At 45.3% G+C, this 71,191-nt stretch overlaps 2 protein-coding genes, 1 non-coding gene and 1 pseudogene across 3 annotated transcripts; 2 read left to right on the top strand and 2 right to left on the bottom strand.

Moving 5' to 3' along the window:
* Positions 1-5,623: 5,623 nt before the first annotated feature.
* Positions 5,624-6,039, bottom strand: LOC112823862 (ubiquitin-like protein 5 pseudogene; annotated as a pseudogene).
* A 6,808-nt stretch (positions 6,040-12,847) lies between these two features.
* GPX7 (glutathione peroxidase 7) lies at positions 12,848-22,517 on the top strand. Its single transcript, XM_025871630.2, has 3 exons — positions 12,848-13,914; positions 18,468-18,729; positions 20,722-22,517. Exons 1-3 carry the CDS (start codon positions 13,528-13,530, stop codon positions 20,883-20,885), a joined length of 813 nt encoding a protein of 270 aa, XP_025727415.2. The 5' UTR covers positions 12,848-13,527; the 3' UTR covers positions 20,886-22,517.
* Positions 22,518-38,860: 16,343 nt separating this feature from the next.
* On the top strand, positions 38,861-57,344 carry SHISAL2A (shisa like 2A). Its single transcript, XM_025871631.2, has 4 exons — positions 38,861-39,321; positions 39,632-39,910; positions 46,745-46,884; positions 56,845-57,344. The coding sequence occupies exons 2-4, from the start codon at positions 39,729-39,731 to the stop codon at positions 57,096-57,098; spliced, it is 576 nt and encodes a 191-aa protein (XP_025727416.1). The 5' UTR covers positions 38,861-39,321; positions 39,632-39,728; the 3' UTR covers positions 57,099-57,344.
* On the bottom strand, positions 56,117-56,189 carry TRNAK-CUU (transfer RNA lysine (anticodon CUU)). The gene has a single exon. It is a non-coding gene; the product is annotated as a tRNA-Lys (tRNA).
* Positions 57,345-71,191: the final 13,847 nt, after the last annotated feature.

Raw genomic sequence — 71,191 nt, 5'->3', positions numbered from 1 at the left:
TATTTTTTTTTTAAGATTTTATTTATTGATTTGACAGGGAGAGACACAGCGAGAGAGGGAACACAAGCAGGGGGAGTGGGAGAGGGAGAAGCAGGCTTCCCGCTGAGCAGGCAGCCTGATGCGGGGCTCGATCCCAGAACCCTGGGATCATGACCTGAGCCGGAAGCAGACGCTTAATGACTGAGCCACCCAGGTGCCCCTCCTCTTATTTTATACATAAGAAACTATGGTCTGGAGTATATGACTTGATCAAGGTCACACAACAGTTACCAATAGTTTAGCCCACATTTATTGCATACCAGGCATGGTGCTAAGTGCTTTGGATACTTAAATAAGTAAGCCCTGCTGAGTCGCTCCTCCCAGCGCCTCTAAACAGAGAGCTGTGTTAATTTTCCAAGAGCAGGTGCAGACAGCCTGCGGGCACCGGTCAGAAGCAGTAGAGATATTAATAGGACATAGCCTCAGAATCTAAGGCAGCACTTCCACCACCCCAATCAGGCCCCACAACATTCCTGACCTCAAAAAAAGGAAAGAGGTTGGGTACATAGCTTCCTGTTTGTAAAAGGTTATTTACTGCCATAGGATTTACCAATGATAACTGATCTAAAACAAAAACTCTTATTTATCTGTATGCCTAATATTATACAACAGTAATTGCAGGATAAATACAATTTTATATTCTGCTTTTAAAAAGTGTTTTTGTTGGGCGCCTGGGGGGCTCAGTTGGTTAAGCAACTGCCTTCGGCTCAGGTCATGATCCTGGAGTCCCGGGATCGAGTCCCACATCGGACTTCCTGCCCAGCGGGGAGTCTGCTTCTTCCTCTGACCCTCCCCCCGTCTCATGTTCTCTCTCTCTCTCTCTCATTCTCTCTCTCAAATAAATAAATAAAATCTTTAAAAAAAAGTGTTTTTGTTGTTGAACAATAAAACAGCTACTATTGATTATTTACTCTGTGCTAGACACCAAGCACTTTACATGTATTATTTCATTTAATCTTCTTTACAATCCCATTAAGTAGGAGGTACTGTTATTATCCCCTTTTTTAAAAGATAGGGAAACAGAAACACAGAGAGTTAGATTACTTGTCCTAGGTCAGTGGATTTCAAACATTGTGAATGCAAGCCACAGTAGAAACATAGTCTATGTTGTAATCTGGATCATACCTGTTTCACAATACTACATAACCCTTACTCTATGGGACCTACTCTGATATTTCTATTCAAGTCTTTTTTTTTTCCCCTTATACTGGTCTGAGCCACTAAATTGATTCTATGACCTACTAATGGGTTGCAATTTGCAGTTTGAAAACAATGCCCTAGGTGACAGATAATACCACAATCCTAACAAAATTACACAAAATGTGAAGTCATCATACTCTGTAACGTGAAATTTCATGTCCTGAGCACCTGCCCTGTATCAAGTTCCATGCTGCGTGTTAAAGACATGATCTTACCCTCAAAACACTCAGACACTCCTCAAGGAAACACAGGTAGGTAGGCAGTGACAACACAGCAGTGGTTCTCGGTCCTGGCTGCACCTTAGAATCACCTGGAGGATTTTTAAAAAGCACTAACGTTGAGGATCTATTCCCAGACTTTCTGATTCAACTGGTCTGGAATGGGACTGGACGTCAGTATTTTTTTAAAGCTCCCTGGCGATTCTAAGGTGCAGCCAGGATTGAGGATCATGGCAATACAGCGTAAGTACTACGTTAAAGGGAAGCTTAGAATAGGCACACCTAGCTACCTAAAGTTATTGAGAGGGGTGAGCCCCACACTGGGTGTAAAGACTACCCAAAAATAAAATAAAAGATGTTGAGAAAAACCTCAGAATTTGTTTTTGGAGTTGGGTTTGTGTGCTGGATACCTTCTGTTTGGGTCTTTTTTTTTTTGGTTGTTTGGCTCCTTAGATTCACTGCCCATTCACTGTCTGCCCAGTACAATGAACCTGTGCAGACTAAGTCATTTGGCTCCTTTGCTCCCTGGCTTCCACTTAGGTATGCGCCAACACCCTTGCAGGGGATTGGTGAGACGGAGGAATGTGAGGGCTGAGTAATTAATTCCCGGGGTACTTCCTGCAGGTTTCCCTTGAGCTGGCTGTGAACCTTCTTTGAAGGTAACTGTCCCTTTCACATTGGCTTGATGAACAGGGCTCTTCCAGTTTCTGTAATCTCTCCTCCCTCCCACCACTCCTTCAGGTCAAGGGGCGTTAACAGCTCACATTAGGTTCCTGAACTCTCCCTGGTCTTCCTCTATACCCCCCCAACATGTTTGAAATTAGTCCCTTTGTAAATAAACCTTTGTCTAATTGTCCTAATCTGAGTGTCTCATCTGTTTCCTATTGAGACTGACGGATAAAGCCTGGAAGCAGGATGGGAGCTTGCTGTAAGGATAAGGAAGGGGGAAAAAATGGCAGAGGGAGCAGGATGAGTAATGGCAAAAAGGCATGAAAATATTGTATTTTTGTTTGTTTGATTCTCTTTATTGGCTAAGGACAAATTGATAAATCCACTGTTCAGTTCTCAGTCCTAGTCTCACTATCAGCAGCATTTGACTTGTTAATAACTCCTTCTTGGTAAAACAAGCAAACAAAAAAATTAAGAATTTAAAAAATTAAAAAAAAACAAAATACAAAAAATAAATAAAAAATAACTCCTTCTTGAAACAAATCTGTCGCTTGGCCTCCATGATACTGCAATCTATGGGTTCTTGTTCTTCCTCTAGCTACTCTTTTAAGTCTCTCATTTCCCTGATGTCTTCATCTCCCTGATGCTGAATGTTGTAGTCCCAAGAACTGTTCTTGGTTCTCTTGTCTATCTACACCAACGCTCCATCATCATCCAGTATCATGGCTTTAAATACTCCATATGCTGTCCACTTCCAAATTTACATATCTGACTTGGAGTTCTCCTCCAAGTCCAGACTCAGATACCCAACCTTTCTAAATAGAGAAAGGAGTAGTGTCTGGACCAGGCTCCAAGAGCCAAGTGTTACATTTTCAGGAATTTTCCAGCCTCTTGTTAAACACAGCCATTACTAAAAATTAAATTATATAAATTTAAAATTAAATAAATTCTATTAAAAACAGAGGTAATGTTCAAAACTCATCACTTTTTTTTTTAAGATTTCATTTATTTATTTGAGAGACAAAGCACAAGCAGGGGGAGGGGCAGAGGGAGAGGGAGAAACAGACTCCCTACCCAGTGGGGAGCACAATGCAGGGCCTGATCCCTGGACCCCGACATCATGACTGGAGCTGAAGTCAGATGCTCAACCAACTGAGCCACTCAGGCACCCCAAAACTCATCACTTTCCTATATTTTATTATTTCCTATGCTCTTGGTGTTATTTACATCTATTCTCTCTGTATTATGGAAATACTATTTAATGGTGTGCTATTCTCACATCTCTTCTTAACTCCACATTCAGTGACACCATGTTGGTAGCTCTGAAACCAGCCATGGTGAGAGTATTATGCTGCAGAAATTGGCAAATGCTACCAATCAGAGTTTGACTTGTTACTTTGTTGATCGCCTATACCTAAGAAAGTGATGTAAAAAATATTAATAATACAGATTTTTTTTTTTTAAAGATTTTATTTATTTATTTGACAGAGAGAGAGACAGCGAGAGCAGGAACACAAGCAGGGGGAGTGGGAGAGGGAAAAGCAGGCTTCCCGCGGAGCAAGGAGCCCGATGTGGGACTCGATCCCAGGACCCTGAGATCATGACCTGAGCCGAAGGCAGACGCTTAACGACTGAGCCACCCAGGCGCCCTTAATAATACAGATTAAATTTAGATTGCATTGTGTCTGTAGCTATTACACTGTAAGTAACATAAAAAATTTGAGGAACTATTCTTCCAGGGTTGGAAAACAACTATCTGAGTCAACAAAGCAGTAGTTTGTGTCATTGACTAGTGAAGTTCCAACATAAGTCTTTGTTGTTTCACTTCCATCCTACTATTTTAAAGATTTTATTTTTTTCTATTTATTTTTTTGAGAGAGAGAGAAAGAGAGACAGCAAGTGGGGAGAGGAGCAGAGAGAGAGAGAGAGAGAGAGAGAATCCCAAGAATACTCAGTGCCAAGTAAGGAGCCTGACACACGGCTTCATCCCATGGCCCCAAGACCATGACCTGAGCCAAAGCCAAGAGTAGGACGCCCAATCAACTAATCCACCCAGGCGCACCTACTTTCATCCTACTATTAATGTAAGCAAATATCAACCAATATTCATCTTAGAACTATACTTTTTAAATTTTAATTTAACTCTACTATAATTACCATACAATGTTATATCAGTTTCAGGTGTACAATATAGTGATTCACCAATTCTATATGTTCCTCAGTGCTCATCACTGTAAGTGTACTCTTAATCCCCTTCCCTATTTCACCCCTTTGCCCACTCACCTCCCCTCTGGTGACCATCTGTTTGTTCTCTATAGTTAAGAGTCAGCTTTTTGGGTTGTCCCTTTTTTTTTTTAATTGTACATTTGAGTGAAATCATATGGTATTAGTCTTTCTCTGACTTATTTTGCTTAGCATACTACTCAAGAGGTCATTTTCATTACATGCCATTGTAAATGGCAAGATTTCATTCTTTTTTATGGCTGAACCTTGGAACAATACTTGTTCGGCAATTGCAACCATTAGTTGGCTATAGATACAAATTTGGCAAAAATCGTGGTGCCTGGCTGGCTCAGTCTGTAGAGCACAAGATTCTTGATCTTGGGGTCGTGAATCCGAGCCCCATGTTGGGTGTAGAGATTCCTTAAATAAATAGCTTTAAAAATTCATTAAAAAAAATAAACAAGCAAACAAACAAGTTTGGCAAAAATTAATGAAGGCATTCTGTGAGAATAAATTGGCCATATGGAATTTATGATAAGGAGAATTATATAAAGTCCTCCCTTGCCTGAGGCTTTGCCTTCTGCAGTATCACTTATCCAGGTCAACTGTAGTCTGGAAAAAGTCCTTCTGATGTACCATCAGGAGGTCAATAGTCACCTAACACTACATCATAAATGCCTAGTCATTTGCCCCACTTCCTCTCATCATATAGGCATTTTATTATCTCACATCATCACAAGAAGGGTGAATATAAAAGAGGATGTCAACTACCTGCATTGCGACCTTAGTCTGTGCTTTCACACTGATGAAGTTCCTCTTTCCCACTCATCTCTTAACTCAGGCAAAAGACCCAGCGGGCAAAGCATCCCCTGATGGGAGCCCAAACTACCCCCTCAAGCAATGAGAACTGCCCTGAGCCAGCAAGATCCTGCCGGTGATTGACCTCAAGATAATGATCAACCTGACCTTTATTGTGCACCTGCATGTACCCACCCACACCGTCCCACATTTTCCTTATAGAAACCTTTAAGTATTTTCAAGACTTCGGAGACAGGCTTTGAGACAAACTAGTCCGCTGTCTTCCCGGTGTTGGCCTCTCTGAAATAAACTCCTTTCTTGTTTGACCACCATTCATCTCTCTGCCTTTGGATTTTGTCAGCAACAAGTGGCCAAATTCAGTCTGTTTGGGACCCCTGGAGCCAGGTGCTCTTGCACCCTTGCACCTGACTACAAATACAGTACAAGATGTTTTGAGAGGACCACATTCACGCACCTTTTTTTTTTTTTTGCAACTTCTAAGATTTTATTAACATGAGTTTTTAAAAACAAGCATCCATACCAGTGTGGGGGTGAGGGTGGGAGAGGAAGGGATGGGGGAAGAAGGGAAGAGGAGAGGGGAGGGTAAGGCAGGGCACTTGACAGGGGGAAGGAATTCTGCTCTATTGGTAATAAAGCTCCAGGTTCATCCCATCATGGATTTCATAGTCCCCCAGAGACACATGGTCCTTAAAAATCGTGTACCACTTCTTCAGGACGATCTTGTTCCCACAGGTGCCAGTTTGGGCTGTGATCAGCTTCTTAAGGTCCCCGATGGTGTCATCAGTGTTGTACTTAACGCGGACCTTCTTCCCTAGACGGGTGTTGCAAACAACCTCGATCATCCTGTCTGGAGCTCGAAAGCCTGGAACCAGCCGACGCCACAACCTCGAGCGAGGGCTCGAGGGCGGAGCCGGGGTCAGAGTCCACAACTTTTATACTATATTGTTATAATTGTTCTATTTTATTATTTGTACTTGTTAATCTCTTACTGCACCTATTTATAAATTAAACTCAGGTATGTATGTATAGGAAAAAACATTTTGTTTTGTTTTTTTAGGGGGGCAGAGGGAAAGGAAGAGAAGCTGACTCCCCACTGAGCATGGAGTCTAACATGGCTCAATCCCATGACCCTGAGATCATGACCTGAGCCGAAATCAAGATTCAGACGCTTAAACAGCTGAGCCACCCAGGCATACCAAAGCATAGTTTTTTGTTTTTAAAGATTTTCTTTATTTGACAGAGAGAGAGAGAGAGCACAAGCAGGCAGAGTGGCAGGCAGAGGGAGAGGGAGAAGCAGGCTCTCCGCTGAGCAGGGAGCCGGATGTGGGGCTCGATCCCAGGACCCCAGGGTCATGACCTGAGCCGAAGGCAGCCGTTTAACCAACTGAGCTACCCAGGTGCCCCCCAAAACATAGTTTTATATAGGGTTCAGTACTACCCTTGGATTCAGACATCTGCTGTGGGTCTTGGAACCTATCTCCCACAGATGGAGAACTACTAATTTTATTATTTGTGAATTGTGTGCTATATGTCCATTTATAATAAATTTATATAGGCATACACACACACACACACACACACACACACACACACACACACACACACACCCACACCTTTTTTCCTTGGAGAACCAGTTGTCAAACATTTACCAGCATACCACTACTAAGAAGCAACTCCAGAACTGAGCTCTTGATTTTCCATCCCAAACCAGTTGCCACTGTAGGCATCTTCATCTCAATTAATGGCAAAACTTAATTTTTCCAGTTGCTCTGGGCAAAACCTTAAAAAGTCATCCACGACTCTTCTCTTTCTTTCATACCCTACATCGAACTATCAGGAAATCCTTTTGCCTCCACTTTCAAAATATATTTAGAATCTGACCACTCTGCACCACCCCCACTGCCATCACTTTAGTCTAAGCCTGCGTTTTCCTTCACATGGATTATTGCAATAGCCTCCTGACTGGCCTCCTTACTTCAGTGCTGCAGTCAGAGTGATTCTGTTAAAATATGAATTAGAAATGCCATTCCCCTGCTTAAAATTCTTTTTTGTCTTTTTTCATTTTTTTTTAAAGACTTTACTTATTTATTTGAGAGTGAGAAACTGCATGCGCCCATGTGCCCGCACACGCGCTAGAGAGAAAGCACGAGCGGGGGAGGAGCAGAGGGAGCGGGACAAGCGGACTCCAAGCCGAGCACAGAGCTTCGTGCTGGGCTCAGTCCCACTGATGAGGGAGCAGAAGGCAAGCTGAGGGCAAAACACAGCTGACACTCCACAATCCCCCCACTCCCAGGGGGGCTATACGTGACATTCCTCAGGCACTCCTGGCTGCCCTAAAGCTAAGGGAAGGAAAAACAAATGGTTAACTGATAGAGATCACAGTCCAGTAAACCAGGAGTCTCCCTCATTTACAAACGTCTTAGGGATTTACAAGAAAATAAGCATTGTTACCAATAACCGAACTTCCAGAAGGAAACTCCCAACTATCTTAATGTTAATGCTTTACTAGAGGGAAAAACCACCTTAACTTGACAATGACAAGGCCTCTAGTATTTTGTAGGTCCTCTTTAGCATACAAAAGTTCTTTTTTTTTTTAATTTTATTTATTTATTTGACAGAGAGAGGGAGAGAGCACAAGCAGGGTGAACAGTAGAGGAGGGAGAGGGAGAAGCAGGCTTCCTGCTGAGCAGGGAGCCTGATGCGGGCTCGATCCCAGGACCCTGGGATTATGACCCGAGTGGAAGGTAGAGGCTTAACCATCTGAGCCACAAAAGTTCTTTTGAAAACCTCCCTTTTCCCTGTGTGTAATTAGTCAATCCTCAGAATCCCAGGGCAGCAGCTCTCTCTGCCCACTGAGTCCTGTCCCGGGTTTTTAATAAAACCACCTTTTTTGCACCAAAGATGTCTCAAGAATTCTTTCTTGGCCATTGGCTCCGGACCTCACCAACATTCAAAAACTACATCACCACGACTCTGAAATCATGACCTGAGCCAAAATCAAGAGTCGGATGCTCAATGGACTGAGCCACCCAGGCACCCCACCTGCTTAAAACTCTTTAATGACTTAACATCTCAGATTCCAAGCCAGTGTCTTTACAATGGCTTGTAAGGCCCTACAGTATTGGCCTGCTCCCATCCCATTACCTCTCTAGCGTCATCCCCTGCTACTCTTCCCCTCATCTGTTCCACTCCAGCCACACTAGCCCCTTTGCTGTTCTCCAGACACACCTGCATGCTCCTGCCACAGGGCCTGTGGACTTGCTATTTCCTCTATCTGGAATGTCGCTCTTCTACTAGTTCTCCCCATTGTTTGCTCTCTTTCTTCAGGTCTTTGCTCAAATGCCACTTTCTCAGTGAGGCCTCCTGATCATTTGAATTAAAGTTGCAAAATCCCTCCCACTCCCCCGCCCTCCCTTCACCGCCACATTCTCTATCCCTCTCCCCAGTTACCACCATCTAATGTACTATATGCTTCATATTATACATTTTCGTTATTAGTCTTTTTCCCCCTACAAGAATGTAAGTTCAAGAACTATTGTCTTGGGCGCCTGGGTGGCTCAGTTGGTTGAGCGGCTGCCTTCGGCTCAGGCCATGATCCTGGAGTCCCGAGATCGAGTCCCGCATTGGGCTCCCTGCTCAGTGGGGAGTCTGCTTCTCCCTCTGACCCTCCCCCTCTCATGTACTCTCTCTCTCTCTCATTCTCACTCTCTCAAAATAAAAAATAAATAAATCTTTTAAAAAAAAAGAACTATTGTCTCTTTTTTTTTTTGGTCTGTCCTATTAACTACTATATTCCTAATCCCTAAAATGTGTTTTGTTGCGGTGCCTGGGTGGTTCAGTCGGTTAAACGTCTGACTTCAGCTCAGGTCATGATCCCAGGGTCCTGGGATCAAGCCCTGCATCGGGCTCCCTGCTCAGTCGGGAATCTGCTTCTCCCTCTCCCTCTGCTGCTCCCCCTGCTTGTGCTCTCTCACTCTCTCTCTGTCAAATAAATAAATACAATCTTGAAAAAAAATGTGTTTTGTAGATAGTAGGTGATCAATAGTTTGAGGAATGAACAAAACATTAATGAGTATTCTAAATACCCACAAAAAGCTTCTTTGAGCTTATTATTGGGAAGAGGAGTACAGGATATCCAGGAGTGAGTCCCTTACCCTTTCAGGCACTCTGCTAACTGTGTGTGCATTTGTGTGTGCCCGTGGGTCTCCCACTTATATAGATACACCACCTGGAAATAACTGTGCTCTTTCAGAAACACAAAAAACTCATAGTGGACTGAGAATAAACTGAAAATACACTGATAGCTAAAATCAATAGCATCCATCTCATATCAGATTCTAGCATAGACAAGTAATAAAAGTCACCAGAAGGTTTAAGAAAAATAAATATATTTATTGTATTTATACAATATATTTATTGTACAATATAAATAAATATATTTATCTAGTGTATGCCAGGGGGACAATGATGATTCTGATATGGTCCAGCCTGCCTCAATGGCTGATGGGGAAGATAGCCATGGAAACAGACAGCTACACAATATTATCACCAGCCCACCAGGAGGAAAATGTACTAGCTCCAAAGGCATCAGAGAAGAGAGAATGATTAAGTGTAGTACCAGAGGAGGGTGATATCTGAGCTGGGTTCCCAAACATGAATAGGGGAGGAGGATAGGCCCCAGAAGAGAAATTTAAGTGAGAAACATCATCACTATTTTTTTTTCCTGCTTAGTAGAAATGCCTTCCTATCTGGATTTTAACAGGAAATAGCTTGGCCAAGCTTGCAAAACTCTAAGTTGTATGGAGCAGAATTTGAGAACTCATGGTTATTGGGCCATCCAGGGACAGGCTGAGTGAAAGGGACAGATGGCAGGAAGGGAGATCAACATCTTCATGGGGCAGAGCAAAGCGGGAGCCATTTAATACCATAGAAGCATCACAGGCCCGAGGCTCCCACGGTGGAGGTGGGGGAGGGAGTGGGAATGGCAGGAGCACCTCATTTCTGTCTTGGCTCTTGCCGGGAGCACCTTTTCTCCTTTTCCTCCTCTCCTTGATAATGTTGTCTGCTCTTGAAGAGAGAGGCCACCTTGGCAGTTCAGAAAGTGTCCATGTTCTGAATTTGAAGGCCTGGATTTGAGTTTCATTAACTATGTGATCTTGTGCCCACCCTCCAAAACTTCGCCTGTCACAGCACAGAGTGAAGTCCAAGCTCCTTGGCTTGGCACTTAAGACCCTTCTCCATCTGGCCCCTGATGACCACGCCAATCTCACCTACCCTCTACCCTTCTCATCCCAACAGCCAAGCAGACTCTTGTGAAGACTCTGTGCCTTCACAGACCCTGCTCTCTCAGGCTGACATTTTGCCCTCTCCTTCCCCAAACTGGAGAATTCCCACTCCTCTTTGAAGACATGATTCTAGTGTTACCACCTCCAGGAAGACTTTCCTGACTACTAAGTTAGCAACTGCCTCTAGGCCTTAAAAACCCAGAGTTTCCGTTACCCCAGTGCCTAGAACACATGTGCTCTTTCCTGTTTCTATCCACTCTCTTTGAAACATCCAGAGGGATCTTTCTACATCCTTAGACACCCCTGCTTTTTTTTTTTTTAAAGACTTATTTATTTATTTGAGAGAGCGAGAATGAGAGAGAGTACATGAGAGGGGGGAGGGTCAGAGGGAGAAGCAGGCTCCTTGCTGAGCAGGGAGCCTGATGTGGGACTCGATCCCGGGACTCCGGGATCATGACCTGAGCCGAAGGCAGTCGCCTAACCAACTGAGCCACCCAGGCGCCCGACACCCCTGCTTTAAATAACAACAGTGGGCACCCGGGTGGCTCAGTCAGCTAAGCGCTGACTCTTGATTTCAGCTCAGGTCCTGATCTCAGGGTCATGAGTTCAAGACCCATGCTGGGTGTGGAGCTTGCTTAAGATTCTTTCTCTCCCTCTGCCCCTCCTCTCTCCCCTTCTAAAAGGAAAAAAAAGATAAATAAATAACAACAATAACCAATCACCCTCATTTCTTGGCTTAAAGACCATACCCTTTATTGTGGCCTACCCGGTACTATGTGACCTCACCCTTACCTGCCACAGTACCTTCCTCTCTCACCCTTTGCTCTCTCTGCTCCAGCCAGACTAGCCTTCTTTGCTTCTCAATGCACCGTGTTTCTCTCTCCCTCAGGACCTTTGCACTTGCTTCCTTGCTTCAACTGGCTACTTTCTACTTATTCTTCAGAGTGCGGCTCAAACTTTCTTTCCTCTGGGAAGCCCTCCTTGCCTGACTCCGCTTCCCCCACCAGGCTAGTTTAGGTGGTACTTAACACAGTAGTAATTATAGACCTATTTATGAATTAGTTAATACCTGTCTCCCCCTGGGTAGGGACCATGCTGTCTTGTTCATCACTGCCTAAGAGGCACCTAGAGCAGAACCTGGCATAGACCAGGTACTCAATAAGTGTTTGTCGAGTGGCTGTAGGAGTTCTTAGCCCTTACCACATTACATCAAATCTCCAGTTTACCTGGTTTCTCATGAAAGAGGACTTCGGCTGCCTCCATTTTGACCTCGAATTTTCCAGTTGGGTTCTTTTTTCCAGTTTGTCTCCTGGCTCAGATGGAAGACCTTCCAGGCAAAGGAACCCAAGCCACCCCTTCAAGCGATCAGGACTGCCCCGAGCCAGCAAGACCCTGACCATGACTGACTCCAAGACAACGATCAATTTGACTGCCACTTCCTACCTGCATGTACCCACCCACTTTTGCCCCACATTTTCCATATATAAATCTGGAAGTACTTTTGGCACTTTGGAGACCGTCTTCGAGATTCTAGTCCTCTGTCTTCCCGGTGTTGGCCTTCCTGAAATAAACTCCTTTCTCGTTTCACCACCACTCATCTCTTTGCCTTTGGATTTTTGTCAGTAACAAGTGGCCCAACTTGGTCTGTTTGGGGCCCCTGGAGCCAGGTGCTCTTGCACCCCTGTGCCCCGGCTACACTCTCACAGCAGCCTGTGAGCTCCCAAAGAGCTAGGACAGCATCAGCACCCAGCACCGTGCTGGGCACTTTGTGGGGCTCGGTAAGGGTTTTCTGAGTATGGGAGACACTGTGAAGTGCTGCTCAGATTCCCCAGCAGTTAAGAGCTGAGACACCAACTGCTGGGAGGGCTGTCAGTGGAAAACCTTTGACTGTTAGCCCCTCCAGGGACAGAGTCACCTTGGCTCCTGTCACGCCCTTCCCAGGTGGCCCCACATCCAGCTACTGGTGACACACGGATATAAAGTCCTGGCCTGGCCATTTTAGCTTATCTGGGGCCTATTCTGATGGGCCATTCTAGCTCCAGAGTCTGCATGGGGTCAGCCAAGACTGTCCTCAGGCCTGCAAGGAGCTCCGAACTTCGGCCCACTCCTGTTCCCTCCCTCCCTTCCACAGGTGTTGATTCCAAGGGTGAGCCCTCATAAATTCCTGCACAGTAACCTCCGACTCAGAATCTGCTTCCCCAAAACCCAACCTGCAACAGGCCCTCTGTCTTCTCTTCCCTTTCTCTGTGCCATCTCCTTCAGGGAACATATATTCATTCACCTAAAGTTTGTAGGCACCATTCAGCTGACAAAGCATTTTGAAGAGAGATGGACCAGGAGCAAACAGTCAAGAAAGAATTCTTGAGACGTTTTCGGTGCAAAAAGGTGGTTTTATTAAGGCATGGGGACAGGACCTGTGGACAGAAAGAGCTGCACTGGGGTTGTGAGGAGTGACTGATGATACCCTTTTTAGTTAGTGGGGGTTAAGGATGGCGACAGTCTCTAAGGAATTTGGAAGTAAAGCTTTCAGGACCTTGAGGGGGCTAGCTGCTGCTAAGATAAGTTTATTTACTACTGCCTAGTAAAACATCAGTCATGAGACCCTTCAGATGTCTATCAGTGGGCCATATGCTCAGGAGGTAATTGCAAATATATCTTGGGGAGTGTTTACAGCTATTGGGGAAAGTGACACTAATAAGAGCAAAGCTGTAACGGTAAAGCAATAAAGGAAGTCCTTGAGAGAGCTGTAGGAGTGTTACAATCTGTAAGCCTCAGGGTTTCTGCCTGCAGACCCCCAGCAGCAGCAAAGTCTGGCCTTTGTTTCTTTTTCTCCCGTCAGTTTCACCTCCATTTTTCTATTACTCCCATTCTGTATTGTCCGGGTGCGTCAGCAAGGGAGGCTAGCTAGCTCCACTGAACAGAGGGAGAAGCTGAACCCCAGAGAAGTAGCGTGACCAGCTTAAGGCCCCCGAGCTCATTAAAAGCCGAGCTCTCAGATCCAGTTTTTCACCTTCCTTTCCCTACCAAGTCGCCGCATCCTGCAACGAGACGGAGCCTCACTGCAACTGCTCGGAATGGTCTCTGGTCAGAATCCCCAAACCATGACTCTGGGGTCGGGAAACCGGCGCGCAGTCGGACGCTCCCGCTGTGCAGCCGGGGAGACTGAGGTCCAGAGCCCGGTGCTCCAGCGCCAGCGGGGCAGAAGGCGAGGGGGCGCGTCCAGCCGCCCCAGCCGCCCGGCGCCGGAGCCGCCTCCGCCCGCCCCCCACGCTGGATCCCCCCGCCTCGATTTTGCCCTCGCAGCGCCGCCAGCTCGGGAGCCAGTCATGGTGGCTGCAGTGGTGGCGGCGTGGCTGCTCCTGTCGGCCGCGGCCTGCGCGCAGCGGGAGCAGGACTTCTACGACTTCAAGGCGGTCAACATCCGGGGCAAGTTGGTGTCACTGGAGAAGTACCGCGGCTCGGTGAGTGTCCGCCCGCGGGGCCTCAGCGCCGCCCCGACAGGGCCTGGTGCTCGAACCCCGCGGCCCGCGACCCTGCGGGTGTGGCTCCGACGGGGCTCCGCAGCCCTGCCCTGGCTCCCACCATCCCAGGCATTTCCCACGGGGTGCGGCGCCCCCAGATCCTGCGCTGGGTCTGTCCCGCGACGACGTGGCAGGGCCCCGGCGCGCCGTGAAACCCGAGACTCCCCCAGCCGACGCCGATTTCCCTCCCAGCGACTTTGCGCTTTGGAGTCCTGACCTCTCCCAGAGGCTGCTCGCCTGGGCCCAGCCTTTGTCACGCACGGGTCGGAAAGAAGCCCTAGCGTCCTGCCGCCTTTGTCTCTCCCACCCCCAGTTTCCGTGTCCGGGAGCTGGGATTGTTGCTGATGATTGAGTTCAATGTGAGCATTGTGAAAATCCATGTGCAGTGCAGGGGGAGTTATCAGTTCAGATGCACGGGGACCGTACACAGACCTTCCTTTAGATGGGACACTAGAGGAAAGGAAGGTATTTGCATAGGGTCACACAGCTCTAGAAAGCACAGAGCCTGGAGGAGAATCACCCATCCATCTGTGGGCTTCTCTAGGCAAACTCCTAAGATGGCAGCTGGGGCTGAGCTGTAAGAGTCACCCAGGCTAACTGCTGTCTCCTTATCAAGAAGGAATCTCAGCTCAGAGAGGACTCAGAGAGGACTCACAGGACCCTGTGCCTGGGTGAGTCTTTGAAACAAGAGTGAGTTTTGGCAAGACCAAGAAGAGCATTCCAGGCAAAGAACTGTTCATACCAAAGATCAGAAGCAAACAGCAAGAAGGATGGAGGAGGGATGTGGGGGCTTCAAGCATTCTGCTTGCAGGAGTAAAGCATGAGGCTTAGTGGTAGAAGATGAGGCTGAAGTCAGTAGGGACAGCCCGAGGGGCCTTGAACACTATATTCAGAGGCCTAGATACCGCCCTGTGTGTAATGAAGAGCGCTCAAAGTCCATTTCTCAAGATGGACCTGAGACAAAAAGAAAAAAAGATGAACCTAGGTAGGGCCTTGGTGTGGGAAAGGTGGGGAGTTGGTAAAGGACACATAGGTACGGCATCCAGATTTGGAAGGACCACACAAAAATGGCTATCAGCATTCTTCTCCTGGGAGGAAGTCTTTCGTGAAGAAAGCACTTTCTCAGCCTTACAGTGCCCAGTTACACTGGGGGTCCTGGGGGCAATATTCCTTGTCTGGATTGTCCCTCAAGGTGTTGTGAATTTCAAATGAGATGACAGTGTGGGAGCGATGTGGGAAACAAAGGCAAAAGAAAAAATTAAATTTCCTTACTGCCTACAGCCCATCGACAAGTCTTGAAACAGGTAGAGTGACCTTTTTCTAGGAGTTCAGCTTGCCTCGATGCTGACACTTTGCTAAGGACAAAAGGCAATCTTAGCCTGACCCCGCAGGAGCCTGTGAATCTACTTGAACATATAAAAATTTTTTGGAAACTTCCTGTATCTCTACCCTCCAAGATAGATGTTAGCAATCATCCTCCAAGCCAATGACCCACTGATACACATCTGAAGGGTCTCATGACTGAATTTTTACTGAACAGTAATAAATGACCTTTTCCCAACAATGGCTAGCCCCTCGGGATCCTGGAAACCTTGTTTCCAAATTACCCTGGAGGCTTGGGCTATCCCTAACCCCCTCTCAACTGAAAGTATATAATCAGCCACTTCTCATGACCCCAGAGCAGCTTTCTGCCCATGGGTCCTGTCCTCCTGCTTGAATAAAAGTACCTTTTTGCACCAAAGACATCTCAAGAATTCTTTCTTGGCTGTCAGCACCGAACCTCAATATTTTCCTACATCAGAAGCACTTGGTAGCATGCTCTATACCTGTGTTTGGTGGGCCCCAGCAAGAAATTCATCCAGGACTGAGGACAAAGAGCCTGTAAGAGTAGGGCCCATTCCCAGTCAGGTCTTTCCTTCCTTCTAGTGCAGCTTGACAGAGAGCCCCAGGTTAGCACTTGACCAGCTCTGCTATTCATTCATTCATTATTATTGAGCACCTACTGTATGCTAAGTACTAGGCCGGTCCTTGGGATACAGTGGTGAACAAAACAGACTAAGTTTCCACTTTACCAGAGCTTATATGAAATGGAAAAGAGAGACAATAAACAGGAACAGAGAAATGAACAAGGTAATTCCTAGTACAGTGGTACTAAGTGCTAAGACATAAATAAAACAAAGTCTATTTATTTTCAGAAGTAATGAGGCACTCAGAATGTGAGGAAGAGAAATCTTGGAGAAAAATGACCCAGAGAAGTGATCTCAGAATTCTGAGTGTTTTAATACTCTAGGTCATTGGTAAATCCTTAAAAGCATGGGAGTGAGAAGCCAAGAAATCAATCTGAAAGAAATTGAAACAAACAAAAAGAACAGAGTCACATACCTACTAAGAGAGAGAGTCAGAATTTGAACCCAGGCAGTCCAGCTCCAAAGCCCAAGCTCTTAACTGCCAGGTTTAAACGGAAACCAGGAATAGTCAGTCCAGGGAAGCTGTAAAGGATTCTGTGAGTTAACCCAAGATGGATCTACCATTTAGACAGTAGAGTCATTCATTCACTTGTAAATAATTACTGGCTCATTATGTGTATTTTACCACAGTCTTTTTTAAAAAATTGAAAAAGGTTTACTGGCTTCCAGTACCTGTGTGGCACTGGGTCCAACCCTGGAGACAAAGCCATGAGCAAGATTGTATGGTTTGTGCCCTCAGGCTATATGGGAAGGCTGTCATTTAGACCAGTGTTGAGTATGGGTGAATAGGTGACCACCTGCGAATGTGCTTGTCTAGGGTGTGAGCTTACGTACATGTGGGCCTGAGTGTATCATGTGTGCAAATGGTTTGTTTACTTCTATGCACACACTGAGTCTATATCTATGTTTGATTATACATATATGTAAATTAACTGTATTTGGGTGTGTCTGTCTATCCTTGTTTTGGTCACTTTAAGGATAAACTTTTTGGTTTCAGGTATGGAACTAGAAGCAGAATTTCCCTCCTTCCAAAAGAGTGGGCAGACGCACAAGATGTAGGGTAAAAATAAGCAATCTTTAATGTTCTCATTGCCCAGGGATCCAGCAGAGAAGAGGAAGACCACTAACTAGGGAAGGGAGCTAAGGGTCCTAGTTTCTTACCACCACAGGCAGAATATGACATGCTGACACAAATGAGGGAGGCTGTCCTAATGGCCTGTGGCCCCATAGGATGGGTCCTTTCTTATCTGGTGGAGGCAGGTAGGGGAGTTATAACTCAACAGTTCTCATCATCTAGCCAAGTAGTTCTCAACTACTCTAGGAGACATACAGCAATGTATGGAGACATTTTTGACTGTCAAAACTAGACATCTAGTGGGTAGAGGCCAGGGATGATGCTAAACTTCCTACAATGAATAGGACAGCCCCTGCATAATGAAGAATTATCTGGCCCAGAATGTCCATAGTGCTGAGGTTGAGAAACCCTGTGTAGCCTGAGCAGTTTGTGCCTGTGCATGTCCAGTGCCAGGCTGCCTCTGGGAGGTAGCCCTCTTTACGGAGCCAGCTAGTATAATCCCTGCTCTTCCAAAAAAGTGGCCAAGGGGGTGGGGCTGGGCTGCCCAGACACAGGGTAAGATTTAAGAATTCTTTAACAATGTATAACTAGAAGCTAAAAACAGCCTTGGTGCCAAAGTTCTAACTGCAGTATTATAATTGAGTTCCATCAGCCAGCTTTGTATTTATCACCTAAAGGCTATAAATAAATGCATTTATTATAAGGTGATAATAAATTTAAGGATTAGTCTAGTGACTCAAGAAAGTGATATTTGTGTGCTGGAGGGAGAGGGGCAAAATGGGATGGATTGCCGTGGGGTCCTTTTATGAAGAAAACCCATGTCTGTCTATATACCCGTGCAGATGACTGTGTAACGTGTGCACATTAACTTACTCATTGAGCACACACTTTCTGCTTTTTTTTCCATTTGTCAAGCCCAGGCGTGAAGCAGACATAGCTCCTGCCTTCAGTGGGTTCACAGTGGGTTTATTACAAGGGAGACCATGTAAAGTGATGAGTGCCAGTTGACTGAGCCAGAAATTGAACCCAGATCTGCCTTTCTACTCCCCTACATTACCTCGTGATGTGAGCTCACCAGCGTGTGCACCTCTCTCTCTATGTGTTGTGTGTGTTTGTGGGCATGTGTGATGTGTGCTGATGTATTTTTGTATCTTGGGGCATATGCATCCCCATTTATGGATATTGTATTCCTATTCTCATTAATGTTCATGGATGTGTATGCACACATAATCTGTAGCCCCTGCATGTTTGATTTCATTAGTGCCTGCATGCATGTGTTCATGTATCTGTGAGAGGGTTGCACGCTTATGTATGTATACATTGTGCCCTTGTATACATGAGAAAGCATTAATTGTTGGGGGTGGTCACCGTGTGGGCATGTCAGGTCATGTACAAGTGCATGACTCATCACTGGGTTGTGTATGTGTCTGGGTTTTGTTTTTGCCAACCAGGTGTCCCTGGTGGTGAATGTGGCTAGCGAGTGCGGCTTCACGGACCAGCACTACCGAGCCTTGCAGCAGCTGCAACGGGACCTGGGGCCCCACCACTTCAATGTGCTTGCCTTCCCCTGCAACCAGTTCGGCCAGCAGGAGCCTGATACCAACAAGGAGATCGAGAGCTTTGCCCGCCGCACCTACAGTGTTTCTTTTCCCATGTTTAGCAAGGTCGCAGTCACAGGCACTGGTGCCCACCCTGCCTTCAAGTACCTGATCCGTGAGTCCTGATCCTTTCCCTCATCTTCCCAGAGCTGACTGAGGTCATGGCTCCCTGGGGCAGGCAGAAGCCACTGGCTGGCTGGGTGACCTGGGGCCCCTTCCAGATCCCTGCATGTAGGCTCCTGGTCTGTTCCAGCACTAATCTTTGAGGATGAGCTGAGATGTATTCCTGCCCGAGAATATTACTAACCCCCACCCTGCTGCGCTGCCTTGAGGTTCTCCCTCAGAGTTACTCTTGCAGACTTCTCTGGGATCCTGTTTTCATACGCAGGGGTTCTTAAAAGGAGACTGGGCGGGCGCCTGGGTGGCTCAGTTGGTTAAGCGACTGCCTTCGGCTCAGGTCATGATCCTGTAGTCCCTGGATCGAGTCCTGCATCAGGCTCCCTGCTCAGCAGGGAGACTGCTTCTCCCTCTGACCCTCCCCCCTCTCATGTGCTCTCTCTCTCTCTCTCAAATAAATAAATAAAATCTTTAAAAAAAAAAAAGAGACTGGGCCCTCAGATTTAGTCAATGTGAATTATGGACTTAGGATAGGGAAACCAAGGCACAGACGGGATGCCACATGCCTGGAGAAGGCTGACCGAGATGGCTGACAGGTATCTCCTGTCCTAAGTTAGGGGCCAAGTTTGTAGACCATGAGAGGGAAACCTTCAGAGCCAAAAATACCAGATATTAATATTTCAGAAATAGATCCCTTCTGCACCCCCAGGAGCCTTAGAACCACAAGATGGGGTCATGGGCCAAGCTTGTTATTATGGCCCTGTTTCCTCGCTTGGGCCTTTCTCTTCCATTGGGGGCTCCATTTTTGCCTTCTATTCTATGCTTCTGACTGCCTTCATATCCCTCACCACCACCCCCGCATTCACCTGGAGGAGTAAATGAAAAACAACAGTGTAGCAAACAGAAGATCCCTTACTGAGGCTGACTTGAATTTTGCTCTATGGGTCAATCCTAATACTTGCTTTTTTTCTCCATGTGTTTTTATTAGTACCTTTCCAGTTCCCATAGTTATAGATCAAACCTAACACTGTTTTAGAAGCAACTGGGGGGCTCTTAAAAGTGGTTTAGACTGAGACCTACTGAATCAGGGCCCAAGAATCTGTTTATTTTAACCACCCCCACCATACCACCACCACGATTCAGATGCAACCAGTCCACAGACTAACATTTGGAAACCATTAAGATTGCCTTTGAGAATAGGGTGTAGATTATTCAGAAGTTTGAGATCATTAAGAAAGGAGGACCTGATACTGCTTTATCAAGCATTTCACAGAATCCTACAGCAGTAGTTCTCAACCTTGCGGCCATAGTGGCATCTCCTGGAGAGCTTTTAAATAATACTGACGCCTGAATCTTAACACCAGAGATTCTGATTTAAGTAGACTGGCGGGTGGACTGGACATCAGGATTTTATTTTATTTTGTTTTGTTTTGTTTTAAAGATTTTATTTATTTATTTGAAAGAGACAGGGCGCCTGGGTGGCTCAGTTGGTTAAGCAACTGCCTTCGGCTCAGGTTATGATCCTGGAGTCCCAGGATTGAGTCCCACATCGGGCTCCCTGCTTAGCAGGGAGTCTGCTTCTCCCTCTGACCCTCTTCCCTCTCGTGCTCTCTATCTCTCATTCTCTCTCTCTCAAATAAATAAATACAATCTTTAAAAAAAAGAGAGAGAGAGACAACGAGAAAGAGTGCATGCACAGGTGGGGGGACGGGCAGAGAGAGAGAGGGAGAAGCAGACTCCCCGCTGCGCAGGGAGCCCAATTTGGGGCTTGATCCCAGGACCCCGAGATCATGACCTGAGCTGAAGGCAGACGCTTAACTGACTGAGCCACCCAGGTGCCCCATGGGCATCAGGATTTTTTTGAAAGTTCTCTAGTTAATTCTAACTAATAGAACCACTGCTTCAAGGGAAGGATGGACACTGGTAGTGGAATTCCAGGAGAGGGGACACAGGGAAGCACACTTTGCTCTCTTTCTTCCTTTTTCTCTAGAGACTTCTGGGAAGGAGCCCACCTGGAACTTCTGGAAGTACCTAGTGGCCCCAGATGGAAAGGTAGTAGGGGCTTGGGACCCAACTGTGTCGGTGGAAGAGATCAGGCCCCAGATCACAGCACTCGTGAGGAAACTCATCCTGAAGAAGCGAGAAGACTTATAACCACTTTCTCTCCTCTCCCACTGTCCCATCCCAACCCCCCATCCTCCACCTTGAATGGGTGACCAAAGCAAACTCAGTGGTGCTCAATGGTGCTTGGAGGGAGGGCCTATGTACTCTCTTTCCTCCATTTTTATCCCACCTACCCTATCACTCCTATGGGGGAAAATTTCTAGTATTTTGATTATTTGAGTCTTAGAACAACCTATAGGAACTCCTGGCCAGTGATAGCTCTTGACTAATGAATCACCAGCCAGTAAGAACCTCTAGTCCATGAAAGCATGTGGCAAATAGAAGTATATCAAACAATAATCTCCTGCCTACTAAGAACTCTGTAAAATGGGACCAATTCCTACCTCACAGGGCTGTTGTGAGGATGAGGATGAAAGCTCTATGAAAGTGCCTAGTGCAGTGCCAGCTCACTAGGAGGCATTCAGTAAATGGTTTTGTTTTTTGGGGGGTTGTTTTTTTTTTGCATATAAACCAAAAAATAACTTGTAATCAATAAAAACTTGTGCCCAACATGAATTTCCAGCCATTGAGAATCCAGGCCAAAGATTTATTTGTTGTTGTAATTGTTGTCCTCTGTATTATTTTTTTAAATTACAAAAGTAATGCAAATAGATTGTAAAATAATACAGGATGATATAAAATAAAAATGAAGATATCCCCCTTATTTTCTATATCTCACTCCCTGGAGGTAAATAAATACTGTTAGCAATTTGGTACAAAGACTTCCTAATTTTTTTTATCAAGCCAATCATTATTGCCCAATAGCAATTTACTGACCAAAAGTACACTGTAATAACAAATAGGCAAACGAGGGGCACCTGGGTGGCTCAGTCGTGAAGCGTCTGCCTTCGGCTCAGGTCATGATCCCAGGGTCCTGGGATCGAGCCCCGCATCGGGCTCCCTGCTCGGCGGGAAGCCTGCTTCTCTCTCTCCCACTACCCCCGCTTGTGTTCCCTGTCTCTCTGTGTCTCTCTCTCTCAAATAAATAAATAAAAATCTTTAAAAAAATAAAGAAATAAATTTTAAAAAAGGAGCCAAACAGAACTTATTAAAAAAAAACAAAAAACAAATAGGCAAAGGATATGAATAGATAATTCATAGGATAATGTAGATGGATAATAAGGATATGAGAAGATACTCAGCCTCATTAAAGTTGGAAAGATTTTTTTTTAAGATTTTATTTATTTATTTGAGAGAGAGAGAGTGCACAAGCAGGGGGAGCGGCAGGCAGAGGGAGAAGCAGGCTCCCCACTGAGCAAGGAGCCTGATGTGGGACCTGAGCTGAAGGCAGACGCTTAACCCAATGAGCCCCCCAGGTGTCCCTGGAAAGATTTTTTTAAATGATAATACCCATAGTTGGTAAGGATGTGAGGAAACGGGCATTCATAGTAACTGTTGGTGGGACAATGAACTGGCACAAGTTTTTAGAGGGTGATTTGGCAGTATCTTTTAAAACTAAATGTTCGGGCCCCTGAGTGGCTCAGTTGGTTAAGCGACTGCCTTCGGCTCAGGTCATGATCCTGGAGTCCCGGGATCCAGTCCCGCATCGGGCTCCCTGCTCAGCGGGGAGTCTGCTTCTCCCTCTGCCCCTCCTCCCTCTAGTGCTTTCTGTCTCTCATTCTCTCTCTCTCTCAAATAAATAAAATCTTCAAAAAAAATAAATAAAAAAACAAAACTAAATGTTCATGTCCTTTGATCCATCATTTCTCATCCTAGAAGTCTCCCAAACTGTGCAAATATATATGTACAATAATATGTATGTACATTGTTCATAATAGTGAAAATTGGATGCAACCCTGTATCCATCAATATGGTCTGATAATGAATTGTGGTACAAATCCAAATGGTATACTAATACAGTTATTAAAAAAAATGAATTAGGGGCACCTGACTGGCTCAGTCAGTAGACCATGAGACTCTTGGTCTCAGGGTTGAGTTTGAGCCCCACGTTGGGTGTAGAGATTACTTAACATTTTTTTAAATCAAAAAAAAAATTAAAATAAAATGAATGAATTAGATTTTTTAAAATATTTTATTTTTAAGTAATCTCTACACCCAACGTGGGGCTTGAACTCACAACCCTGAGACTAAGAGTCACACGGTCTACTGAGCCAGCCAGGGGCCCCAAAACGAATGAACTAGAATTTCTATATGCTACCATAGAAAAAGTTGTCCAAAAGTGAAAAAAGGGCAACTTGTAAAACAGAATGAATACATGCACACACACAAAAATCTGGTCTAGGGGTGCCTGGCTGCTCAGTCTGTACAGCATGTGACTTTTGATCTTGGGGTTGTAAGTTCGAACCCCATGTTGGGTGTAGAGATTACTTAAAAATAAAAATTTTTTTAAAAAAAATCCAGTATAAAGAAGTATAATATTTTTATCAAAATTTTCCAATATTAAGTGAGAGGGAGAGAGAGGAATGTAGACTAAACTTTTTTTAAGATTTTATTTATTTATCTGAGAGAGGAAGTATGAGTGGGGAGGGGCAGAGGGACAGGTAGACCCCCTGCTCCCTGAGTGCGGAGCCTGATGTGGGGCTAATGTAGGGCTCAATCCCAAGACCCTGAGGTCATTAATGCTTAACCAGTTGAGCCACCCAGGTACCCCTAGACCAAAGTATTAATGGTGGTTGTCAATGAGGGAGTCAGGGGAAAGAGAGGATAACAGGAGACCTTCACGGTCTTTGTTAAGTATTTCTGTAATGTTTGAATTTTGTATGTAAAATATGCATTTCACTTTTATAGAAATATAAAAAGAGGCTGCTAAAAACTGAGATGATGGGCAAAATCACTGATAATTCATTAGCTAATAAGAATTTCATGTCCACTCCTCCCAAGGTCACTCTTCTAGAAGGGAGACTCAGATTTAAGTCCTGGCTGTGCCCCTGACTCAGACTGAGCAAACTGTTGCCTCTCTGCTGTCTTCCATTTTCCCACTGGACAATGAAAGGACTGTGCTTAGTTCTTGGCAGTGTCCCTTAATGGTCCCTCTCAAAAGCTACCCAGAGTAAATGAAGGCTCTCTGTGAGCAGACCACAAGCCCCACTATGGTGGCCTCCAGCCCGCCCTTACACACCCTGCTCCAGGTTCCAGCTCTGCATATGCTGTGCACACACATACACACAATGAAATGCAGCAATCATAGGAATGTTCGTGATGGACACCTCAGAACCACATTCTCAATGGACATCTCTCTGACCTATCCTGCTTGACCTCTCAGCCACATCTGACATTGCTGACTGCACTCTTCTCCCTGACACATTCTCTTCCCTTTCATTCTACTATCTTTCTTGGTTTTACCCCTTTCTCTTTGAGTGCTGCTTCCTTCTCATATCTGTTGATGTCTCTTCCTCCTGCCCTCTTGGTCTTCCTTCTTCTCACTCCATGTGCTGCTCTACGGCAGCCATCTGAATGTACCTCATAGTTTGGACCAACATCAGTGCCCTATTTTTTAAAAAGATTTTATTTATTGGGGTACTTGGGTGGCTCAGTTGTTAAGCGTCTGCCTTCAGCTCGGGTCATGATCCCAGGGTCCTGGGATCGAGCCCCACATCGGGCTCTCTACTAGGCGGGAAGCCTGCTTCTCCCTCTCCCACAAAAAGATTTTATTTATTTATTTATTTGGAGCTAGCCAGGAGAGGGGCAAAGGGAGAGAGAATCTCAAGCAGATTCCAAGCTGAGCGCAGAGCCTGTCATGGGGCTCAGTCCCTTAACCCTGAGATCATGACCTGAACCAAAATCAAGAGTCAGGCACTTAACCAACTGAGCCATCCAGGCATCCCACCATCTACATCCTACTGACACTCAAATCTCTACCTTGTATCTATAGTGGACTCATATTCACCTGCCTAGTGGGCATGTCTACAGACATTTCAGTTCAACATGTCCAGAACTAAACTCATCATGTCTCCCTGACATACCTCTCTCGCTTCCACTCAGCCTTTGCCAAACCCCCCCCAAAGCCTTTCCTTTCACACACCATTCATTCACTGTGCTATTATTTAAGCAACTGTTCTCCTTTTTCTCCTTAGCACAGCACCTGGCCTTCAGCATATATAATTCTAAAGTAAGCATTTTGAGCACCAGCTCCATGCTGTCCCTGATTAGAACCTACCTAGAAACCAAAGATGAGCAAACAGTTTCCCCCAGAAATTTAGTCCAGCTGAGGATTTTGCAGTCCCAAGTAGGCCTTCATTCCTACGCTTTATCAGCATTCTGCTGCTCCCATGTCCCCTCTAATGTGCAAGAGTTCCCTAGGAAAAAAAAATCTCACTTTAAATCCTTATCAACTGTTACCTTAGTCATTGGCTAACCAGTATCTGCTAACAACTTAGGTTTAAATTAATCCCTTGGTAATCACCTAACACTTGAGTAGTTAATCTTTTATTTTCTACTAGCAGTTTAGTTATTTTCTAACACTTTATTTATAAGCAATGTACTTCATTTATCAGGTTTTATCTCAGCACTTAGTAGTTTAGCTATTTGCCAAGCCTTAATTATTAATCGATATTTTAGTTATCTGCTTAAATCTTATACTGATCCCTTACCTATATGCTATTAGTTCAGAGTAAATTAGCAAACCAGAGACCACTAGGTAGGAGTTTGGACAGGGGTCACTTCTGGCTGTGGATATGACAAAGGCCTTTGTGTTTGGCTGACCTCTCCTTCATCAACTGGTCCCAGGTCCTCCAAGAAAGGGAGGTCTATTCTAATTGCTTATTTACCTCTCTGAGCTGGGCTAGAGTGTGGTGAGTGGAGAGTATGACTATGAGGGTGCTTCCTGGAAAGTTATGGTTGAAAGGGACATTCATTCAACAAATATTTCTTGAGCACTGTTTATTTGTCAAGTTCTGTACTAGGTTCTAGGGATAAATCCGTGAACAAAACAGGCGTGTCCTCAGCTGCCATGGCACTTAGAGAAGAGTGGGAAAGACAAACATTAGTGGGAAAGACATGCATTAAACAAATAATTACAGCAATTATTACATAATTATGATAAGCACCAGGAAGAAGTACAGGGAGGCTGACACTGGAGCTATCCTGGAGTTCAGAGGTCTCCCTGAGGAATGACATTTAAGCCAAGAGCTGAAATTTTATTTTATTTATTTATTTTTAAGATTTTATTTATTTATTTATTTGATTGAGAGAGCGTGCACAAGGTGGGGTGGGGCAGAGGGAGAGAGAGAAGCAGACTCCCTGCTGAGCCAAACTCAGATGCTTAAATGACTAAGCTACCCAGGTGTCCAAGAGCTGAAATTTTAATAAGAGTTAGGGGAAAGAGGGGCACCTGGGTGGTTCAGTTGGTTAAGCATCTGCCTTTGGGTCAGGTCATGATCTTAGGGTCCTGGAATCGAGTCCCACATCAGGTTCCTTGCTCAGCGGGCAGTCTGCTTCTCCTTCTGCCTGCCACTGCCCCTGCTTGTGTTCTCTCTCTCTCAAATAAATAAATAAAATCTTTTTAAAAAGTAAATAAAAAATTTTTAAAAAAGAGTTAGGAGAAAGAAGTGGGAAGTTCCTAAGTAGATGGAGGCCCTAAGGAAGGAAGATACTCAATAGGATGGTACCAGTGCTGTCTGGAGCCATGTGATAAGGTGAAGGGCGAGAGAGGTAGTCGGGCCAGATCATTCAGGGCCTGTGTAATCCAGGTAAAAAATGACAGTGACCTGACTTAGCATGACAGAGCTTGTCTTCAGTCTCAAATCTGAAGGCCAGAAATAAACTCTGGGGCAGAGGCAGACACTGAACTACCAATAGAAGAAGCAGCCTATTCTGCTGGCTGCCTGGAGGATAGATCACTATGGAGACCCCTGCAGAAGGCAGGCGGACCTGGCAGATCCCAGTTCTAGCAGGGCCAGCCTGGCAGTTGAGGGAGGGGATTGCCAAGGCCTACGTCCCTATAAATCACCAAGTGGACTCCACCCTAAGAGATTACACTGCAGGTGGTCAAAAGGGTACATTTCAAAAAAGAAACACTGCCTTGGGTATAACAAAAACCTCTGCAGCTTCCTCTCTTCCCCGCATCTCCTTTAGTCCCTACATCTTAGCTCTCACCTGTGGCTTTTACCTTTTTATGTTAGGATGGAGATTTGGCAGCTATAATAGGAAGCCAAAGTAAACACATCCTCAAATAAAGTCAAAGTTTATTTTTATCCTATGTAAAGTTGGACCTTTAGCCAGGTTAATGGCTCTGCCATCCTTAGGATATTGCCATCATCTGCACAATCCAAGACAGCTGGCCACCTCAACCCTATACCTTTTTTAAAAAAAAAGATTTTATGTATTTATATTATGTTATGTTATGTTATGTTATGTTATGTTATGCTATTTACCGAGAGTGTGTGAGCAGAGACGGGGCAGAGAAAGGGAGAGAGAGAATCTCAAGCAGACTCTTTGCTGAGCACAGAACCTGACATGGGGCTCGATCCCACCACCCCGAGATGATGACCTGAGCTGAAACCAAGAGTCGGACACTCAACCAACTGAGCCACCCAGGCACCCCTCAACCCTATACTTTTAAGTTACGGGTCAGAAGAACTTAACCAAATAGCCACTCTGACAAGGATCACTGAGAAATAAAGTTTTTATTTGTGTGGCCATGTGCCCAGATGAAAATTGGGAGTTTCATTAACATAGAAGAAGGGGAGAACAAATAGCCCCAATAGTTGGGGGGCAGAAAAGAAAAGCCCCATATCTTAACATCTTTCAAATCTCTCCCCTCTCCTTCTTTCTGCTACCATTAACCTAACTCAAGACTTACCATCCTTCCAGCTCATCAACTTGGTTCCAACTCCCTCCTCCAATTCATCCTTCACATCACAAGCTAAATGATGTTCCAAAAAGCAAATGTGAGCATATCATCTCTCTGCCTCAATGTGTCCTCCATTCCTCTTCTTGGAGTAAATGCTCAGTTCCTTAATCTGTCATTCCAAATCCTTGTACCTCATCGTCCTCCATTTCTTGCTGTATTCTCTACTCCTTCCTCCCATTGCACAGGTAAAAAAATTTCTCACCTTCCTTGATATTGTTATATTGGTATTGCCTTATCCCTCTTGTATTCTTTGAGTATAAGAAATGCTTGGCTCAGAGTGGGTGTTCAAAAGGCATTTGTCAACTGACTGACCTCATTGTCGTCATCTGTGTTTCTGAATGTCCCAAGGAATGTCTGAGCCCCTGCATCAGATAGGCTCCTCCCACAGAAGGGGTGACCCATCTCAGTGAGATGGGAAAGCCCAGTCAGAAGACCCCTTCCTCTAATCCTTTAGAATATAAGTGCTCCACTCTGATCGCATGGCCAATCGAGCCCTGCTCATCATTCTCCGGAGGGAGTGCCAGGGCCACCATTGTCTTTGGTACTAGTGATGCTTACATGGGGCACACTTCTTTTAAAAAATTATTTGTTGTTGGAGCGCCTGGGTGGCTCAGTCGGTTAAGCTTCTGTCTTTGGCTCAGGTCATGATCTCGGGGTCCTGGGATCGAGGCCCGAGTCAGACTCCCTGCTCAGTGGGGAACCTGCTTCTCCCTCTCCCACTCCCCCTGCTTTTGCACTCTCTCAAATAAATAAATTTTTTTAAAGAGTTTATTTATTTGACAGAGAGCAGGAGAGACAGCGAGAGAGAGAGAGAGAGCACAAGCAGGGGGAAAGGCAGAGGCAGAGGGAGAAGCAGGCTTCCCACTGAACAGGGAGCCTGATGCGGGGCTCGATCCCAGGACCCTGGGATCATGACCTGAGCCGAAGGCAGACGCTTAATGACTGAGCCACCCAGGCACCCCAATAAATTAAATCTTTTAAAAAAATTATTTGCTGTGTACTGAAATTCAATTTTAACCTAGCCACCCTGTATTTTATCTGGCAACCCTTCCCTGGATTGAACACCATGTAGTAGGGAGATGAGCTAATAGCCTCTAAGATCCTTTCAACTCCGGGAAACAAAGATTCTAACTCTTCTGATTTACCTTGTTCCACCCAATGAAAGCAGAAACTCTTGACAGGATTAAAGTAGAAAAGCTGAGAACCATAGTTAACAGGTTAATCGACATGACCAATGACAATACCCACTTACCAGCTTGTGTAACCCTGGAACTGTCACTTAACCTCATGAAACCATCATCTAGCCAATAAAAGAAAATCAAGATGATACCTAATAAGTACTGGGCACCGTGCTAGACACTTCTATGTATTCTCTCAGCTGGAATATTCAGATAAACTAATGTATGAGAAGGCACTCTGTAAGTGGAAGTGGGCTGTAATAAATATGAAACAGCATTATCATCAGTGTAGTACTTGTCTGCAGGTGATTTCCTTTACTGACTCTTGTGGGGAAAGAAGCTTCCCTAGCTTGGTCACATTGCAGAGGAAAGACATTGTCTAGGACTCTAGAGTATAGACAAGTGGTTTTTAATTAAGGGTGATTTTGCTTGCCAGGGAACATTTGGCAATATCTGGGGACAATTTTTGTTGTCACAACTGGGAGATGGGTACTACTGGCATCCAGTGAGTAGAGGCCACAGAAGCTGCTAAACATCCTATAATGCACAGGACTGTCCACCACAACAAAGAATTTTCTCAAAACGTCAATAGGTTGAGAAATCCTAGTCTAGAGTATTGCAAAGCAGGATTCACATCCCAGCTCTGCTGCTTAGCAGCTGGGTGACTCATAAACAAAGTACTTTACCTCTCTGGGCCTCAGTGTCTTCCTCTGGGATGTGGGGGATATTAATAGCACTTAACTCATAAGCCTATTGGGATGATTAAATGCTAATACACCCACAAACCACTGCAGTATCTGACACATAGTAAATATCCAGTAAATGATAGTTCTTCTTGTGGGTATTTAGGTATTACTCTCTCCATTTAAAAGACAGGTAATTGAGGCTCAGAGAGGGGAACAGACTTGCCCAAGATCAAGAGAAAAGGCAGTTCCAGTCCTAGGGTTGACAAACATCACTAAGAATCTTCTGTAAACAAATGCTGCAGTTTCTTTTGTGTGTGGCCTTGCTCTCAGCAACGTGGAAGGAAGAGGAGGACTAACCTTTCCCAAGTGCTCACATACCTCTACCTCATTTCTATAAGGTAGGTATTTTGATGTCCATTTTACAGATGAGGCCAAGTAAGAAGTCCAGATTCTCCCAGGAAGTCAACTGCCAAGTAGAGACAGGCTGATCTGGTACCAAAGTCCTTGCTTTTCCCTGTTCTCTGCTTCCTGGACTCTGATAACACTCCAGCTAGGACAGGGGGTTTAGGGTTAGAGACATAATCCTGGAAGAAGGTAAGACATCCACTCCAGACTGCAGAAATCTTGGAGTAAATTCCAGAAGTGGCTGATTGTGGGCTGACAAAGAACTGTGAATATGAAAAATGCTTACTAACATGTAAAGTGATTGATTCATGTTGAGACCAGAGAAGGAGGTAGTCATAGGAGTGTTTCCTTGAGCTTTGGGGACTGATAGATCCAGGACAAAACAGACTGGGTCCTCAAGTGAGTAGTTTAACCTCTCTGAGCCTCGATATATATAATACCTACATATTTATATATATAATACTCATATTTCAGAATGATTTGTTCAGTTATTAATTGCTTCCTTGAGGGGACACCTGGGTGGCTCAGTGGGTTAAGCATCTGCCTTCGGCTCAGGTCATGACCCCGGGTTCCTAGGATTGAGCCCCGTGTTGGGCTCCCTGCTGGGTGGAGTCTGCTTCTCCCTCTGACTATCCCCCTGCTTGTGCTCTCTCTCCCTCTGTTTCTATCTCTTGCTCTCTCTCAAATAAATAAATAAAATCTTAAAAATAAAAAAAATAGGGCGCCTGGGTGGCTCAGTCAGTTAAGCGACCGCCTTCGGCTCAGGTCATGGTCCTGGAGTCCCGGGATCAAGTCCCGCGTCGGGCTCCCTGCTCAGTGGGGAGTCTGCTTCTCCCTCTGACCCTCTTCCCTCTCGTGCTCTCTATCTCTCATTCTCTCCCTCTCAAATAAATAAATAAAATCTTAAAAAAAAATAATTAAAAAAATTGCTTCCTTAAGGCAAAGTTGACCCTTGCGGCCATGCAGGTTTTTGAAGATATGCAGCAGAAAAGACAAGTGGAAATTGAAATCTGGCCTGAACTCTAATTACCCAGCCTTACCTTTGGCATAGAGCTACATCAGGCCACAGGAAGGGTCACTTTTTTTTTTTTTCCTGATATGCACAAAGGAACCAAGGCAGTACAAAGCAGCAGCCCTGCCTTCAAAAGGAAGACCCTAAGCTGAGTGCAGTGAAACTGGGGCTGAAGCAGGTACAACTTCCATAAAGAGGAGCCTGTAGTCTGAAGCTATAATTGCTAAATAAGATGATAGCATATGGAGGGTGCTCAATGAATGGTACATACAGTCAGGAAAACAGATACTGCAAAAAACAATGATGCCCCGAGAGTTGCTCACAGAAGTGCTTTCTGCAGAAGGGATTTCTTTAAGCTGGACCTTGAAGGGTGGAGAGGATTGAGATAGGCACAATGGGGGGGAACTACATGAGCAAAGACTCAGGAGAGGAGGCTCTTTTCTTAGGTCAGACTGGTTAAATCAGAACCCTCCTCTAGGAAAGAAGAGGCAGGTATAGTTGGAGAGGCAGGGAGAGTTCAGATTTTAGTGGTAAAACTGGAATCACTGGGGCCATTCCAACAGCTCAGGACAAGCCTTCAGAAAAATCTGTTGATTAGTGTGTGGTGGAAAATAATCAAGTGCAGGAAAAAAAAGAGAAAGAATTGCACAATCTGTCTCAAAACTCAAAAGAAAAAATTTTCACATTATACTAGGGATCCTAGACAATGTAATAAAACAAGAAAAAACTAAAAGGCATAAACTGGAAAGGAAAAGTAAAACATGTTGTCTGTGAATAAATTACACTTTTACGTGAACATAAAAAATCTTAACGTAGTCTACAAAAAGCTACCAGAACTAATAAGTGAATTTAATAAGTTCTCAGAATACAAGGTGAATACACAAAAATAAATTGTATTTCTACATACTAGCATCAAACAACTGGACAATCACATTAAAAATGTCATTTACAATAGCATCAACAACAGAGAAAAGGGATGTTTTACAAAATATGTATAAGACTGTACATAAGAGTACAAAGCATTGCTGAAAGAAATTACAGAAGAACTAAATAAATGAAGAGCTATACCATGTGTATGGATGGGAAAACTAAATATTAAGATGTTAATTCTCTCCAAGTTGATCTATTAATTAAATGTAATCCTTTTTTTTTTTTAAAGATTTTATTTATTCATTTGAGACACACAGAGAGAGAGAGCATGAGCAGGGGGAGAAGCAGAGGGAGAGGGAGAAGCAGGTTCCCCACCAAGCCAGGAGCCCAACGTGGGACTCGATCCCAAGACCTTGGGATCATGACCTGAGCTGAAGGCAAATGCTTAACTATCCGAGCCACCCAGGTGCCCCAATTAAATGTAATCCTAAGCAAAATCCCAGCAGGGTTTTGGAGGGCAAAAATTGACAAGCTGATTCTAAAACTTACAGGGCACCTGGCTGGCTCAGTTGGAAGAGCATTTGGCTCTTGATCTCTGGGTCATGAGTTTGAACCCCATGTTGGGTGTAGAGATTACTTAAATAAATAAAACTTAAAAAAAAAACTTATATGGATATACAAGGACCTAGAATTACTAAAACAATTCTGAAAAATAGGGACAAAGTTAGAGGATTTACACTACTTGATTTCAAGACTGACTTATAAAGCTACAGTAATTAAGACAGAATGGTATTGGCTTAAGGATAGATTCAGATCAATGAAATAGGATAGAGAATCCAGAAATAAATCCACACATTTATGATTAATTGAGTTTTGACAAAGGTGTCAAGTTAATTGAATGGGAGAAAAGACAATCCCTTTAAAGGATGATTTTGGAACAACTGGATATCCAAATGCATTTTTTTTAGGTTTTATTTATTTAAATAAACTCTGCACCCAACATGGGGCTTGAACTCACAACCCTGAGATCAAGAGTCACTCACTCTTCTGACTGAGCCAGCCAGGTGCCCTTGAATATCCATATGTAAAAGTGCACTTCAACCATTGCTTCACAGTAGACACAAAAACTAACTCAGAAAGATAAACATAAAACTTTTAGAAGAAAACAGAGGAGAAAATCTTTGCCATCTTGAGGTAGGTGAAGATTTTTTTAGATAGAAACCAGCAAGCACAATCTTAACAGAAAAAAAGTGATAAATTGGACCATTAAAATTTTTAATTTCTGCTTTTTTAAAAAAAAGATTTATTGATTTATTTGAGAGAGAGAGAGCACGCACAAGCAGGAGGGGCAGAGGGAGAGGGAGAGAGAGATTCTGAAGCAGACTCAGTGCTAAGTGGGGAGCCCTATGGGGTCGATCTTACCCTGAGATCAGACCTGAGCTGAAAATAAGAGTTGGAAGTTTAACTGACTGGGCCACCCAGGCACCCCTAATTTCTGCTTTGGGAAACCACCTTTAAGAAAATGAGAAGGCAGAGGTGTGTGGCTGGCTCCATCCATCTAGCATGTGACTCTTGGTTTCCAGTTTGTGAGTTCAAGTCCCACACTGGGTGTAGAGGTTACCTTAAAAAAATAAAATTTTTTAAAATAAAATAAGAAGGCAAATCACAGACTGGGAAAAAATATATAGCAATATATTTAACAAAAGGTTTTGTGTCTAGGATATATAAGAACTGTTATAATTCAATATGAATATAATGCAATTTAAAAATAGGCATAACATTTTGCCAAAGAGGATGTTTGAATGATTAATGAGCACATTAAAAGATGTTCATCATTAGCCATTAGGAAAAAGCAAATTAAAGCCACAGTGAGATACTACTTCATATCTTTAAGAATGGTCAAAATAAAAAATACTGACAAAACCAAGTGCTGGGGAGGATGTGGAACCCTGCCTCTTTTTTTTTTTTTTAAAGATTTTATGTATTTATTTGAGAAAGAGAGAGAGCCTGGGTGAGCAGGGACAAGAACAAAGCGGGAGGGAGAGAGATGAGCAGACTCTACACTGAGCACGGAGCCCAATGTGGGGCTGAATCCCAAGATTATGACCTGAGCTGAAACCAAGAGTCAGATGCTTAACTGACATAGCCACCCAGGTGCCCCTGGAGCCCTGCCTCTTATTCATTGTTGGTGAGGATACAAAATGGTACAGCCACTCTGAAAAACAGTTTGGTAACTTCTTATAAAGTTAAACATACGTCTACCCCATTACCCAGAAATTCCACTCCTAAGTATTCACCCAAGAGAAATGAAAATATATGGGTGCACATACACACACACACACACACACAAAAGCATACATGTAAAAATGTGTGTAGCAACTTTATTCATAATAGTCCCAAACTGGAAACAATCCAAATGCCTATTAATGGTTGAGTGGATCAACAAATTGTAGTATTTCCATATAATGAGTATATTTCCACGTATTCAGTGATAAAAAGGAAGAATTATCTGTACACGCAACAATCTCTGAGTATCTCAAAGGCAGTATGGTAAGGAAAAGAAGTCAGACACAAAAGACTTACTATCCAATTCCATTAGCAAAGTTCAAGAACAGGCAGAACTTATCTACAGGGACAGAGAGCAGAGCAGTGGTGTCTAAGGCAAAGCAAAGGGGCACAAGGGATGGCAATGGGAGATGGAAATGTGTCGTATGTCGACTGTGGTGGGGGTAAAATGAATGTATACATTTGTCAAACTCACCAAGCTATACACTTAAAATGGGTATGTTTTATAAAATATACCTCAATAAAACTGATTTTAAAAAAAGGAAAAAAACCTCAAGAGAAGCATCACTGTAAGCAATAAAAGAAACTGAAAGGAACCTAACCGTTGAAGAAAATGGGTAGATCATCATATATTCACTAAATGGAAAACTACAAGACAGCAAACATGGATGAATGAGATTGAGCATATACATCAGTACAGACAAAGCTCACTAACATAAGATTGAGTGAAAAAAATAGGTTCTGGAAGAATACATGCAGTATAATGATTTCTATTTAAAATTTTATCACATGTAGGGGTGTCTGGGTGGCTCCGTTGGTTGAGCTTCAGACTCTTGATTTTGGCTCAGGTCATGATCTCACGGTCCTGGGTTCAGCCCCTCCTCAGGCTCTGCTCTCAGCGAGGGGTCTGCTTGAGGATTCTCTCCCTCTCCCTCTGCCCCTACCCCTGCTTGTGCTCTCTCTCTCTCTCAAATAAATAAATAAATCTTTAAAAAAATTAAAAGCAGGGAGAGTAATACTGCACAGGGTTGTTTGTAGTGGGTTTTAAAAAGAGTGGATGAAAAGCACAGAACACAATCTTGAGATGATAGTGTTATCCATAAGTGTGAGTTCTCCCTGCTCACCCCTCCCTCCTATATTTTCTTTCTCTTGTGGTATTGGAGACTCTGGTCCCTGGACCTCAGTTGGTGAGGAAGGAGTTGGTGATACAGGACTCTGATCAGTTACTGGCTGTGTGGGTTTGGGTAAATCACTTAACCTCCCTTAGTCTCAGTTACTTTGCAAGATGGGAAGAATAACACCTATCTCAAAGGAAGTTTTCAAGGACTATATGACATACAAGATGGGAAACTATCAGGTATTTAGTAGGTCTACAATAAGTGCCTGCAGGAAGAACAAGCATTAGAGTAGGATTTAGGCCAAAAGAGCTAGAGGATTTTAGCATAGGCTCCACAGAGCTCAAGGGCTCCATGGTTAGAGTTCAGGGGGGTGGTCCATAAACTTGTAATGGGTAAAAATTACATCCTGTTTTCACTAACCTGTAATTGGAATTTAGCATTTCTTTCTGTCATGCAGGTAAGCAACAAATCACAGTACTACTTAGCAGTACCTGTGACTCCGTCACCAATAGAAATTATAGTTTCATATTACATTACAATAGCAATATCTTGAAAATACTGTTTATACTCATTCACCACCTCAAAATTACAATAGCTAATAGACCAATCTTTAGATCTTGCTATTTAATGTTTAAGAAAGGACATTCATAAAATAAATATACTTTTAAAGATTTTATTTATTTATTTGACAGAAAGAGAGAGAGCACACAAGCAGGGGGAGCAGCTGAGGGAGAGGGAGACGTAGGCTCTCCACTGAGCAAGGAGCCCAACGTGGGGCTCGATCCCAGGACCCTGGGATCATGACCTGAGCCAAAGGCAGACACTTAACGGACTGAGTCACCCAGGTGTCCCATAAAATAAATATTTTTAAAAAAATATTTTGAGGGGTGCCTGGGTGGCTCAGTCGGTTAAATGTCTGACTTCAGCTCAGGTCATGATCTTGGGGTCCTGGCATCAAGCCCTACATCAGGTTGCGTGCTCAGCAAGGAGTCTGCTTGTCCCTCTCTCTCCTTCTGCCCCTCCCTCTGCTTGTGCTCTCTCTCCCTATCTCTCCCTCTCAAATAAATAAATAAAATCTTTAAAAATATTTTGATAATGATTCCATATAACTGGTATTCTTGTTATCCTAAGTAATTTACTTTTTGTGGTTAAAAGTACTCTTCTGAATAGAGGTCCATAGGTCTTCATCAGACCGCCAAGGAACACTTGGCTAAACAGACCTGGGTGCTTCCTGCCTGGGCCATCAACTGCTGTGTGACACTGGGTTTGTTATTTCTCAGGGGCACAATCACCCCTGCTTGGCTCACTCCATGGGGTTGTTGGGAGGAACAAATTAATTCTTGGCTGGGAAAGGGTTCTGGAAACTGTTGGCAGCTTCACAATTTCCCCAAAAGTCGGAGCAGAGTGCTTTCTACCTCCCAGCTAAACCCTGTCTCCAGGAGACCTCTCTCCTTTCCACAGGATTTCCACTCCACCCCCTTTACTTTCCATCTGGTAAATAAAGAGGCCAAAGTGCACCTTCATTAGGGTATGCCATCCAGCCTCCAGGTGCACAGCTCAGGAGAAAGGTTTTCTGGGGGACAATAACAATTCCCTCCAATTTTCATATTTGACCTTATGGTGACCCTGAGGACACTACCCCCTCAAAATTCTTCCTCTCTCCTTCAGACAGTGATGACTCTGCAGCCATGGTCCCCACATTTCCCCTTTCACTGCCCTGTCCTATGATCATCTGTGTGACCACCATACTGTGTTTCTCAAGGGCAGACCCAGATCTGACCCCTCTCAGGGATTCTAGTGCTCAGCTCAAAAGCATGGCACATATTAGCATCTTAGAAGCTGGCCAAATGAAGAAAGGTAACCTGAAACACAGAAAAATCGGGGAAGGGGGAGAGCTAGGGTTTGAGCCCAGATTGCCTGATGCCCATGTTTATGCCACACACACCCAAAGCAAAGAATGGAGAAACTGGGAAGTCCCAAGGCATCACAATAACTATTTCCTACTCTACCTATTCCTATGAAAAATTAGAAGAGCTAAAGATCTTGTCATCTTAAGCTAGCCCCTGCCCATCTGTCCAATGAGAGATTCAGTGGCTTTCAAACCTTTTTGACCTGACTCAAAAGAAATGCACTTTACATTGTGATCTGGTCCATAATACACACATACATATGTAACTGAAATAAGCATTTTATGAAAGAATACTTAGCTTTACTATCCGCAGTGCACTTTTTCTGTTCCATTTATTTTTTTTAATTTTTTTTCTAAAGATTTTACTTATTTGACAGAGAGAGCACAAGCAGAGGGAGAGAGAGGGAGAAGCAGGCTCCCTGCTGAGCAAGTAACCCGATGTGGGACTCGATCCCAGGACCCTGGGATCATGACCTGAGCCGAAGGCAGCCACTTAACTGACTGAGCCACCCAGGCATCCCTCTGTTCCATTTAATTATTCTTTTTTATTTATTTATTTTTTAAGTAGGCTCCACGCCCATCATGGAGCCCAACACGGGGCTTGAACTCATCACCCTGAGATCAAAACCTGAGCTGAGATCAAGAGTCTGACAATGGACTGAGACACCCTGGCATTCCTAATTACTATTTTTTAAAGCTAGCTGTGACTCATTAACTGGTTACATGTCTCACAGGTCTTTTTCAGTCCCAATACCCTGTGACTAGCTGAATGGGATATAAAATGGGACAACTAGGGGCACCTGGGTGGCTCAGATGGTTAAGCATCTGCCTTCAGCTCAGGTCATGATCTCTGGTTCCTGGGATGGAGCCCCACCTTGGACTCCTGGATTAGCAGGGAGTCTGCTTCTCCCTTTGCCTCTCCCCCTGCTCACACACTCTCTCTCTCACAAATGAATAAATAAAATCTTTAAAAAAAATTTTTTTAAATGGGATAACTAAAGCTCAGGAGTCTCTAGTCCTGTATCAGTGCAATTGGGGAAAGCTGTGTACCTCTCAAAGCCTCAGTTTCCCCACTGTACCCTGAGAGGACAGACAGGCAATTTCTAAGGGCCACATATGGCCCCTTCAGACTGTGATCCCCTAACCCTAGTGAGAACACTGCTCTTGTGATCTGGAAATAATTTCTGAGAATGGAAAGGTGTGCCAGCTTTGCTTCCTGAGGGGTGGGGTTCCAACTCGGACATCATGTAGCCCCCTTGTCCTAGGCCAGGGTGGCAGAGAGTCTGAACAGAAGAGTGTGAATATGTCAGTATGAGTTAGCTGCTCAGGGAAGGAAGAGACAGACAGGCAAGGAAGCCAAAGGTTCAAAACTCCACTGGAGGGAGGCCTTGCTGGCTCAGTTGGTGGAGGGAACGACTCTTGATCTCAGGGTTGTGGGTTGGAGATAACTTAAAAATAAAATCTTAGGACGCCTGGGTGGCTCTGTTGGTTCAGCATCTGCCTCCCTCTCAGGTCATGATCCCAGTGTCCTGGGGTCCAGCCCCTCCTCCCGTCTGCTTCTCCTCCCTCCCCCCACTCCCTACACAGCCGTGAGTCTCCTCCCTCTGCCCCTTCCCACACACCCCCCCGCGCTCTCTCTCAAATAAATAAAATCTTAAAAAAAAAAAAAAGTCCACTGGAAAAGAGGCACAGTGAGAACCCCAGAAAGAACAAGGGCTTGGGGACTAGACAGACCCAGGTTAAAATCCCACGGACTTGAGGACTGGGGGAAATGACCTCTCTGGCGCTTAGCTCTCATTTATAAAATGGGTTTGAAAATCCCTGGTCCTCTGGGTTGGTGTGAAGGCTAAGTGAAGTAGTGTACTAATCATCCCATACCTGACCCTGCTGTGTGGTCGCTGGCTGGCCGCTTGTGTCCCGCACTAGCCTGGCCCTGCCCTGAGATTGCCGGCGTCGAGCACCGCGCCTAGCACCAGGAGGGTGCTCAAGGGCAGCCATGGAATCCGCGGCGGTGGCTTCGATTCCCGCCCTGCCACCTCGGACATGTCGTGTAGTCTCTCTGAGCACTCAACACCCTCGTGCATAAACTGGGAACGCAGTGAGACGGGTGGGGGAAGCGCAGGACAGACTCGCGCCCAGGAGGCTCCCCCAGGTAGCTCCCTCCTCTCGGCTCCGCGGGTCGCCCTCGCATCCGGTCCCCCCGCCTCGCGCTCGCGCTCGCGCTCCGGCGCCCGCTCCCCCCCGCCCGCCTTCCCGCCACTCTCCACTCCCACAGCTCCTCCGCTCTCCTCCTCCTCTCTTTCCTCATCCTCCTCCACATCCCCTCCCGCCGCGCCCGTTCTGCGTACCTGGTCGCCTTTCCCGGTCCTCAGGGACTCTAGGTCTCTAACTGCTGCGTCTCCGCGCCTCTCGCCGCGTCCCTCTCTGCCGCGCTGCTTCTCTCTGCTTTTTCTCTCCCTCAGTCGCTGTCTTTCTCCGGCTGAGTTCTGTCTCCGTCCGTTCCTCGCTCGCCCGGCCGTCTGGTGGCCCGAGGTGGCGGCGGGCCCCGTGCGGGGCGCGATGAGCGGCGCTTGCACGAGCTACGTGAGCGCAGAGCAGGAGGTGGTGCGTGGCTTCAGCTGCCCGCGGCCCGGCGGCGAGGCGGCCGCCGTCTTCTGCTGCGGCTTCCGCGACCACAAGTACTGCTGCGACGACCCGCACAGCTTCTTCCCCTACGAGCACAGCTACATGTGGTGGCTCAGGTACCGGCCGTGGCGCTAACCCCAGCTTAGAACCCCGCTCCAGTCTTAGCCCCTCACCGCACCCTCCGTCCAGCGCGTGCTAAACCCTCAGTCCTCACCCACGTGCCCACCCCAGCATCAGCATCGACCGCACCCGCCCTTTAGCCCTTCAGGCCCAATACTGACCTTTGCTCTCACCCCGTCACCAAGCCAACTCCCTCTGTAACCCCTTCCCCCATCCTGACCTGAACCATTATTCAGATCCAAACTTGAACCTCACCCCCAACTCCACCTTGGAGAAACTTCAGTCCATCCCTACTCCCAGTGTCATCCTCTGCCACCCTGAACCGAGCCCCACATTACACACCAACCCTCTCCCTGATACAACACTCCCATCTCCCACATTACAGGAAACCCAAACTCTACCCTAATCCAAGAGCTCACCAGGGTCCCCATCCTAATATTAGCCTGACCTCATCCCTGACTTTACTCACTCCCCAGTCAATATCGATCACCAGCCCCAACCTCCCCGAGTCCTCAAGGCAACCTACCTCAGCTCTCCTCCCCACCTTGACTCCAAATATGGTCTATCCCTACACCCAGACCTCATCCCCAAGTCTTACTCCTCACCTCATGCTACACCCCAAGTCAATCCCAGCCTAGCTGAGGCTCAACCCTTTCTTCCTCCTATTTAGTCATTCTTTCAGCTACCCTTTACTGAACACTTAGCTGTGCCAGGCAGGGGGCCGGTACTGGGAATCTACTCTACTCCCGAGCTAAAGCAGAGGACCAAGGAATCAGAGCTGCATGTAATGTCATAATGCCACAGCAGAAGCCAGCTCAGTATAGATTAATAGAAGAGTAATTTGAGTGAATCCCCACCCAAAGGACCTCAGTTTCCTTGCCTGTTCAAGAAAGGGGGTGGATAGGCCAGTGCTGACATTCCTGGAACCAAGAATGGTGCTGAGAGGGCAGTGGGTCTCAGTTCCTAGCCGTCTCCAAAGGCCTCACCCAGAAAATAGGACCTAAGCCTGAGCCTGCTCTGGGAAATAGGTACTGGCAAAATTGGAGTGGGCCATCTCAGTAGACAGTGATTTTCCTGTTCCTGGAGGTATGTGACCAGAGGCTGCATACCCTCTGGGTGGGAAAGGACATTCTGCCAAAGAAACCTCTCTGAGCCTGTCTTTATGTAACTATCAAATGAAGAGTATGATAAATGATGGCCCTGATTTCTGACTAGGACCAAAGAGATAAAGAGGTGAAATCAACTTGACATATGCCACTGACATTTATAGATAATCACTTTTTCTAGACTGCTCAACCTGTAATTCTAAAACTATTTTCAGATGGCCAGGTTTTCCAGTCCTGCACATTCGGCTACTATCTGTAACCTGAGGATTTAATTTATTCTCTATTCAACCATATATTCATTCACTCCTTATAGCCTTTGCTTTGTGCCAGGTGCTATGCTCGGCAATAGGGACACAAAAATTAATTATTCCCTGCCCCTGAGGAGCTCATCATTCATTCAGAGAGATATGACATGTACCTAGAGTATAACAATGGAGTATTTGCTGAAGACCCACTGTGTACTTAACACTGACCTGGGTGCTGAAATATGGTAGCACTGACCTCCCTTAGAGGTATAGAGACAGTGTAGAACTTTGGGGCTGATTAGAACACGGTCAGTCCAAACCGTGGCTCTGTCACTTAATAGCTATGTGAATTCAGCCAAATTATCTCCAAAGCTCTTTTCTCATCTTCAAAATGGCAATTGTACTACCTGTCTCATGGAATTGTTGTGAGGATTAAGTGAAATAATGCATGTGAAAGTGACTAATACATACTACATGTCCTCAGTAGAAGGGAGTTTCTTTCCCGGCTTCACAGGTGGGAAAGTGAATCTTGGAGTATGAAAGTGAGTTGTCCAAGATCTTCTAGCGATATCTTTATAGACTGAGATTTAAAGAACATCACCTAGGATGAACCAAGAGTTAGATGTATTCACACATTCACAACCCTGGCATGTCTTCTATCCATTTTACAGATGAGAAAACTTGAAAGTAGTTAAGTTACTCTCTGGTAAGGCCCTGCTTAGAGCAAGTGGCAGAGCTGGGATAAAAACGCAGGCCTGTCTGGCCAAAGTCCGGGCTTGTCCTGTGGCTCAACTGTCTAAATCTAGCCTGGCTCTCTCATGACCCCCTTCACTCAGATCATTTGAAAAGACACTCATTGACCCTCTAGTATCTTCTGGGCACTGTGCTGGCCCTTGGAGACACACCCCCCCTCAGCACCTAGCCAATATCCCCTCCCTCTTCTAACATCTCCTTCCCTCTAACACCCCTGTGGTCCCTCCTGTTGCCTTTGCCCCTCGTGATATGTGGAGTGCTTTAGTGGTTCAGACAATGAGGTGGAGGGTTGGATGGGGTGACCTCTGAGGTCACATCACATGTCAGTGTGCTCCTGTTCTGTGACCTCAAGGGCAGTTGAAAGGTTTAGGCCGCAGGGCTGACTCTTCCTAGGCTTGGACATAACATGGTTCATAAACATCACAGACAGTTACAAAGTGGAGGAGAGAACCGGAGGGTCCCCCAGGACATCTAGGTAATCGATGTTCTTTAAACCCTTCTGGAGTGCTCCACTGCAGGGTGGAGACCTTGTTTTGCTCTCAACTCCATTTGGCCTTTTTCATGAAAGTTGGTCCTTAACAACGTAAGATCTTCAGGTAAACAACTGTTTCCTTGGGTAGTACTCAAGGAGAATTGCTGTCTTTAAAAGTGTGTCTCAGGAAGTGAAGACTCCCTGTGGAGAAGCAGCTGGTGCTATCACATGTCTGGTCCACTTTCTGAACACCCTTTATCAGCAGCTCTGTTTTTTACCAGGATGTGAGCCAAAAGGCAGCAGCCTTGCTGCAGGGCAGAATCGGTTGTCAGGCACTGTGTGTACACCACCTCATTTAATCTTTAGGGACACCTGGTGAGATAGGAACCTTTACAAATGAAGAAAACGAAGATCAAGAGATGAAGGATTTTTCAGTTTATATATGACAGAACCCAGATTTGAACTTAGAACAGCCTAACTCAAAAGCCCTAACAGAGAATTTGTTAGACCGCCTCTCCAATTCTCTCCTAGGGGTCACAGTGTGTTATCTCTCTCTCTCTCAGAGTTATGGATCTGTGAACTGCCTAGAAGGCTAGCAGCTCTTCAGTTTCCCACCCAGGGCAGGAAACTCTAACTTCACTGAAAAGTGTACTCATCCTAGTATTCTTTTTTTTTTTTTAAGATTTTTTTATTCATTTATTTGACAGAGAGAGACACACAGCGAGAGAGGGAACACAGCCGGGCGAGTGGGAGAGGGAGAAGCAGGCTTCCCGCTGAGCAGGGATTCCGATGCGGGGCTCTATCCCAGGCCCCTGGGATTATGACCTGAGCTGAAGGCAGACGCTTAACGACTGAGCCACCCAGGCGCCCCTCATCCCAGTATTCTTTATAAACCCACGCAGTAATAGAGAACTTACCACCTCTCGAGGCAGTCCATTCACCTGGGGACAACTCTAATCATTTAAAGTTCATCTTTGGGGGCGCCTGGGTGGCTCAGTTGGTTAAGCGACTGCCTTTGGCTCAGTTCATGATCCTGGAGTTCCGGGATCGAGTCCCGCATCGGGGTCCCTGCTCAGTGGGGAGTCTGCTTCTCCCTCTGACCCTCCCCCCTCATGTGCTCTCTATCTCATTCTCTCTCTCAAATAAATAAATAAAATCTTTAAAAAAATAAATAAATAAAGTTCATCTTTGGCCAAGCACAGATGTTTCCCCTTGGAGCTGCCTCTGTTGTTCCCAGCTCTGTCCTTGGGGCCTGGTTCCTCTGTCCCCAGACAGACCATCAGAGACAGCGCCCGCTCCCTGTCTGACTGCTAATCTGGGATATCTCCTGCCAGCTCTCTCACCCATTCCTCAAAGGACCTTCCTTTTAGAGGGCCCTTTCCATCCAGGTGGTCACAGATGTCCCATGTAAAGTATGGGGGCCCAACCGGAGCCCAAGCCTTCCAGATAATAGCCTTATAAACAGCATATCTTGAAAGGGGAAATCATGTTTGATTAAAGTACTTATAAGAACTAAAAGGTACTACATGCTCAATATGGAAAATGTGGAAAGGACAAGGGAATCATGGAAGATCTAGTGTCTTAGCTTGGATTCCCCAAAAGACTTAGAAACAAGGATTTGAGGGCAAGTGGTTTTATGGAAAGCCATCCTAGAAAACATGGGTTGCGCATGGCAAAGTGAGGCAGGGAAGGGTAAGAGCAAACGATAGTGGGTCACCAGTGAGGGTTACTGGAGCTTATGCCTGCTGAGCTCTGCCAGCCCATGTAGAAATTACACCTCAGAGTCATCCCACCTAAGGGCCAGGAAACTGGGTATTCACACACAATTTGTGTCAATCATTGGTTCTGTGTCAATGGGAGAAGGGAGGCATTAATTTTCCTGCACTTCTCACCTGCTCAGTGTACAGATGGAGACTGTTCTGGGTCCAAAGAAAGCCCTCAGGCCAAGGGATATAGATGCTGGCATTTGAAACCCTGGCCAGAATATTCTATAATTACAAGACCCCATGGAACACGGCCAGGACATCCACAGCCTGCACTACAACCAGAGACAGCCTGTTAGCATTTTGGTGTATTTCTATCCAACCTTACATATGTATAATTATGTATATATTTATTTAAGTTGGAATTATGCTATATATTTAGTATCATGTCCTACTCTTTTCACTTAGCATTATCTCATCAGAACTTATCCTTGATCTTTTTTTTATTTTATTTTTTAAAGATTTTTATTTATTTATTTGAGAGAGAGAGAGCACGCACAAGCAGGGGGAGCAGCAGGAAGAGGGAGAGGCAGACTCCCCGCTGAGCAAGGAGCCCGATGTGGGACTCGACCCTGGGAACATGACCTGAGCCAAAGGCAGACGCTTAACCGACTGAGCCACCCAGGCGTCCCTATCCTTGATCTTAAATATTATTTGAAAACATGTTTTTAATGGCTCTAAACTAATCCATTGCAGGGGTGTTCAATAATTTATTTCGCCATGGGAAGACAGATTTTCCAAAGCTCTAAGGTGATTCTGTTTAGTGGAACTTAGCTATCAGCTAGCTGGGAAATAAGTCACCAGCTAGCTGGGAGCAAAATCTGGCAGAAGTGGCAAGGGCAAAAGTCTGGAGCTGGGGTCAGGGCGAGGGGTGGACAGAAAAGCTGGTGAAGAAGTCATAGACAGGAAGGGCACACAAACAAAGCCTGCTGCCTACCTATCCGCTACTGTTGGGAGAATATCTCACAGTGCCTGACACATAGTGGGTACTCAGTAATATTTACTAAATGCTTACTATGTGCCAGGGCTTCTGCAAAGGGAGGACAAAGCTGATTATTTATGGTCTGATTCTGCCTTCAAGGAACACATGAGGAATATGTTGAACACCTACTATGTGTCAAGAATATTACATATAGGGCGCCTGGGTGGCTTAGATGGTTAAGCGTCTGCCTTCGGCTCAGGTCATGATCCCAGGGTCCTGGGATCGAGTCCCGCATCAGGCTCCCTGCTAGGCGGGGAGCCTGCTTCTCCCTCTGCCTCTGCCTCTCTCTCTCTGACTCTCATGAATAAATAAATAAAACATTAAAAAAAAAGAATATTACATATATTAGTCATCCTTACTATACCACCTGTGAAGTACTGTGTTTTGGGTTTTTTTTAAGAGTTTATTTATTTACTTAACAGAGAGAGCCCACACAAGCAGGGGGAACGGCAGAGGGAGAGGGAGAAGGGGACTCCCCGCTGAGCAGGGGAGTCTCAATCCCCAGGACTCTGGGATCATGACCTGAGCCGAAGGCAGACGCTTAACTGACTGAGCCACCCATGTGTCTTTGTGAAATACTGTGTTTTGTTCATTTTCACTTTTCAGACAAAGAAGCTGAGGCTCAAAATGTATAATAACTTCAGCAAGATCTCAGAGTGAGTTGTTACATACCTGGGTCCTAACCCAGGTAGGTTTGGTTCCAGCCCTTTGCTCTTTCCTGCCACATTGGGCTGCCTGACCCAGTGGGAAGTGCTAAAGGCCCTGAGGGAAGTGTCCTGGGTGGATTAGCTGGCATGGGGTGGGCAAAGGAGAGAGAAAGATGGCCAAGGAAAGCATTATTGAGGTCAGGAGACATTTGAGATGGGCCTTCAAGGACAGGTAAAACTAATGTGGGGAGATGATTGGGAGGAATCATATGAAGCAGGAAAGACAGTGACTCCCAAATGAGCCAGGAGGTGTTGTCTGGAGACCAGGTGACCAGGGTCTGACTTGGGGGCAGAGGTGGCAAGGTTGGAGGGTGAGGGAACAGCAGTGGGGAGGTCTTCTAAACATGGAGTCCACACTGGCGTGATGACCCAGTGGAGGGTGAGTTGGAAACTACCTGGAAGGAGGTTGGAAGGACAGCTGGTTTTTAGCTAAGGCCTACTATGTGTCTTGATTTTTAAGAAATAGCATCATGGGGAGGGCTCTTTAAGACCATCTCCAGCTCCCTGGGGTGGGATGCAGGTTGAAGAAAGTAGGGAGGGAAGGAAAAAACAGGAAGGGAAACACAAACTGAGTCCCAGTTACGTGGTGGCACTGACGCAAGTCATGTTACATATGTGGTGAGTCCTGGGCACACAGCTAATGCTCTGTCTCATGCTTAGGCCCAAATGGCCTAAGGCAAGTAGAGACAGAACAAAAGTTGAAGCCAGCCTATGCCTATAACACCGACAATACTTCACGTATAACGGGTTGCCTCTGAAGTCCCCTCCCGACACTCAGCTCCCTCTGGTCTTCTCTCCCCAGCATTGGTGCTCTTGTGGGCCTGTCCATAGCAGCAGTGGTTCTCCTGGCCTTCATTGTCACCGCCTGCGTGCTTTGTTACCTGTTCATCAGCTCTAAGCCCCACACGAAGTTGGACCCAGGCTTAAGCCTCCAGCCTCCAGGTAAGAAACAGACCTCATGATTTCCTTGTAGTAAACAGACTAGCACCTTTACAGAGGGGGGGATATTTCGATGATGTTTGGAACATTTGCCTTACGAGAGTTCCTAGAATATTCCGAAGCAGCAGCACATTTTTTTAGGAGGTTCACGATCTGAACATTTTCATCCCAAACTCTTCATGTGCTCAGTGTTTATCAAAATAACTTGACATAGTTAGCATTCTATTTGTTTTTTTTTTAATTTTATTTATTTATTTGAGAGAGAGAATGAGAGACAGAGAGCATGAGAGGGAAGAGGGTCAGAGGGAGAAGCAGACCCCCCGCTGAGCAGGGAGCCCGATGTGGGACTCGATCCCGGGACTCCAGGATCATGACCTGAGCCGAAGGCAGTTGCTTAACCAACTGAGCCACCCAGGCGCCCAGTTAGCATTCTATTTGTCACACAAAGATTAATCCATCTTGTGGATTTTCTCAGACAGTGTTTTCAAATTCTAGCCTTAGGGAATGAAAATTGATTTTAATATTATCCCAAACAAAATAGAATTAATAAGCAAAATTTGCTGCTCTCCAGCAATTTGTTCAGAAATTAAGTAGTTATTTTTCCATAATCTGAATTGCTGGACTACCTCCTCCTTCGTTATTAGTGTAGGCCCTCTAGAGCCTCAAAAGGCCCCCCCCACCAAAAGGGTTGCTTTTTCATAAGTATTGCACACATTTTTATAAACTCTGCAAGGTACTGTGAAAGATACAAGTGCCTACTAGCAAGTGATCTTTCTCTGTAGTTTGGTAGACAACACTCAAAATGAGTATTATTATCTCCATTTTACAGATGAGAAAAATCAAGGCTAAAACAGATTAGATTACTTACTAAAGTGTCACAGCTAATAAATGGTAAGGCTAAAATTCAGCCCCTGTTTTTCTACCTTGAATCATGTTCTTTCTTCTGCCTACCACACTGGGTCTGGGCAGATATATAATTAAGTACAAAATTGTTTAATACCAAATGTAAGGAGAATTTCAAAAAGGAGAGTAGATTTGAATGAGTGCTGAATTAGCAAAGGAGTTGGTTGAGTAAAAGGAGAAAAGGCATTCCAGGATAGGATAAATAACGGGTAAAAGTGTGTGGGCAGTTCTGAGTAAGACCTGTGCAGTGACCGGGTCATTCACCCTGGGGCACCATAGGAAATAAGGCCAGGCAGGAATTTAAGCTAAGCAGAAGAAGCAGGGGTGGCAATTAGAGCAGTAGAAAGGTGGGTAGTAGCTAAATTTCAGAGAACGACAGAGAGGGCTTTTTTAGTTGTAAAAGATTAGTTTTCCAACTTGACATCAACTTGTGCAACAAACAACAGCACAAGAACCCTTCTCAGATCCTGGTGACAATAAATAACCCTGCTGTTGCTGAGCATTGAAAAGCAGGAAGGATGGCTTTTGAGGGTAGAAGGATTCTTCTGGCTCCCCTTGTAGTCAGGAACCTGGGAAGCAGTGGCTGGGGAACAGGAAGAAAGCCTGAGCATAGATCCAGACAGCCCAGGGAGACCAGAGACAGCCCAGGCTTCAACTTTTATAGAGAAAAATCATAGAAGTTAATGAAAGGCATAAAAGAACCTATCTCATGAGATACGGCAGGTATGTGGATAGAAGGCTCAATATCATAGACATACCAGTTCTCCCCAAATTAATTTATAAATAAAATTCCCAAGAAAACATTTCATGGAATTTGTCAAATTAGTTCTAAAATTAATCTAGAAGAGTAAAAGTGCAGAACAATTTTGGAAAAGAAAGAGGAGGGACTTGCCCTATCAGATAACAGACATTTTTAAAAGATTTAAGAATTGTCCACTTGATATTGGCACAGCAATTGACAGATAGAATTGGGCAATGCGGTGGTCCTCAGTGGGGTGTACATTTGCCCCCCCACCCGACCACCCAGGGACATTTGGCAATGTCTGGAGACATTTTTGGTTGTCGCAACTGGGGAAGGTATCTCTTGGTAGAGGCCAGGGATGCTGTTAAACATCCTACAATACAGAAGACAGCGCTCCACAGCAAAGAATTATCCAACCCAAAATGTAAATAGTGCCAATGTTGAAAAACCCTAGAACAAAAAGAGAGTCTAGGGGCGCCTGGGTGGCTCAGTCGTTAAGCGTCTGCCTTCGGCTCAGGTCATGATCCCAGGGTCCTGGGATCGAGCCCCACATCAGGCTCCCTGCTCAGCGGAAAGCCTGCTTCTCTCTCTCCCTCTGCTGCTCCCCCTTGCTTGTGTGTTCACTCTCGTGCTCTCTCTCTGTCAAGTAAATAAATAAAATCTTAAAAAAAGAGTCTAGAAACAGATTAATTAAAATATAGGAATTTGAATAAAACATTTAATTTTTTTAAATAAGGGGAAAAATTGGGAAATTTGCCTTCATCAAATGCAAATAGTCATGAAATAAAAATAAGACAGGGGTGCCTGGGTAGTTGAGTCAGTTAAGAGTCCAACTCTTGATTTCAGTTCAGGTCATGATCTCAGGGTCATGGGATGAAGCCTGAGTGGGCCTCAGTGCTCAGTGGGGAGCCTGCTTAATATTCTTTCTCTCCCTCTGCCCCTCCCTGCCCCACTCCCTCTCTCTCTCTTCCTCTCAAAAAAAAAAAAAAGACATCATACATGACGTTATAAAACAAGTGATGGACTGCAGGGATATTATAAATGTAAAGATAAATACACACATGTAAACAATCCTCATTATTCACAGAGTTGATACTTGCAAGTTTGTCTACTTGCTAAAATTTATCTGTAACCTCAAAATCAATACTTGCTGTGCTTTTGAGGTCATTTGTGGATGTGGACATGTGAAGAGCAGCAAAAAATTTGAGTTGCCCTATCACACACATTCCCAGCTGAGGTTAAACAAGTCTACACTCTGCCTTCTTATTTTCAGCTCTCATACTGTAAACAAGTGTCTATTTAGTGCCATGTTTTTTGCATTTTTGTGATTCTTGTTAACTTCACTGTTTAAAGTGGCCCCCAGGGCGCCTGGGTGGCTCAGTTGGTTAAGCGACTGCCTTCCAGTCAGGTCATGATCCTGGAGTCCCGGGATCGAGTGCCGGGATCGAGTCCTGCATCGGACTTCCTGCTCAGCGAGGAGCCTGCTTCTCCCTCTAACCCTCCCCCCTCTCATGTACTCTCTCTCTCATTCTCACTCTCTCAAAATAAATAAACCTTTTAAAAAAATAAATAAATAAAATAAATAAAGTGGCCCCCAAATGTAGTGCTGAAGTATTCTCTCCTGTTCCTAAGCATAAGAAGCCTGTGATGTACCCTGTGGAGAAAATACATGTGTTAGATAAACTTTGCTCAGGCAGGAGTTATAGTGCTGTTGGTCATGAGTTCAATGTTAATGAGTCAATAATATATAATATACTATATATATAGTATAATATATATATTATATAATAATATATATACACTAAATATATATACTATATATATACTAAACAATGTGTCTTCAAACAAAACACACAAACAACAAATTTATGTATTGGTCAGTTGACAAAACTGTTGTGACCAGAGACTCACAGGCACCTAACCTTGTATTTTCCCTAACAGCAATGATTCAGCATTCGTTAATTCAGTGTCTGTGGTAACTTTATAGACTATAACTACTGTGAATAATAAGAATCAACTATATATAAAATAGAGATGAGGCTGATATCCAGAATATATAGGCACACCTTTAAACAAATGAGGAAAACATAATTTACAAAAAAAGAAATACAAATGCTCAACACATATGAAAAAGTGCTGCTCAACCTTATTAATAATGAGAAGAATGCGGGGCACCTGGGTGGCTCAGCTGGTTAAGTGTCCAACTCTTGAGTTCTGCTCAGGTCATGATCTCAGGGTTGTGAGATTGAGCCTTGCGTTGGACTCTGAGCTGGGTGTTGGGAGCCTGCTTAAGAGTCTCTCTCTCCTTCTCCCTCTGCCCTGACTCCCAATAAAGAAAGAAAGAAGAATCCAATTTAAGGATGATGTAACTTTTTAATTTTTTTAAAGATTTATTTATTTATTTTAGAGAGAGAGGGGGGAAGATGTATTTATTTGGGAGAGATTGAGAGAGAAAGAGAGTATGCGCACAAGCGGGGAGGGGAGAAAAGGAGGGGGAGAGAGAGAATCCTCTAGAAGACTCCCCACTGAGTGCTGAGGGTCACTCAGTGGGCTCGATCTCACAACCCTGAGACCATTACCTGAACTGAAATCAACAGTTGGACGCTTAACCCACTGAGCCACCCAGGCGCCCCAATTATATAACTTTTTATTTTTTTATTTTTATTTTTTTAAAATATTTTGTTTATTTATTTGACAGAGAGAGAGACAATGAGAGAGGGAACACAAGCAGGGGGAGTGGGAGAGGGAGAAGCAGGCTTCCCTCTGAGCAGGGAGCCCGATGTGGGGCTCGATCCCAGGACCCTGGGACCACGACCTGAGCCGAAGGCAGACGTTTAATGACTGAGCCACCCAGGCGCCCTATATAACTTTTTTAAATGATTACATTGGCGGGGTACCTGGCTGGCTCAGTCAGAGGAGCATGCAACTCTTGATCTTGGGGTCGTGAGTTCAAGTCCCACACTAGGGGTAGTGATTACTAAAAAAATAAACTTAAAAAAAATCAATTAGGGTGCCTGGGTGGCTCAGATGGTTAAGCATCTGCCTTCAGCTCAGGTCATGATCCCAGGGTGCTGGGATCAAGTCCCGCATCGGGCTCCCTGCTCCTTGGGAGCCTGCTTCTCCCTCTGCTTCTCTCTCTCTCTCTCTCCCTCTGTCTCTCATGAATAAATAAATAAAATCTTTAAAAAAATCAATTACATTGGCAAAAGTCCCAAAATGGATCATATTAATAGTGAGAAATTTGGGTGTGAGGAATTGATACTGTCATATGCTACTGGTAAGAGTATAAATTGGCACAACCACTTTGTGGACCAATTTGGCAAATCTGTTTAAACTAAAAATATCTATACCCTATACTCCATAATTCCACTTCTAATTATCTGCCTTAGAGAAATAGTTGTACTAGGAGAGGACTTGTACAGAAAGCTCCATGATAGCTTGTCATATTCGAAACAAACTAAATGGCCATCAGTAGAGGAATAATGAAATACGATATCACAGTTAAAAGGAATGAACTAATTCTAAATAGACCACCTCATTTGCTCTTCACAGTAACTGGGCAGAGTATAGATCTTATTACTATGCATTTTACAGGTGAGGATTCTGCAGACGGGGACCTAAAGTCACCTAGTGAATGAGTGACAGAGCCAAGTCAGCCTACCCACTCCTTTGTCTCCTTATCCCTGTGCTGTGACAAGGAAGTCCTCACTGTGTACCAGACGCTGAGACTTGACATGCACGATCTCATCTCATTTTCCCAACTATCCCAGTGCAGTAGATATTATTGCCCTCCGTCTTACAGATGCAAAAGGCAGGTGTCAGGGAGGTTAGATGATTTGCCCAAGGGCTTAAAGCTTATAAATCGTGGAACTGGAATTCAAACACGTTTCTTTTTGTGTCCCCAAAGTCCCATTCTTTCTGTGTCACCAGGCCCGGTCTGTGGGGTGCTCCTGCTTGTGCCCTGCTCTCCTCCCCTCTCCCCATTTTATCCCCCCAAACCTTTCTGACTCAAATGAAATATAGTTCATGCCTTGGCCCTGTGAATGAAAACCACCCTCCTACTCTTTGCCGCTCAGCCACCAGCTGGATTATCCAGTCTCTAGGGTTTGAGACAGCTTGTGATCTTGCTTTTTGCTTCTTATTTTTAAGATGTAAAATGCATTTCCTGACCTTTTACTAAGTGATAGATTTCAGCTCTCTCTGCCTTTTGCCCAAACTCAGCTCTTAGTTCCTCCCCTTCATTAAGTGCCACGCTCTCCTTCCTCTGAACTCACAGCATCTACCAGGAGCCTCCTGTCCCTCCTGCATCTGAGACAGTTTACAGACCCACTGTCTTACATTCATCAGAGCTTTACCTTTACAAAAATGTTTCATTTCTGTCTCCCTCTCTAGCAGGACATGTGCAGAGATCATTAGCCCCATTGTATAGCAGAGGAAACCATGGGTTAGCCAAGGGAAGTGCATTAGCCAAGTCCACACAGCTAGTGAGCTTGTGTTGCTGAGGAGTCAACCCCGATCTCCCAGATTCTAAAGCCTACAATCATTGCACTGTATCTTGGGGCCATGATATCTGACTAGGGGGCAAGAGCAGAGCGGAAATGGACCAGAGTTTCTGAAAATAGGTTCCTCCTGCTGCCCAGGCATTCTGTACTATCCCATCACTTCCACTCCAACCCCAACCCCATCCCCCAAACTCAGGATGCAACAAAGACCGTAACTTTCTTACTCTGGTACTCTGTGAGGAACTAGCTTGATCAGAAGGGTGACTGAGTTCCTACTGTTGTGCTGGGCGCTATGCTTTAAACACCTTATCCCATTTAACCTGCTCAACTACTCTGCCAAGTGGCTATTATCAACTCTATTTTGCAGATGAGGTAATGAGGTAAATGTAGAGGTGATATTCCAACCTAGACACATTTAATAAGAGACAAAAAAAAAAAACGGGGAAAATGTTAGGCAAGAGTTCAGTTCTCCCTCTAAAAGGTGTTGGTGGGAGATCCCTAATCAGCCATTCTCACCATCCGTCAGCTTGGTGTTTTCATAAAGTTAAACATACACTTACTCTATGTATTAGCTTCCTACAGCTGCTGTAACAAATTTCCACAAACTTGGTGGCTTAACATAACAGAAAGGCATTATCTCACATTTCCGGGGCCCAGAAATCCAAAATCAGTCTCACTGGGTTGAAATTAAAGGCTCCAGGGGAGAATCTGCTCCTGGCCTTGTCCAGTTTCTGGTGACTGCCAGCATCCCTGTGCTTGTAGCTGTATCACTGCAATCTCTATGTGTCTCTTTACATCACTCTGTGTGTGTCCCTCTCCCTTTGCCTTTCTCTCATAAAGGCAGTGGTGATGGCATTTAGGACCCACCCAGATAATTTAGGATAAGCTCCTTATCTCAAAATCCTTAATCTGGGGCACCTGGTGGTTCGGTTGGTTAAGCGTATGCCTTTGGCTCAGGTCATGATCCCAGTATCCTGGGATCGAGCTCTGCGTCGGGCTCCCTGCTCAGTGGGGAGCCTGCTTCTCCCTCCCTCTCTCTCTCTCTCTCTCTCTCTCTCTCTCTCTGCAGCTCCCCCTGCTTGTGCTCCGCCCCCCATACCCTCTGTCAAATAGTAAATAAAATCTTTAGGAAAAAAAAACCTTAATTTAATCACATCTGCAAAATTTTACCATATAAGGTAACATTCACAGGTTCCAGAGATTAGGACCTAATATCTAGGGGCTACCATTCAGCCCACTGTACCATGCAAATCAGCAATTACACTCCTACGTATTTATCCTGGAGACATGAAAATGTATGTCTGCGCAAAACTATACATGAATGTTCACAGCAGCTTTATTTGTAATTGACAAAAACTGGAAACAACCCAAAAGTCCTTCAGTGAACAAATGGTACAACCACCCAATGGAATATATGCAGCCATAAAAAGGAATGCACTATTGATACACACAACAACTTAAATGGGTTTCAAGTGTGTTATACAGAGTGAAAAAAGCCAATCTTAAAAGGGTGTATACTATATAGTTCCATTTATATCACACTTCTGCTATGACAAAATTATAGTGATGGAGAACAGGTTAGTGGTTACCAGGAGTTAGGTTTAGGAGGAAGGTACAAGTATAAAGAGGAAGCATAAGAAAGTTTCTTTGTGGTGATGGAAGAGTTCTTTATCCTGACTGTGGCAGTGATTATATAAATCTACATATGTGATAAACTTTGACAGTACCATACACCAAAAAGAAAAAAAAAATACATATAAAAACTGGTAGGAATTGAATAGGATTTGTAGTTTAGTTAATCATATTGTATCAATGTCAGCCTCCTAGTTTTGAAGTTATTCTATGGTAATTTAAGATGTTATCATTGGGGAAAGCTACCCTAGGTGAAGGATAAGTGTACTATTTTTGTTACTTCTTATGAGTCTTCAATTATTTAAAAATAGAAAGTTCAAAACAAAACAAACAACAAAAAAGGAAATTTATTGGCTCAGTGGGTGAGAAGTCTAAAAATAAGGTAGGCTTTATGCATGGTTTGAATAGAAGTTCACTATGTTGTCAGGTTTGTGGCTGTATCCTATAAGATTCTTTCAACTCTACCGTCTATTTTGACTTGGCTAACTCCTCAGGCTGACTTTTCTTATGGTAGAAAGTTGGCTACCAACAGTCCCTGGGGTCACCAGCTTTTTGTTTCCCTCTAGCCAGGAGAAGAAAGAGGAAACTATCTCTTCCTTCAAAGTGGGGGGGGGGGCTGAGCTCTACTCTGATTGGACCATTCAGGTCATGTGTCCACCCCTAAACCAATCATTGTCCCCAGGGAAATGCTATGCACCCATTACCAATCCATGTGGCAAAGGAATGGGATTATCTGATTGGCTCAGATCAACCCTACTCCTAGAGCTGAGATGGGACAAATACCACCCAAATATAATTGCTATTACCAGATGGGAAGAGGTGGAATGAATGTTACATAGTCAACTCCAATGTCCAATATAACTACCTTCTTAAAATTCACTCTTCCCCTAGTTTCAGAGGCATCATTCTTCTTGGGTATCCCCAATCAATGGAGCTTTCTAGACAGAGAAGGTATAAAATGTCATTCCAGGCAGAAGAAACAGCACAAGCAAAAAATCAGAGATGTAAAGGAATGGCGCTATTTAGGGCACAATAAAAACCTTGGTGTCGCGAACATCGAGTTCTTAAGGGAAGAGTGATAGTAATGAAGCCAAAGAGAAGGAAAGGGACAGTATGTGAAGAGCCTTGAATGCCACCCCAAGGATGACAGGTAATGGGAAGACATTGAAGGCTTTTGAGAAAGAACAGTACATGGACTCACTTGACTTTAGAAAGCTCTCTCTGGCTACAAACTGGAGGGTAAACTGAAGGACACCCAACTAGAGGGTGTTCCAGTGGTCTGGGAGGAAGAAGATGAAAGCCTGACTGAGGGTGGTGGCCCTGAAGATGTAGAGAAATGGGTGAATATGGAAGATGGTAATTGGTGGAATCAGAGGGACTTGGTGACTCACATTTCCGGCTTGAACAGTTGATAATGCTATTTTTTTTTAAAGATTTTATTTTAAAGTAATCTCTATACCCAACATGGGGCTTGAACCCACAACCCTGAGATCAAGAGTCTCATGCTCCACCAACTGAGCCAGCCAGGTACCCCTGAACGCTTGATACACATTTTATCCAAAAAGGCAGGAATGCTCAATTGTGTCAAATGCTCCTAATACGTCAAGGGAGGTAAGGATTTGTAAGTGACTGTGGGATTTAGTGACAAAACGTTTTGAGGTATGTTGGGAGCAGAAACCAAGTAAATTTCGGCAGAATAAGTCATGAACGAGAAGTGGGGAATACTAATGCCAAGTGAGCCTCCTTTCAAGCTCATATACAGAGGAGGAGAGGATAAATCAGTAGTGTGTCATGGAATCTATTCTTAAAGAAGAGAATAATATATGTTTTAAATTTTTCCAGCACTTTTCTGCATGCTAACTGTGTATCCTCATCTGTATCCTCATCTATAAAATTAGTTTTTAATAGTACCTACCTCATGGGTTTATGGTCAAGGTCAAGTCTTCATTTTTTCCTAACAATTATTTATTGTCTGTCTCCCCCACTAGACTTTAAGTTCATTAGAAGCACGGACAGCTCCTAGTGAATGATGTAGTATGTTGTTAATAAATATTTGTTAAGCGAATGATGCATTTAAGACTGAGTGAGTCCTGCCCAAGGTAAGCACTCAGGAAACTTAGCCAGGGTGCATGTGACTGTCAGGGAGGAAGGTAAGAGGAATGCCTTCGGCTTGCTGTTTTCCAGACCCCAAAGAGGAGGCGCCCCCTGACTGCCAAGGTGGAAATGCAAGCAATTCGATGGAGGTGCCAGGAGTGAGCATTCTTGGACAGAATCACCCCTTCCTGAACCCATGGCTAGACTGCAATGAGCAGCAGGCTGTGGACCCCAAACGTCTGCTCCAGCACTGCTTCATGGCCACAGTGACTGCCAGTGACATCCCAGGCAGCCCTCAGGAGGCCCTTGTCCCAAATCTAGATCCATGTGGACCAAACCCATAAATATCCAATAAATGCCTCTACACCATCCTTTTCTGGAGCCTCTTTTCCATGAAAGGTGGGGGTGGGGATGAGCAAAGGGACTTTGGAGACTGGTAGGATAAATGAGGGCTTTTCCCAGCAAACCCACCCAGGCCCTGCTTTGGACCCAGTTATACTGCTCTGCCTGGCCTACTGTGGGTCAAAGAGAGTTTAGACATGAATCCTAGGGAAATGGTCAGTAACAATTCCAGGCAATCAGGGGGAAGTCTGGGGCCTGTGGAGGCTCAGAGGAGCCCCTCACCTAACTTAGGGAGTCAGAGAGCTCTGACTTGGTCTTCCTGCCACAGAACAGGTATACTTAGGATCCCCCAGGAAGATGGCTGGGACCCAGAGGCAGGTGTCTCCTACTTCTGCAGCTCTGCCATGAGGAATAGAATGAAAAGGAGTGTAGAGTTTGGTGGGGGGGATTAAATTACTTAGTCCACGCAAAGTACTTAAAACAGTGTTGGCTCGGGCCCCTGGGTGGCTCAGTTGGTTAAGCGACTGCCTTCGGCTCAGGTCATGATCCTGGAGTCCCGGGATCGAGTCCCGCATCGGACTCCCTGCTCAGCAGGGAGTCTGCTTCTCCCTCTGACCCTCTTCCCTCTCGTGCTCTCTATCTCTCATTCTCTCCCTCTCAAATAAATAAATAAAATCTTAAAAAAAAAAAAGAACAGTGTTGGTTCATGGAAAGCACTATGTGTTAGCTATCATCATCATCATTATTGTTATTGTTATTATTTTGTTGTTAAGGAATCTTAGGGTAGGATGGCTGACTGCCACCCCTTTCCTGGCTGTTCTCTTCATCTTAATTTTGGCAGTAGCTTTAGGCTTTGCTTTGGAAGTGCAAGGCAAGGACTGAGGAGACTCAGTGGCCACTGAAAGCAGATCTCAACATTTCTGACAGTGATATGAACTGCTGCTAGATTTGGCAAAGGTAAAATGGCTACTCTTAGATATTTGTGCATGGGGTCTGAGCCAGCCAAGGGCACACGGTGGGGTGACAAGGCAGGGTGAATCACCTGCAGAAGTGGCCTAGGCCAGAAGTCGAGAGACATTGGTTTTGGTCTTCATTTGTTGTCTTCTGTGTGTATAAGTGTGTGTGTGTGTGTGTGTGTGTGTGTGTGTGTGTGTGTGTGCGCGCGCGCACGCGCGCGCATATATGTATCTTTTATTTGCGTGTGTGTGTGTGTGTGTATGTGTGTTTTATTTTCAGTGCTCTAAACCAAGCACCTTTGTCCACTTATCATACATCCAGCAGTGTCTATTCTATGCTAGGACTCTCATGGATTACCAGAAACAACAGGGAATCAGCCAGAGCTGCTACCCTCAAAGGGATCCCATGGAGGGCAAGGAGAGCACACAAAAGGGAAGTGGGCCCAATGGTGGCCCCTTATGCAGTCTGAGCAAGGAATAAGTGATGTCTGAGCTGAATCATCAAAGATGAGTCAAAATTTCCAGGTGAGACAAGGTCAGAAGACATTATGTTCAGAGTACAACTTGTTCCAAATCAGAGAGAGCCTAACCCAGCTCAGGAACTGCAAGTTATCTTTTGGAGAGCGAGCTTAGGGTACTTGTGTGTGCGTGTGTGTGTGTGTGTGTGTGTGTGTGTGTGGCACGAGTGGATGACAGACGGGAGGTTTAGTCACTAATGTTCTTCATGACCTTTCACAGGACAGATCCTGTCTCTCTTCTTAGTATCCCCATCAGTAAATTTCAATTTTCCTCTGAATTTCCTGTGCTGAGCCTTCCAGGAAGAATCAAGGAAGAATCCAGTACTGCCCAGTAATCCCCAATACTTTAGGCTGCTCATGGTCTGATGGGGGGGACATACTCTATAAATTCTAAAAACTCATTTGGTCATCAGTGGCCTAAAGCAGTGGTTCTCACACTTCAGACTGCATCAGAATCAGATGGAGGACTTATTAAAACACGGATTGCTGGGCCCACCTCTTTCCCACCTTGCAGTGTCTGAATCTGTAGGTCTGGAGTAAGCCCTCACAATTTTAACTGGTTCCAGGTGAGGCTGCTGCTGCTGGTCTGGGCTAGCTTTCTGAGCATGACTGGCCAGGAAGAATGCAGCTCGAGGACGCTGCCAGAGAGAGTAAGAGGAAACCTCACACTGAGCAGGTTCCCTGAAGGTCCAGTAGCACTTCCCAGCAGGAGCCTGTGTGGATGGGGTGGGAATAGGAAGAAAACAGACTGTCTGGGGCGCCTGGGTGCCTCAGATGGTTAAGCATCTGCCATCAGCTCAGGTCATGATCCCAGGGTCCTGGGATCAAGCCCCACATCGGGCTCCTGGCTCAGCGGGGAGCCTGCTTCTCCCTCTCCCTCTGCCTCTCCCCCTGCTCATGCTCTCTCTCTCTCTCTCTGTATCTCTGTGTCTCAAATGAATAAATAAAAAAATCTTCAAAAAAAAAAAAAAAAAAGAAAACAGACTATGTGTTACCTTTGCTGACCTATACATCCCAGACCCCATAAAGCTCTTCCCATCCACCATGTTTCAGGTTCTCCCATTTGAATTCAATCAATCCTCAGAGCTGGCTCTCACTGGGGTTGGCTTGTCTGCGTCTGGGGTCAGAAGCCAACTGCCCTCCCTGTGAAGTGGGAGCCCCCTTCCTCAGGGCCATGGAGGAGGAAGGAAGCTGGGTGGGCTGACGCACAGACAGAAATAGTCTGCGCTCACCACTGCTCCCAAGCACACATTGACCAGCAATTATCTCTTGTAAATTGCTTTCCCGGTTCTGTTCAGAACATGTGTGTGTGCCTGCCTGAGAACAAACACTCGGAAGGCACAGGGTGGAGGTGACTAGCTGGGGAGTGGGCTCCAGATGGAGGGAAGCCCAAGTCTGAATCTTCAGCCAAGAATTAGGGAACTGTTGAATCTTAGACCTCAGAAATACTAGAACCTTGCACTTGCCCTTATAAGACTCCTGCTAGTTGGTTTTCCAGCCTCTCAAACACTCTCATTTGTTTATTCCTTCAACATTGACTGCCAGGGATTCTCTGCCAGAATCTGGGCTAAATGAAGTCCCAGTCCCTATCCTGAAGGAGCTCATGGCTATGGCATCTACAGGGGATCCCTAACACACCTAAGGGCTTCAGGGAAGCTTCTTGGAGGAAGTCATGTCTGAATTAAGTCTTGAAGAACCCACTGACAGGTGAAAAGGGGTTTGTGATGCAAGATGGGGAACAGCATTTAAGGCACAGGGAATAGTATACACAAAGGCCTGAGCTAGGAGAGAGCAGATGGTGATTCAAGGGACAATAAATGGTTCAGTTTGGGTGGACACTGGAGTCAAGGTGAGATGGTGAGAGATGAAGCTGGAGGGGTATGTGGGCCAAGTCCTGAAGACTTTGCCATAGTTAGGGTCTCAGGCTTTATCCTGAGGGCAAGAGAAGTGACTGGAAAGGGTTTAGCATGGGAAGGAACTCAGAACCTTATGTGATAGCTTGCTTTCATGTTGTTCATGACACTGAAGTAAAATGTGTTACCCAGGAGCTCTGCTTTGGGGGCCTATTGAACACCTGCTCCTTTGGTTCCTGAGACCTCAGAAGTCTGAAGGGCAGTGATGGCTCACATGTCCACAAGAAATGACTCAGGCCCTGGACTCTTATTAGGGGGAGGAGGCCATTCCACTGTCATTAATGGTTTATGCTCAGTTAGCTCAGGGGTCAGAGCCTGGTATAACAAAGGCCCAGGCCATAGACCAGAGCCCAGAAGAATGCTGTGCCTCATTCTGTCCCAGAGACCCAGGAGGCTCTCATGTGCATGGCACTGATGAGGGTACGAATGGCTCCTTGCACACCTTCTCCATACCTCACAGGATTTTTTTTTTAAAGATTTTATTTATTTGAGAGAGAGAGAATGAGAGATAGAGAGCACGAGAGGGAAGAGGGTCAGAGGGAGAAGCAGACTCCCTGCCGAGCAGGGAGCCCGATGTGGGACTCGATCCCGGGACTCCAGGATCATGACCTGAGCCGAAGGCAGTCGCTTAACCAACTGAGCCACCCAGGCGCCCCATACCTCACAGGATTAAGGCTACCCAGAGTGGATGGTCCACTCAGGGAGTGTTGACTGAGGACATCCTGTGGGCCCACCACTGTGACAAGCCCTTTAGGAGAGAAGATATAGCTCTCTAAGCCTTGGGGACTTACCACTAGGGATGAAAAGTAGGTTTGACCCATAACCCCTAGGGAGCAGTCAGAGAATTCAAAAGCAAATGTCAAGCTGTGGGTTAAGAGCCATTAGAGTTGCAGAGAGTCTATAACAAAAGAAAAGAAATAGCCTTGGAAGCCTTTATGGAGGAAGTGGGGGTTGAATTTGACCTTGATGGATCATGGCAATATTTGAAGGGTCTCAGTGAGGTAGAGAAAGTGTTCTATAATGTCAACTTTATATTTAAAGAGAATACTACTTGTGGCGCTAAGGGTCTTGGACATACTAGATCATTCATTCACCAGCCCTACCCCAGCCATAGTCATTCAACAAACACACACTTAATATCTTTTGTGTGCCAGACCTTGCTCTGAGCACAAGGAAAGAAGTCAGTCAAAGTTCCTGTCCTTGGGGAGTTCTCAGGCTACTGGGGAAGCCTGATAACTTAAAGAGACAGTTACAATATAGTGCAGAAAGTGCTTTGTTCATTCGCTGATTGAAAGATGGTTATGCTAACTTTATACATGGTGTTACATTAGTGCAATGTAACTTTGCCACCCTTCAGTTAAGGGATAGAATGTATTTTCCCATCCTTTCTTTCTATGCTAACTTTGTGATTTGCTTTAAAAAAATAGCAAGTGGCAGGGCGCCTGGGTGGCTCAGTTGGTTAGGCGACTGCCTTCGGCTCAGGTCATGATCCCGGAGTCCCGGGATCAAGTCCCACATCGGGCTCCCTGCTCGGCAGGGAGTCTGCTCCTCCCTCTGACCCTCTTCCCTCTCGCGCTCTCTATCTCTCATTCTCTCTCTCTCAAATAAATAAATAAAATCTTTAAAAAAAAAAATAGCAAGTGGCAGAAGTGACATTGTGCCACTTTTGAATCTAGGCTTTAAAGAGACTTTGCAGCTTCCTCTCTCAACTTCTTGGAATGCAGTGTCACTATGCAAGGAGCCTGGGCTAGCCGGCTGGAAGATAAGACCATGCAGAAGCTACATGAGCTCTCCACTGAGGCCCTCTAGACTAAACAGCTCCCAGTTGAGTGACCAGAAGAGTGAAACTACATGAGTGACCCCAGGTGAGATCAACAGAAGAACCACCAGCTAAGCCCAAAGTGCCAATCCACAGAATCATGAGCAAATAAATGGCTATTATTTTAAGCCATATGTTTGGGGTAGTTTGTTACATAGCAAGAGATTACTGATGCAGTTCTTTTCACATATTTTGTTACAACTGTGAACGTGTGTACATGTCTTCTCCATTTGTCTGTGAGCTCTTCGTTAGAGGAAAGAAACTGTGCTAAATATCTTCTGTTTGCCACTCCAGATCCACTCTCTTCCCTTCTCCACCTTGCTCTGTACCTTGAGAGGGTTATACAAAGAGGCTACCTTGCCCTCTGGAATCTGGTAGGGTCTGGCCAACTGGAGTCCAAGCAGACATATCCTCCTAGCTTCTTCCCTGAAAGTTCACCACGGATGCATCTCTAGACCAAGGGATAGGATTCCTGTCAGATAGCCCTTACAACAGCTCTCTTGGTCCAGATTCTAGTAATTGCTCCCTCCCCTGCTCCTTTAGGCCTAAGGGTAGTAACTAGTGCTCTAACATGATTACTAGCAGATTACCCAGTTTGAGAATGCCACCTATTTCCTTCTGACATCCTGAATGATAATTTCTGTTTTTTTAAAGATTTTATTTATTTATTTGAGAGAGAGAGAATGAGAGATAGAGAGCACGAGAGGGAAGAGGGTCAGAGGGAGAAGCAGACTCCCCACTGAGCAGGGAGCCCGATGTGGGACTCGATCCCGGGACTCCAGGATCATGACCTGAGCTGAAGGCAGTCGCTTAACGAACTGAGCCACCCAGGCGCCCCTGAATGATAATTTCTTATTCCTTATTCTATCCTCATCTGCCACCTAGCTTACAGTATATGTTCAATAATGCCATTTGGTGGCGGAATGAAGATTCCAAGGAATCTGCTGTTCAAGTTACACTTTGATCAGAAAGACTGGGATTTGGATCCTGACCCTGTAGTTTCCTAGCTATATAGCCTTAGGCACATTTCTTCACTTCTCCAGAAGAGTCTCAGTTTCCGTATGTGTTAAATTTGGATAACAAATACCAACACTCCAGGATTGTTGCTCAGATTATAGATAATGTTTGTAAAATGTCTGGGTCAGAGTAAATGATAAATATGACTTTGGTGAGGAGGTAGGAAGGATTTCATAGCCATTTTCCCATTTCATTCTTATGACATCGCCATGAAGATCCCTATCTATCCATCTATCTCTCTTAGCAAACTAGGACCAGGAAAGGAAAACAGCCTGTGGAAGGCCACACACTGAGCTGGAAATAGAATTTGAATCCAGGTTTCTGACTCTTGGTTCAGCGTTCATTTTTGCCACACCAGGTGAGGGGTGGGGAGAGGCATGGTCTTGACACACCTCTCCAATAAGCCAACGGGAAAAGAAAAATAAAGTGGGACCTCCTAGGAGAAGCCAGCAGGGGCCACCTGCCCCACCCTGTTCTTCAACAGAACTTTTTGAATTTTTCCAAGAAAAGGTCTTAGCCCCGCTGCCTACCTCATTGCCCAGCAGGAATCTTGAGAATGGGAAATCATCCTCCCGGAGACAGGATGAGGAAAAGTCGTATTTGTCTGGAAAGCCCCAGGACATGAAAGCAGTGCGTTTAGTTGGGCGGCTCAAGGCACTGGAGTCTTCTCCCTCATCTCTGCCCTCTTGAGCACCCCTTTTCCTTGCCCCACACTTCTTTCTCCAACAGAGCTTCCAGAACACTCCAGTCCTCGGTGACTGAGCCCTTCTCTGAGCAATCACAATGCCTGCCACGTAGTAGGTGCTCTTTAAACCTTGTGGAACCAAAGAATGAATGTGTCCCTCCGCATAAATATTCGTTCCCCAAATACCAGTGTTCACTCCGTGCCTCCCCATTTGTTGGGGTGGGGGATCCAGAGACAAATCAGACAATGCCCACCCCTCACATGATCCTCATCTTAGCATTCGCCGTCTCCAGTGTGTTTGCTAACAGTTGCATCGAACACTGTCAGAACGCAAAGGGCCCTCAGAGACCTATTCCTTTCAACTGTCTCATTATACAACTGGGGAAACCAGGGTTCAGAGAAACAGCATTCTGCTACAGAGAGGGGCACTGATCAGGGGTCAGGACAGCGGGCCTCAGATGCCGGCCCTGCCGGTGACTTGCTGCCAACGTGGGTCCTCTGGCTGGGCCGCCTTCTCCCCGTAGGCAACAGGGGGTAGGAATCACCGCCCGGCAGGCAATGCTAGCGCGGAGAGAGGGATCTCGGACGAGGTCTTTCTCCCGCGAGGAGGGAGCTTCCTTTGTGAAACCTTCATTTTCAAAACCTTTAGCCCAGGGTTCCCAAACCCCGCCTTCTCTCCCGGCCGCCGTGTGTTACCATGGAGACCGTAAGCCCCTTGCTGCTCCCTGCTGTTCGGAACCCCTCCCCCTCCTCCATCTCTCCCAGCTCTTTCTCCCGCGGCTGCAGATCCTCCCCCCCCCCCCCCCCCCCCCCCCCGCCAGGGCTGATAAGCTCCCGAACTTCCCCAGGACAGGAATTATTACCTCGGTATGAAATCGGGGAAAACGGAAACCCAGAGAAGGGGAGGGGCCTGCCCCAGGCTGCACGAGGCGCCCCTCGCCCTCACCACAACCACCCTCCTGTGTGTCGGCGCGCTCCTACCCAAGGAGGCTTATTGTTCCTTTTTTTCTTCTTTCCGCATTTTTGGTAGTTTCGCTTTTTGTTCTAAGGAATTCAGAACAGGTTCTGACTAAACGCGGAGTGACTTGAAGTTCTGTCTTTACATTAGTGACTTCAAATCTATTCTTGGATAAGTTAAGTCCTTAGTGAACTGAAATAGTGCTGGATGATAAAACCTGCCAAAAAGCTATTGCAGAATGTGCCCGCCCTGATTGTGCTGATGCAACAAAGATAATCACATCTTAGAGCACTGCAATTTTCCAGAATGCATTAAGAAAAACGGTGGTCCTATACGGACCATGCAGAATTTACATAACAAACATCTGAGAATTTGGACACATTATGTATGCCAAGTAGTTAAAAGTGTTTCTAGAACTCTAAAAGACAAGGGTATCAAAACCTTGGCATATGGAAAATAGAATTTATCCTGCAAAGCTGGATTCCAGTCCCAACCTCATTTGATCTTCTACACATTATTCAACCTGAAAGTGGAATACCACCCCCTTCTGTGTGATGGCTGTGCAGATGTGAAAGTACTTTGGAAGTTGTGATAAGCTCAACACATGTTATTTATTGTTATCAAATGAAGGCTGGAGAAAGATCTCCTAAATTTTTTCCCATTGTTAGATTCTGAAGTTTTCTATGATTAACATGTGTGATGCTGAAGGTCTAGATTCTAGAATCCTAAACCTGATTCTAATCCCAGAACCCTGTGAGTCTGACATTCTCTGATTCCATGCAAGTGTGAAGGTAAGGTCTGAAGGCCAGGCAGGGTGAAGACCCAGGTCAGCATTCTAGGCCCCCGGGGAAGAGCAGCTGTCCCTGCTGTCTGTCTGGGCTCACCCATGGAACCATAGCCTAATTCCCATCAGACCTGTCTTCAGCTCCTACCCTTCCTCCAACCAGCTTTCCTTGGGGCCTCATCACCTGTATTATCCATATTCATCACACATAGTCTCACATTAGGCCCAATTAAATCACTTTGCCAACACTGCAGGAATCAAAACCTCCCTTAATTATTAGGCCCAACAGAGGAGGCCCCCATTTAGGATGACTCCACCTGTCACCCCCCTTATCCCATACTCCAAGCACCATCCCCCAATCCCTCCACACCCATTAGCACAGTAGCTACAGGAGCATTCCTTTCTGCAGGTTCTGGTACATGGTGTTCCTCCCCAGCGGCCTCACAGGCAGCTGCTGACTCACCCCAGGTCGCTAATGCAGCAGGTATCCACATATTTAGATGGGGCTGCTTCACTAGTTGCAGCAGCATGGATACATGTGAGCTTATATGTGTGGACAACACCAGGACACTAGCCCTGGACTGTAGGCTTCAGACCTGGCTCCCAAGCCATGACTGTTAACAGGGTTACATTGAGCTAATATCTTTTTCTCTGTCTAAAGAGAATATTCTGGCCCTCTGGGCCTTACAGGGTGTTCTGAAGCTTCTGAACCAATGTGTCAACAGTAAATTGGTAAATTGTTAAAAAATGATGTGTTGTGATGTAAAGTGATATCTAAATACAATATACCACTACGACGTTCATGGTCAGCCCCATACCAGCACCACCACCTAGCTATGTGACCTCAGGCAGGTCATTTTACTTTTCTGAACCTGTTTCTGCATGCATGCATGCATGTGTGTGGTTTTTTGAGTGCTTAGTATATGCCGGGCACTGTGTCTGGCATGTTACATGGTTTACTCTATACCAGTCAGGATTCTCAGCTGCAAACAACTGAAACCATCTCTGGCAAAACTAAGCAAAAAGGAGCTTTACTGGAAGGCTGCTGGATGGCTCACTGAAATGATGAGGAGACTAGAGAGCCAGACAAAAATCAGGGGTAGCTGGGCAGAGCCAAAGTCCTCCACAGGAACTGTCTGTTTAGGACAGACTCCACTTCATGCTACGCGGCCACGTGCTACTCACCACTGCCCTGCTGGGATCTTGTCCCCACTGCAGCCTCTTGACGTAATCTCTGTCCTCCCCTCTCTGCCTAACTCCCACTGGACTCAAAGCCCTGGGGGGGTGGGGGGGGATAGACTCGGCCCAGGCCAGACCCACATGGGTCAGGGGAAGAGTTGCTGCCCCCCTCAGCTTCCATATAGCTTGGAATTCCTCCAAATAGGCAAAGTATCTGGATGCTGGACAGCCATATGTGGTCAATGTCCACCAAAGGCTTCAGCAATCTTGAGTCAGGGAATGTTGCATTTTACAGAAGAGACTGTCTCTGAAGGGTTTGCTTACTGGTCAGCCGGCAGGCAAGTGGGTACACTAACACTCACCTCACAGGAATGGAAGGAACAAATGGATGTAGGTAGTTAGCAAATATTAATTCCCTTTTCCCCCTGAGTAATAGCTCTTGCTGGGAATGTTTGCTCAGCCATGGGGAAGGCTTTCAAAGACTTGTTCACATTCCCTGTGACTCTGGAGCTGGCCCCTAACTTCCTGGCAATACCCACAATTGTAGTTTATACCAAGGGACAGACTCCTATGCGGACAGATCATCGTCACCACCATCATACTGCCTTTGGCTCACTGGAGCCTCACAAAACCTGAGTTAGGTATTACTTGAGTTTACCACATGAGAACACAGGGGCTCAGAGAGGTTAAGTGACTGTTTCAAGCTCACAAAGCAAGCCAGAGCCCAAATCATATCCAGGTCTCCTGTTCCCAGGGTCTGCTCTATCACATGGCCTCTGTTTCAAAGAAGCAGGCTGAAAGCAGGACATTCAGGATTCAATATAGACACAGAATGCCATGGCAGGGAGGCCTCAGAGTCTTTGCAACCTTTCTCCCTTTCTCCTGATGGGAAAGCTGAGGCCTAGAGAGAGGAAGCACACTGCCCAACGTCACACAGCACCGTGCGTGAAGCCTCTGTACGAGAGCCGGGGTTGGAATACAGCTCTCTTGCCTCCCAGTTAGTGAGAATTGCCCACACGGCTAAGGCAGCTTGTTTGAAACTTGATGTAACTAAGATGGACAAAAGGGGAGTACATGCCCCCCCCAGCTGTTGGGATGAGGACCTGGCTTAGGTGTGGGCCCGGAAGGAAGGACATAGCAGCAGGATGGCTGAGAAGTAGGAGGCTTTGAACCTCCAGAAAATTCTGTTCTCTCATAATCAGGAAATGTCTCCAAACATTAAGAGCCAATTATCTCATCCTGGTTGGAACAGACTGATACAGATTTAAATTTGTGGGTTATTAGAATAGTTGGGAGGAGGGATCTGAACGCAATTAGATTAAACCTGGACAGATCAAACTCGTGTGGCCCAAAGAACTGGACAGTCTGTGATCATTAGTACCTTCATCTGAGGCCAACACCCAGACACTGGGAATTTCCATCTGCCTTGGCCCTTGAGGCAGCCTTCCTACCACACAGGGGGCCCCTCCTCCCCTCCTGACTCCTTCCAGAGTCAGCTCAGATAGCATTCCTCTAGGAAAATTTTTTGATTCTTATGCTGGTCTCCCACAGCCCCTACAGCTTTCCTATGTATGTCACATCCGTGACCATACTGGGTTGTCACTGTCTATTCGCCTGTCTCCTCCATTGCAGACTGTTAACTCCTGGGTATGGAAAAGTGTGCTGCAGAGAGGCCTCAGCAAATGTTAGCTAATTGAGGGAGTGGATGGAGAAAGAGAAGAGAACGCCCAGGAACCCAGTCCTTACCCCAATTCCTCCTCTATTCCCACTCTAAACTCCAGGCTGAGAGACATCAGTCTCTGTCCCATCCTAATTCCTGGATTTAGTCTCTGGATCCAGTTTCTTTGATAATGAAGACTCAACTCTCTCCCAACTAACTCTGACCTGGCTTCCCCTGCTCCTGACCAACTACGAGGACCCCGAGTTGCCTTCAGTCTAATGTCCCCAGAAAGTGAACTCCAATCCTGAGAGCCCCATCTGTAGGTAGCTTTCTGGTCAGCAGCTTTGCCAGGCTACCCTAGAAGAAAGGACATACAGGAGCCACAGACTGGCATGCCCTCTGGGCAGGCCCTGACACAGGCATTGAGGACACAGAAGTGAACAAGGTAGTCTACTGGGGTCTTGAATATGCAAGGTATTTGAGACATATCTCAAAGGAAAGTGGACAAATGCAGAAAGGAAAAGGCATCTCAGTGTGAAGTTGACAAAAACCCATGAGCCAGCCAGGTGCCCATAAATGAGAAGCTCTAGCAGCCAACTAGGTCTTTACTGGGCCCTTATAGGGCACTCAGCTAGGGGATATAGGAGTTAGAGTCTGAATCAGAGGCCCAACATTGAGGTAAAACTAAGCAAGGAAGATGCCAGAACATGTAGAAGGAGGTGTTTTAGGGAACCGGTTCCATCAACATTCCAGAACATACTAATATTCTAACACACTCATGTTCCAGCACACTGCATTCTGTCACCCTGCCATTTCATTATGGGTGACATTCCACCCCTGCAACATTCCCCTCTGCCATTCCAATGTTCTGCCCCACCAACATTCCTCCATACCACCACTCCAACATTCTCAAATACCAGCACAATAGGAACTTCCAACCTTCCAACTTCCTTCTACCAAAAGCACTTATTTGTTTCTTGGTTCACTTATACCACTGGCTCTTAATATTTGGGAGAACACAAACTCTTTTAAGAAATTATTAAAATCTCTGTCTCCTTCTTGCCCAGGAAAAAAATATATATATACATAAATTTTGCATATCATCTCAGATTTCCAGTGACCCTTAGCAGGGTCCATGAACTCTAAGGTAAGAACTTTAATTTTACCCTGCCTTAATCCAGAAAGACATTTAAAATAAAACAAGATCTAAGTTTAAGATGGGATAAGATTGAAAAAAAAAAAAACATGTAGGGACAAAGTGGAGCCTGGAATGATGCAAAAAGTGCAGAACATAGTGACCCACACTAAATTTGTATCCCACATATTTAGTTCTAAGACTTCCAGCAGCCAAAGTAAAAAGGGAAACCTGTTCACTTACACAGTTCACAGTGTTCGTAAGATAAAAACAAACCACTTACTCTTTAGGGGACATACAACTATTCTTGGTATAAAGACCAGACAAGAATTTCTCCTGAGATCCTCATAAAGAATGAGGTAATGGACCACGGCCTCAACAGGGCTCCCTCACAATAGACTCAGAGATGTGTTCTGTAGTACAGTGACCAATTCATGTCAATTGGCCTGACACTTTCTCAGTTGGGTTTTTTTTTTTTTAAGATTTATTTATTTTAGGGCACCTGGGTGGCTCAGTCGGTTAAGCGTCTGCCCTCAGCTCAGGTCATGACCCCGGGGTCCTGGGATGGAGCCCTGCATTGGGCTCCCTGCTGAGCCAGGAGCCTGCTTCTCCATCTTCCTCTGCCCCTCTCTCTGCTTATGCTCTCTTGCACTCTCTCTCTCTCAAATAAGTAATCTTAACAAAAAATTTTAAACCCCAAAACCAAAGATTTATTTACTTTTTTAAAAAGATTTTATTTATTTGACACAGAGAGAGGCAGGCAGAGGGAGAGGGAGAAGCAGGCTCCCCGCGGAGCAGGGAACCCAATGTGGGGCTCAATCCCAGGACCGGGATCATGACCTGAGCTGAAGGCAGACGCTTCACCAACTGAGCCACCCAGGTGTCCCCAAACTTATTTACTTTAGAAAGAGAGAGTGAGTGTGCGTGTGTGTGTGTGTAAGAGAGCAGGGGGAAGGGCAGAGGGAGAAGGAGAGAATCTCAAGCAGACTCCCTGCTGAGCGTGGAGCCCAAAATGGGGTTTGATCCCAGGACCCCAAGATCAGGACCTGAGCTGAAATCAAGAGTTGGATGCTCAACCAACTGAGCCACCCAGGCCCCCCAACACTTTTTCAGTTTTAACACTGAAAGTCTTGTGTCCCATGAGTCCCTTTGGTCCCAGAAAAACTGAGATGGCTGACCACCTTATTTGTTATAGTTCAGTCAAAGCTTACCTAGGGTAAGATTCTGAGGTATCATGTATAATGAAAATATCCTTGAAAATCCTTTCAATCATTCAACAAGTACAGAACCATCACTCAATAACACAGCCAATTTTTCCTCTAGTAATAGAACAGACTGCTATTTCTTTGATGGTATATCTGAAGAGACTGGCTTGCCTTAAATACTAGAATCACACTCAGTATGGCAAAATGTGCACAAACTAAGGATTTTATGAGGCATGTAGGAACTGATACCAATGGAAGGAACAGCA

The sequence above is a fragment of the Callorhinus ursinus genome, unplaced genomic scaffold (genome assembly GCF_003265705.2).
Source record: "Callorhinus ursinus isolate GAN/ISIS: 27379988/994484 unplaced genomic scaffold, GSC_fseal_2.0 scaffold9, whole genome shotgun sequence".
NCBI classification, from domain to species: Eukaryota; Metazoa; Chordata; class Mammalia; order Carnivora; family Otariidae; genus Callorhinus; species Callorhinus ursinus.
The sequence above is the reverse complement of the archived record's forward strand: the minus strand, read 5'-3'. Positions and strand labels throughout refer to the sequence as shown.

Excerpts from the sequence above, each read along its gene's own strand:
- GPX7 (XM_025871630.2), top strand. The coding sequence starts at position 13,528 with ATGGTCTCTGGTCAGAATCCCCAAACCATGACTCTGGGGTCGGGAAAC. Across the intron at positions 13,915-18,467 it reads TGGAGAAGTACCGCGGCTCG|GTGTCCCTGGTGGTGAATGT; the intron begins GTGAGTGTCCGC and ends TTTGCCAACCAG. Across the intron at positions 18,730-20,721 it reads TGCCTTCAAGTACCTGATCC|AGACTTCTGGGAAGGAGCCC; the intron begins GTGAGTCCTGAT and ends CTTTTTCTCTAG.
- SHISAL2A (XM_025871631.2), top strand. The coding sequence starts at position 39,729 with ATGAGCGGCGCTTGCACGAGCTACGTGAGCGCAGAGCAGGAGGTGGTG. Across the intron at positions 39,911-46,744 it reads AGCTACATGTGGTGGCTCAG|CATTGGTGCTCTTGTGGGCC; the intron begins GTACCGGCCGTG and ends TTCTCTCCCCAG. Across the intron at positions 46,885-56,844 it reads CTTAAGCCTCCAGCCTCCAG|ACCCCAAAGAGGAGGCGCCC; the intron begins GTAAGAAACAGA and ends GCTGTTTTCCAG.